The sequence below is a fragment of the Lissotriton helveticus genome, chromosome 12, assembly GCF_964261635.1.
Source record: "Lissotriton helveticus chromosome 12, aLisHel1.1, whole genome shotgun sequence".
Classification (NCBI taxonomy): domain Eukaryota; kingdom Metazoa; phylum Chordata; class Amphibia; order Caudata; family Salamandridae; genus Lissotriton; species Lissotriton helveticus.
In genome coordinates, this window is record NC_136073.1 from 816,320,001 (window position 1) to 816,392,089 (window position 72,089).

Sequence of the window (72,089 nt, forward strand, 5' to 3'; positions counted from 1 at the left end):
CATAGTAAGTGACATTCAAATAATGTAACTTACCATCTCTTCGACACAGTGTCAAAGTCTTTTTGTCCCTTGTTAGTGTCTCTATGTCCCAATGTTCTCATCAGTGGTTCCCAGTCACAGTATTAGTGTCTCCCAATGTCAGAACCCTGCTGCCTCAGTGTCAGAGCAACTATGTGCCTGACCCTATGTCAGTGACCATGTACCTGACCCTATGTCAGTGACCGTGTTACCCTGACCCTATGTCAGTGACCATGTACTTGACCCTATGTCAATGACCATGTTACCCTGACCCTATGTCAGTGACCATGTTACCCTGACCCTATGTCAGTGACCATGTACTTGACCCTATGTCAATGACCATGTTACCCTGACCCTATGTCAGTGACCATGTTACCCTGACCCTATGTCAGTGACCATGTACTTGACCCTATGTCAATGACCATGTTACCCTGACCCTATGTCAGTGACAATGTTACCCTGACCCTATGTCAGTGACCATGTACTTGACCCTATGCCAATGACCATATTACCCTGGCCCTATGTCAGTGACCATGTTACTCTGACCCTATATCAGTGACCATATTACCCTGACCCTATGTCAGTGACCATGTTAACCTGACCCTATGTCAGTGACCATGTTACCCTGACCCTATGTCAGTGACCATGTACCTGACCCTATGTCAGTGACCGTGTTACCCTGACCATATGTCAGTGACCATGTACTTGACCCTATGTCAATAACCCTGTTACCCTGGCCCTATGTCAATGACCATGTCACCCTGACCCTATGTCAGTGACCATGTTACTCTGACCCTATGTCAGTGACAATGTTACCCTGACCCTATGTCAGTGACAATGTTACCCTGACCCTATGTCAGTGACCATGTACTTGACCCTATGCCAATGACCATATTACCCTGGCCCTATGTCAGTGACCATGTTACCCTGACCCTATATCAGTGACCATGTTACCCTGACCCTATGTCAGTGACCATGTTACCCTGACCCTATGTCAGTGACCATGTTACCCTGACCCTATGTCAGTGACCATGTACCTGACCCTATGTCAGTGACCATGTTACCCTGACCCTATGTCAGTGACCATGTTACCCTGACCCTATGTCAGTGACCATGTTACCCTGACCCTATGTCAGTGACCATGTTACCCTGACCCTATGTCAGTGACCATGTTACCCTGACCCTATGTCAGTGACCATGTACCTGACCCTATGTCAGTGACCATGTTACCCTGACCCTATGTCAGTGACCATGTTACCCTGACCCTATGTCAGTGACCATGTTACCCTGGCCCTATGTCAGTGACCATATACCTGACCCTATGTCAGGGACCATGTTACCCTGACCCTATGTCAGTGACCGTGTACCTGACCCTATGTCAGTGACCATGTACCTGACCCTATGTCAGTGACCATGTTACCCTGACCCTATGTCAGTGACCATGTACCTGACCCTATGTCAGTGACCATGTTACCCTGACCCTATGTCAGTGACCATGTTACCCTGACCCTATGTCAGTGACCATGTTACCCTGACCCTATGTCAGTGACCATGTTACCCTGACCCTATGTCAGTGACCGTGTACCTGACCCTATGTCAGTGACCATGTTACCCTGACCCTATGTCAGTGACCGTGTACCTGACCCTATGTCAGTGACCATGTTACCCTGGCCATATGTCAGTGACCATGTACCTGACCCTATGTCAATGACCATGTTACCCTGACCCTATGTCAGTGACCATGTACCTGACCCTATGTCAGTGACCATGTTACCCTGACCCTATGTCAGTGACCATGTTACCCTGACCCTATGTCAGTGACCATGTTACCCTGACCCTATGTCAGTGACCATGTTACCCTGACCCTATGTCAGTGACCGTGTACCTGACCCTATGTCAGTGACCATGTTACCCTGACCCTATGTCAGTGATCATGTTACCCTGACCCTATGTCAGTGACCGTGTACCTGACCCTATGTCAGTGACCATGTTACCCTGACCCTATGTCAGTGACCATGTTACCCTGACCCTATGTCAGTGACCATGTTACCCTGACCCTATGTCAGTGACCATGTACCTGACCCTATGTCAGTGACCATGTTACCCTGACCCTATGTCAGTGACCATGTTACCCTGACCCTATGTCAGTGACCATGTTACCCTGACCCTATGTCAGTGACCATGTTACCCTGACCCTATGTCAGTGACCATGTACCTGACCCTATGTCAGGGATCATGTTACCCTGACCCTATGTCAGTGACCGTGTACCTGACCCTATGTCATTGACCATGTACCTGACCCTATGTCAGTGACCATGTTACCCTGACCCTATGTCAGTGACCATGTACCTGACCCTATGTCAGTGACCATGTTACCCTGACCCTATGTCAGTGACCATGTTACCCTGACCCTATGTCAGTGACCATGTTACCCTGACCCTATGTCAGTGACCATGTTACCCTGACCCTATGTCAGTGACCGTGTACCTGACCCTATGTCAGTGACCATGTTACCCTGACCCTATGTCAGTGACCGTGTACCTGACCCTATGTCAGTGACCATGTTACCCTGACCCTATGTCAGTGACCATGTACCTGACCCTATGTCAGTGACCATGTTACCCTATGTCAGTGACCATGTACCTGACCCTATGTCAGTGACCATGTTACCCTGACCCTATGTCAGTGACCATGTTACCCTGACCCTATGTCAGTGACCATGTTACCCTGACCCTATGTCAGTGACCATGTTACCCTGACCCTATGTCAGTGACCGTGTACCTGACCCTATGTCAGTGACCATGTTACCCTGACCCTATGTCAGTGACCATGTTACCCTGACCCTATGTCAGTGACCATGTTACCCTGACCCTATGTCAGTGACCGTGTACCTGACCCTATGTCAGGGACCATGTTACCGAGACGTAGTGTTAAAACCCTTCTGTCGCTTACCCGGTCTCCGTGCTCCAGTGTTCATGGCTCTGTGTTAGTGCCAGTGTCCGGACTCCCAGTCCTAATGTCATTATATCCCTGTCACGCTGCCAAAGTCTCATTGTACAGGTCAGTCTAATGTGGGCCAGTTTTGGTGGGTGCACATGTCAAGAGAGGTAGCACTGATGCCTCCCTCACAGGAGAGATTGCAGATTGTTGATACACAAGTCAATGCTGGTGGGAGCGTCAGTGCTGGGCGCCCACTTATTGTATTGTAATTGCATTTATATAGCATTTACTACCCCTGGTGAGGCATCAAAGTTCTGTTTCGGCGAGCAGCACGCTACTCCGTAACCCATTAACCTTATAACTTGAGGGAGATGACAAAACATCAGAGGAGCTGGGTGCTGTACATGATTCAATGTCACTTCCTCTGGGACCATACAATGTATTGTAGTGTATTGTTGTATTTACGTAACCCTTCCTACATTAATTAAAAGGAGTGCTTTGCATATGTTACCATGGGTATCATTGGGACTGCTTGGTTTGAAGGGTATTTATTTGTAGAAGGGAATTTGTGTGATGAGTCTTCATGTCCTGCATGTTAAACAGAGTTGTGCTGTTATGAGTTGTGTAATGGAGTGCAAATAGCTGCAAGGTAGACACTTTGGGTCTAATTTCGACTTTGGCAGTCTTGGAACAGTCCGCCATGCCAGGGCCCTTCTCCAAGACCTCCTAAGTCGACCGCCGCCTGCCCGCCAGATCACGAGATATTTTGTGGTCTAGCGGGCAGGTGGTGTGGCATTCCTGTGGCGTTGCAGTACAAAGGCTCATATGTGAGCCTTAGAACTGCACCACTGCAGGAACGCCAATGCATGTTCCTGCACGGCAGGGACTGTGCAGTCCATGCCCTGCAGGAACAGGGGAGCACACACACAGGGAGTACAACATGTGCCCTCCTGCATGCACCCCCATGCACAGAGGCAAGAGGGGACCCTGTGTATATATATATATATATATATATATATATATATATATATATATATATATATATATATTATTATTATTTTCCAGTTATACAAAAAGTATACAGAATAAAATCATCAGCCCCACCACAAAATACAAAAAAGGATGGCAAAGCTACTACTTCAATCAATGGCCAGCCACTCATTCAGTGTATCAGATGACATCACCAACCACAGCCCCCATCCAGCTTTTTAAAACCAAAGACACAACAACATACAATTCTATAACTCCTGACACAAATAGCCGCCAAGGTACTACCACAGGCATGACAACCCGCCCTACCACAAATAATGGCTTCATCTTTACACACAATTTCAACCAGTAAAACCTCAGTACCACCCTGCTATAAATAGTAATCTCACAACCCAGTCTGCACCAACAAATAACATCACCAAATTGCTGCAACGAATACCAGCAGCCACCCTTCAACAGCTGATGATACAGCCAATTAAGTTATACCACCTATGGCACATCTGCTCACTATGCCTAAACATAACACCACCCCCCACCCAGCTACAACCAGAGAAACAATGACTTACCATGCTTCAACCTATGACACCATCACTACCCAGTCAGCATCAAATGATGATTTTACCACTTTTCCTGCAACTAACAATGACACTCCCACCACTACCCTGCCTTATCAAATAATGTCTTCCTAGTATGTCCCAACCAGCATTACCTGAAACAAGTCAGATCACCACCCACCATGCTACAAAGTGTTAATCACCCGCTATGCTACAACCACCACCACGTAGAATACTACATTTGATCATTTCACGTCTCAAAGTGTAAAAGCCGACGATACCACGGCGTGCACTGCTGTAACAAACTGCGTTAGCGGATCAAGATATTCAATTCAATTCAATTCAAAAGTGCTTTATTCGAGTATTACTCATAAAGGCAGACAAACAAACACATAATAAAATACTATTAAATTACAAAGTCAAATATGACTTAAGCACAATACACGTTAAAAAGACATTTAAAATTACATTTCATCCTGTTATTTACAGACAAAGGTGCAAAGTTCATATGATAGAAAGTCAAATTTTAAAAGCAATCCAGTATCACTATTCAAAATCAGTACCAAATATTCTTTCATCAAATAACACCTCGCATGGGAACAGAGAATAGATAAACTAGCAGTCTCTGTTCAACTAAGCAGAGAGTAGTCACCCTACTAGCAATCTCTGCCTAGTTACCCACGCCCACCCCAGGTACTTTGCAGTCGCTATGATAATCCAGTTTAAGGAGGTAGATTTGACAATGCGTAGAGCTACCATACTGCTTTTAGTACCCAGGTTTCTACACATTGGAGCCAACCAAACACGTCTGGGAACAGAATATGCATTACAGGCAAACAAGAAATGACCCAACGTTTCCTTTCCCTCCCCACAAATTGGGCAAATAGCTGGACCTCCATTTCTCCATTTTGATGTTAAGTTACTCAGAGGTAGGGAGCCAGCCCTCATTTGGAAGATATTACAAATCCACAATCACAGCAGGGCGGTGCTTAATTTAAGCCAGTGGTTTCCGGTTCTCAGCACCAGCGCTTGATTGTCAGTGCAGGGGCTTGTCACAGTCTACCACACAGTGGCGCTGTTCTGTCTAATTTAGAGATGAGCGCGGCAACAGTTGTTTATTAATTTAGTACATTAAAAATGACTATTGGTTGCCACCCAAACCATTCTTATACCTCTGTATGCCTGGAAAAGGCTGAATTGTCACATTTGTTGAAGTGTGATGATTAGTGATTGTGTTAATACTGCATTTGGCAGCTCTGGCAGGGCAGGGCTTAATTTGTAAATAAATAAGTGCCAGGGCCCTGGTTTGGAGGTCTCCGCAGGTTACACCTCCCATTGCCCATGCCGGCACTGCCAGTGACAGTACTTACAAACCTACTAACCCAGACACTGCGTGTGACAATTCAGACTATTCTAGGCCCCCAAAGCTATAAAAATAGCTTGGGAAGTAGGTATTAATTGTTTGTAATATATACTGAATTAATAAACAATTGCTGTTCTGCTCATCTTTAAATGATACAAACAGCGCCACCATGTGGCAGCTGTCTTAAGTGCCGGCGTTTACAATTAACTGCTGGTGCCAAGCACCGGAAACCACTGGATCAAATTAAGCACTGTGGCAGGGGCAATGTCTAGTGCAAGCTGCAGTGGCCTCCTGATGAGGGTCCTGGTACTTATTTATTTACAAATTAAGCACTGCAGCAAGGCCATCAGCTCCTGCCACAAAACCTTTGCCACATGTCACACAAAAATGCACCACACGATCTTTCAATAATACTGCAAATCAATAACGCCCACAACCATTATTACACCTTCGTCAATTTCATAAGCAGCTTCCAGCAGCACCCAAGTACCTCCCCCGCCCACAGAAGTTGTTATAGACTGCACAGCACCAGCGCAGTTTAATGTACTGCGCACCGCTCAGAGGGTGAGAGCCCTCCGCTGCCAGAAAAGAAATGAAATCCTAAACAGCCGCCAGACGCGCAGCTTATTACCAGCGAGGCCCGCTGCCGTCAGACTTATTTTTCCGGCAATAAAGACAGAGATCGCGAAATAATAACTGTCTGGAACCCGTGAACCTTGCACCGAGCCGCCACCTGTCCGCCCCCAGCACCTGCCTAGCGCCGCCCGCCGCACGGATGCGGACGAGAGAGGCGGCTGGCGCGGGTTTCCTGCGGGGGACGGCTTGCTCGGAGATTTAGCACAGGAATACATTTTAATAAAAACTAAAATCGAAGCGAGAGGCAGCTGAGAATCTCCCGCAAGGTCAGGAGACTTTCATTTAATTAGGGTATTGATCATTAAAGGTATTGATTATTAATTTTATGTGCTGAAGAAATGAATGATTCAGTTTGCTTTACGGCTTTAACTTTGATCATAAGTTTACGCGGGGGGGGGGGGGGGGGGGGGTGTAAAGGGCGAAGACAGCCAACACAGAGGAGAGAAAAGGACAGCAGATGTTGTGGGCAAAAAAAGGAAACAATTTGGGTCTGTATATAGAACCCAAACTTCCAAGTAAGTCAGTGTATACATAATTCTGTCCAAGCACCCAAATTCTGCCCCACCATTAACTGATCTATCAGGGAAAATCAATCAGAGAAGAAAACCTCCTTATTGATGGGTTTCAAAGCAGTAAGTGCTGCTGCCGGCTTCTAGGGACTGGGCTTGCTTGCCTTGCCAATCCAGTTGTAAGAAAAACAAGCATTGGCATAGCCAATAGGTCTTGCTTATTGTATTGTATTGTAATTGCATTTATTTAGCGCTTACTACCCCTGACAGGGCGTCAAAACGCTTTTTCAGTGCGTAGCACGCTACTATGGAACCCATAAAGGATTAGTGGTGAATTAGTATAGTGAAATATGAAAGTAATTTGAGTGGTGGATAGGTTAGTCAGGTACGTGGGTTGAGAAGGATAGCGGAGGGATACAAGAGGGAAAAGGTTTGCATTTGTATAGCGCTTGCTACTCCTGATGAGGTGTTGAAGTGCTTTTTTAGGGAGTGCCACGCTACTCCGGAACCCATAAAGGATTAGTGATGAATTAGTATAGTTGAAATATGAAAGTAATTTGTGTGGTGGATATGTTAGTCAGTTATTTGGCTGAGAAGGATAGCAGAGGTATACAAGAGGGAAAAGGTTTGCATTTTCTCGGTGGAGAAGGTGAATAGGGTCTTGAATAGGCCTTGGCATAAACTCAAATTGAAGGATTTTCATGCTTTTCTAGGGATGTTTTCCCTGGAGGACATAACTGATCCGGAGGTGGCGTACACTGCCTTTTGTGATTGGATTGTAAGAGGTTTGGACGCTTTCATTCCAGTTAAATGGACTAAGGGGCGCAGGTCCATTTCTAATCCATGGTACGGTGAGGCTCTGCGAGCATGGAGGAACCAATGCAAGAGAGCCGAGCGGACATGGAGAAGGGATTATAAAGAGGGGGATAAAGCAATTTATTTGGCTAAAATAAAGCTGTATCACAAAGCGATCTGTTCTGCATGTGCTACATTATACGCAGAGGAAATAAAAACCAGTCCTAATCCCACTAAATGTATTTTTAAAATTGTGCAAGAGCTAAAGAACTCCAGATCCAGAGTATCTAACTTAACCTCTGCACAGCAGTGCGAAAAACTAGCCCTTTTCTTTGTTGGAAAAGTGCAAAAAATCTATAAGACCTTTCCGCAGCATTTTCCGGGCCCACATCTTTCTTCAGATACCAGGGTTGGTGGCACCACCTTAGCAACTATTCCAGAGATCTCTGGCGAAGAGCTAGCTAAATTATGTAGGAAAGTGAAATCAGGATCTCCATCGGACCCCATGAGGCCGGCTCAATTCATGGAGTCCCTGGCGGGCTTTCAACAGCCGCTCGGCTCCATACTTAACCTGTCCTTTTCCACAGCCAAAGTCCCTAGGGCCTGGAGCCAGGCATGGGTATCCCCCATCATCAAGAAGCCCTCTCTGGATCCGTCAAAATCAGAAAAATTTAGGCCAATCTCCCTCCTCCCGTGGGTGGCCAAGATGGCTGAGGCTCATGTGAATAATGCTCTAACTCAATACATTAGCCATAATGACATTCTGGATCTGTGTCAAAACGGATTCAGGCCTGGCCATAGCACTGAGTCCGCCCTTCTTGCCACTACTGAACACTTAAGGATGATCCTTGATGCCGGTCAGAGTGCAGCGCTGATCCTGTTAGATCTCAGCGCTGCCTTTGATACGGTATCACATGACATTCTTCTGTATCGGCTGGAGGCGGTAGGGATTACGGGATCTGCCTTAGAGTGGTTCCGATCATTCCTAGAGGAGAGATCTTTTCGGGTTTCGGCACCACCATACATCTCTCAGTCTCACCCTATCGGTCAGGGGGTTCCGCAAGGCTCTGCACTCAGTCCATCTTTGTTCAATCTGTATGTGCAACCTCTGGCAGTTGTGGCAAAGGAGTGGAACCTAGCGCTGGTGTCATATGCGGATGATACCCAGCTGGTTATCACCCTAGCTGAAGGGCCATCTACATCAGCCACTAGGTTTAGAGATGGGATGGCAGCTGTCGCCCAATGGATGGCAGACAATTGTCTGCAGCTCAATGCTAGCAAAACAGAGGTTTTGCTTGTAGGGAAGAACACCGCCCTCTGGAATGAGCATTGGTGGCCGGCCTCGCTGGGCACGATGCCAACGCCAAAGCCTCTAGTTAAGAACTTGGGCGTGTGGATAGACTCCTCACTTAGCTTTCAGACCCACACAAAGAGAGTGGCAGTTACTTGTGTGGGCCTGTTGAGAGGCCTAAAACCCATCCTGAAGTATTTTGAGCCAACAGTACGTCAGCTCATTGTTCAAGCCATGATTATCTCTCGTTTGGACTATGCCAGCGTGCTGCTCCTGGGTGCTAACAAAGCTGAGGTTCTGCGACTCCAACGGGTCCAAAACTTGGCAGCGAGAACTCTGATTGGGCTCCCTCGCAGATGCCCTGTCAGAGCAACGATTGGAAGGCTTCATTGGCTCCCGATCGCATCTCGGATCCAGTTTAAAGCACTTGTCATGGCGTTTAAGATCCTTAAAACCGGGAGACCAGTTTTACTGTGCCCTTTGTTGACCTTGTATGTTCCCCGGCGTAGCCCGCGCTCATTGGGACAACACCTGGTGAGTGTACCACGAACCAAACTATGCCGTATGGGTGGTCGCTCCTTCCGGGTGTTGGCGGCTAAACTTTGGAACTCCTTGCCGGCCCACATCCGTGGAGTAGAGAACCTGTTGGCTTTTCGGAAAGCCATTAAAACCTTTCTTTTTTCATCATCATAGGCTCTCCCGTCTATGTATGGCTAGCCTCGAGTATCTGTCTCTTTAGATCTAGCAGCGCCGGGACACCTCTTTGCTGGGGCAGCTGTTGCGCTTACCAAACCCTTAACATTTGCATAGCGCTTGCTACTCCTGATGAGGCGTTGAAGCGCTTCTTCGACGAGTAGCTCGCTACTCAGGAACCCATAAAGGATTAGTATAGTGAAATATGAAAGTAATTTGAGTGGTGGATATGTTAGTCAGTTACTTGGGTTGAGAAGGATAGTGGAAGTGCTGCCGCCGAGTGGGGGTGAGGGAAAGACTACATTTCCCAGCAGCCTCCGCGACCGGAAGTCGCGTCGAGGCGGAGCGCGCCAGGAGGCGCTTAAAAACAGCCCTTAATCTTCAAAGGACTGGGGACCAACCAAACAGCCTGATAACCTACCAGGAGCAGAGTCGCTATCCTTCCCAGCAGAGCAGCTCAGAAGCACCACCACTGTCGCCGACCTTGCCGCAGCTCCATTGTCGAGTACCTCCCCCCCCGCCGCAGCCTCGCAACAACAGTGCTGCCGCCGAGTGGGGGTGAGGGAAAGACTACATTTTCCAGCAGCCTCCGCGACCGGAAGTCGCGTCGAGGCGGAGCGCGCCAGGAGGCGCTTAAAAACAGCCCTTAACACCCGCGTCGCGGGAGCGCGCGGGGCAGCGCCGGGCTAAGCCCGGGCAAAGGGCGGGCCCTCTTAGGCCCTCTGAGGACCATAGAGGACGGGACGGGCCACCCCGCTGACATCCATCAACGCAGAACACTCCCCAAGTAAGTCTCCTACGCACGCTGTCCCTATTGGAGATTGTATCGTTACTCTATTGCAATGTCCACAAGGGGCAGTCGTAGTAAGACCGCTGCAGGAGCTGGGAAAGTCACCGGGCCAATTGACAACTTTATCTTTAAGGCCAATGAAGCAATTGATCATGGCATTTCATTATTGGAGCGCAGAGTATCCCTGGAACTGGCTCAAGCCAAACGCTCCTCCTTGGGTCTTCTTGCCACAGCCAAAACACCCATCAGACACAACTCTGCTGATTGCGCCGCCATCATTAATGTTAACGCAGAGATCCACACCATGCCTAATACCGTGGATCTATCAGTAACACAGCTTCTCTCTGACTCCCTTCGGAGTCTGGAGAAATCACCTAACCTAGATGTTACTGATAATTTCAACACAGAACTGGACCGCGTTACAAACTCTATTCCTGCAACGAGTCTTCCTGAGAACTCAGATATTATACCTATTGTAGAGTCTCAAGAACTTCTTATCTCACTAACTGAGACTACACGCGTTCATGCTATTGACCCAATTTTGTTTACAGATCTCAACCCCATGGCTACAAATTTTTCCCCTCCACAAGCCTTAGCTACAACACATATACTCGTGGATTCAACCCCCAATTCAAGAGCAATGCGAGGGTTAAGGGAAGGAGCGGTGCAGAAGCAGAAACCGCCCCAAGGCCCAAACATATCCACACTCAATAGAAGCCCTCTCCCTCAAAGAAAGCAGGGGAAAAACCCACCTAATAACCAAAAAAAGGCTTGTAAAAAATCTAACGCAGGATTAAGTAATAAAGGAGATCCATCCCCTAAGGAGGGGTCATATAAAGACTGCTCCTCAACAAATCAACTTATAACAAAGGTTGGGGAAATTATATCTGCCCATCTTGCCACCATCGAAAAGAGACTAGGGAACATGGAAAAACAACTGAATGAACTAAGCGTCCTAGTTAAAAGCCCATTAACCAAAGATACTCCAGTCTTAGTGGCAGCAAAACCACACATTCAACCTCCTTCAGGACAAGCCGTGAAAAAACCAGTCCCAGCCCCGGCCCCTAGTATCACACAGAAGCAAAACTTACCCCCAAAGGGAGTCACGAATAAGCCAAACACACCCACACCCACCCCAAATACAATCACACAGGGGAAACAACCTAACCCAACACAATCAAAGGGGGATACCACTAGTAACTCTAAAGACAGGAATAAAGGCAATCAGAGAAGATTCCATGCCAATTTGCCACCCGGATCCAGCCCATATGTAGTGGTAATGACGGGTGTCCCTGTGATACCGGACAATACCGAAGAGTCACCCTGGTCTCTATTAAATAAAGTCAGCTTCTGGTTGAATAACAACAGACCCCTACCCTCATATTGTAGGAGTAAAATCCTAACAGTTAGAAGAGTACCATGGGTGGGTCGAGAAATACAGAAAACACATGGTGACTGTGTGATTATTAACTTCGATGACCCGCGCACTGTAGAACATATCTGCTCATGGAGAAGCGAGGGATATAGCGAAGGCATAGAAACAAAACATCTCTCCTTTTTTTACCCATCTAGGAGATTTAACCAGCACCATAACGCCTTTGAGAGAAACTGGTGTCACACGGGGCAAGAAGTTGAGGGAAAAAACTGGGGTGAGTGGGAGTCAGATAATAACTATAGACATCCCTATAGGAATATACCAAGCAGAGATGCTTACTGGGGTATACCAGTTTATAACAGATTCAGCAGTCTTGACATGGTTGATTGACTTCCCCCATCTCCTCCGGGGCTACTGAATACTGAACTGGAGGGAACAAAACAGGGCTGCCCCGCTGAGTTGGTTAAAAACATAGAGTTGGTCGATAAGGAAACATTAGGTACCCAACTGGTCCAAAACCACCCGACATTGTCACTAGTAAGGGAAGACAAACTAATGGATAACAATGTAGGATGTAAAACAATTATCCCTCCAGATCCATATATTTATAAAAACCCTGATAGTGTACTAACGATTGTTAGTTGGAATGTAGCCGGACTCCAACAACGGGTATTGGACCAGGAATGGTTAAAATTCATATCTAACAAAGATATTATAATGTTCCAAGAGACATGGGCTACTTCGGAAATAACCATAGAGGGTTTCGAATGCTACAGCATCTGTGCTCAAAAGCCAGCTTTTGGCCGCCCCATGGGAGGCTTGCTGATTGGGTTCAGAATAACTCTAGGGGGGGCTATCAGGCCAATACCAACTGAGAGTCCAAATATTCAAATCATCAAGTTTACTTGTAGATCATCAGTACATCTGATCAACTTTTATAACAACGACTTTCACTCGACCCCCAATAAAAACTATATAGAGTTATTCGAGAACATAACAAGGATATCTGAATCAACCAAGAACTGTGCAAGCAATGGGATCATCCTAGCTGGAGACTTCAATGCCAAACTATCAAGAACTAAAGCAAGTACAAAGCAACTAGATAGGGCCACCAAACGTGGGAATGAACTGAAAAATTTCATAAATACCCACACCCTATCAAATATAATGGATACATTTTCACATAGTGATACTGCTTACATTCCAACGTTCAGAGGGAGAGATTTTTCCAGCACAGTAGACTACATCTTCACCTCTGTGGAACTATTAGACAAAGTCATCCAAGCTGGAGTGGTAGAAACAGCCTTTGGCGACCATAACGCACTTGAACTTAGCCTAAGAATGGGCCCGACCCAAATACCTCCCCGCACTTTGGGAGCAAGGGATATCACGACATCAACAGACAATCTTAGGCTAAAGTGGAAAGGGGTGAACTGTGAATCCATTATGGATATAATTACAAATAATCATCAACCAACAGTTGCTTCCTGCCTACTTACAGATGGGAATTACCACAGGATAATTGAAGACTTTGAAAACTTGTGCCATGTCATTAAAACTCTTCTGATAGTCCCCCACAGGAAAAACAACGACGAACCCAGATGGTTTGACAGTTGTTGCTCAGCGGCAAACAAGGCACTCCGCAAGGCATTAAATTCTAAACCGAGAGACCTTGCTGATGTACGGACTGCCAGGCATGCCTACAAAACAGCCATAGGGATAAGGAAGGCTGCCATGGTAGAGGATCAGTGGAAAGATCTATCAGTTTCTGCTACTATGGGAAATAGTGCAACTTTTTGGCCCGCTGTAAGGAAGATGCGGGACTTGGGTAAACAGCTATCACCAATCAGCTGCACCATTTCAAGTCAGAACTGGGAGCAATATTTCTCCAATATATATGCTAACCCCGCTGCTCCTGTAGAAAACCAAAATTTTGATAAGCTGAGCCCACTTGACATAACCCTGGGGGAGGTCCTCGTGGCCATTAATCAAAGCCTGGGGAACAAGGCACCTGGGCCGGACGGCTTCCCAATTGATTTAATCAAACACAGACCAGAATTTTGGGGACCCATTCTGGCTAATGTTTTCAACAGCGTATCGCTGGGTATCATTCCTGCTACCTGGTCCACAAGCACAATAGTGCCCATTTACAAAAAAGGTGAAAGATCTGACCCAGCAAACTATAGGCCCATCTCACTCTTAGACAATACCCTGAAAATCTTAGGCCGGGTGTTGTACAACAGAGTGAATGATTGGGCCGAAGAAACAGGGGTGCTAGACAGATGTCAGATGGGCTTTAGAAGTAGGGTTGGGACAATAGAACAATGCCTGAATCTCAATCTTATAATAGGCAAATACACCATAGCCAAAGCTGCTCCTATTTACTTGGCCTTCATGGACTTGTCGTCCGCATTCGACCTTGTGAATAGGTCGAAATTGTGGGCGACACTTCTCTCCTATGGCCTTGATGAACCCTTGGTACACTTTCTAGCCTATCTACATGCGGACACTAAAGCTCGGGTACGAATCGGAATGGATGGCGAAACCTCGGGGGCAATTAAGGTAGAAAGAGGCGTCCGTCAGGGGTGCGTTTTAGCACCCCTGTTATTCATCATCTACATAAACGGTCTGAGTGACTCCCTGAAAGAGACGACAACGGATGTCCCGAAAATCCAAGGGAACCCGCTACCCGCACTCCTCTATGCAGATGATGCGGTGATCATGGGCTTAACACCGAATGCTCTTCGTGCCCTGGTCAAGAGCTTCTCCCTTTTTATGGGGAAACTGGACCTGAAGGTGAACTTTAAAAAATCATTTGTTATGACATGCGGGCCAGGGGCCAAACAACTGAACTCCATCTCAATTGGATCAGAGAAGCTATACTCCACCAAATCATTTCCATATTTAGGCATGGTCTTTGCTGCGAACGGCCTGTGGAGTGGGCATCTCGCCCACGCCACAGGCAAGTTCTCAAAGGCCATAAATTCCATCCTTGCCTTGCCACGACCAAAAAGGTCAGAAACAACCGGGGCAATTATGAAAATCTACAAATTGCAATGTGTTCCGGTTGCAACCTATGGAGCAGAAATTTGGGGGATAGTGAGCCCATCTAGCCTGCAGACAGAAGAAAACCGGTTGTGCAGAAAAGTTTTAGGAGCTCCGATCTCCTCTTCTGGGTATATCTGTCATGCCGAGCTCAACCTGCCCTACATAACCGACTTCATTGCCACGCGACCCGCAACATTTTGGCTGTCGATTTGGGCTAATGAACGTGCCACCTTAACACAGGACATTGTATCTGAATGTCTAAACTGTGATAAGGGTATGAGCATCCCGTGGCTCCGGGCAACAAAGGAAAGCCTGGATAGTATTGGGAAAATTAATCTTTTTAACGACCCTGCCCAGATTAAGAACTCAGATAAGAAGGTCATACAAACTGAACTTTATGCCCTCTTTAGGGAAAAGAGGTTGGAGATAGAGTCACAAAAACAAACTGTTAAATCTTATGTGACCAATATAAACAATGATCTATCCCCACAACGAATACCTTTATACCTCAGACTCCCTCTGACCAACTGGGAGAGGTCGCTGTTATTCCGCCTAAGAGCTGGATCCACAAAATACTCACTCTGCTTTCCCATGGGCCACAGCACTTTGAACTCTGGGCACGAGCTAAGCCCCTGCCCCTGTGATGGTCACAGCAGACAAAACGAACTGCATTTCTTTTTCCATTGTAAATTTTTTATGAAATATATCAAGTGGTTCTTAGCTCCATATTTTAAAAAACAAAGGCCAGTTTCCCTAAATCAATCTTATGTAATGTTTTTAAACTTAGACAATGCAGATCTGATTTTTCGTGCAACCTCATTTCTGAAAGTCATTTTTTATGCACGGAAATCTATGGAACCTCCCTGAAATGCCCATGTACCCAAGAAGAATGTCTCCTATGCAACAGCACTTTGGTTACCTATAATGTATATTGGAATGCACTTTAATAACCTGATCTAGACTGTTTACATCATCATTGCTGCTCTCTTTTCTTTTAATTATTTTTATGGTAACTGTGTAAAATTATTTTTAAAAAAAACGTGTTTTATGTCTATGTGACTTTTATGGATTTTTTGCAATCCGAATAAAGTTTTCTTGAATTGAATTGAATTGAATTGATAGTGGAGGGATACAAGAGGGAAAAGGTTTGCATTTGTATAGCGCTTGCTACTCCTGATGAGGTGTCGAAGTGCTTTTTTGGCGCATAGCACACTACACCGGAACCCATAAAGGATTAGTGGTGAATGGCTTTGCCAATATGTTTAAGCTATGTTGTATATCAGTGTGGTTGTTATTTAGTATTGCTAAGAGTTATTGGTCTACCGGCAGGCCCGGACTGGCCGCTGCGGGCACCGGGCAATCCCCCGGTGCGCCGCAAGGGTGGGGGCCGGTTCTGGGCCTCTGGGGGCCGTTTTTGTTACAGGGTCGTTTTTGCAGCGTTGCTGCAAAAACGGCCCTGTAACGAAATCGGCCGAAAACCGGCCCTGGCAAAGAGTGCGGTCGCACCCCCAACACCCCCCCGGGGGATGGGGGGGCCGGCCGAGCTCTTTGCCAGGGCCGGTTTTGGTTCCCAGTCCGGCCCTGTCTACCGGGCGTTGAGTGAAGTGTTCAAAAGTTGCGTTGAGTGTAGTGTTATGGAGTGGCATGGAGTAGAGTGGTATAGAGTTTAGAGGTATGGTGTATTCTGGAGTGGCGTGTAGAGTTGTGTAATGTAGTGTGTATAGTGTTGTATAGTGAAAGGGCGTAGAGTTGAGTGGAGTAGAGTATTTTTAATGAAGTAGAGTGTTAAGTGTGATAGAGTGCTACAGAGTGCTGTAGAGCAGAGTTGAGTGGTGTAAAGTGTGTTGTGTAGATTGGAGTAGATTGTTGTAGAGTAGAGTGGCCTAAAGTGGAGCAGATTGTGAGTGTGGAGGGCCATAGAGTGGAGTATTGTAGAAGAGTGGAATGATATAAAGTGGAGTAGAGTGTTGTAAAGTTTAGTGGTGTAGCATAGAGTGTCAGAGTGAAGTGGAGTGGCGTAGAGTGGAGTTGTAGAGTGTATTAGTGTGTTGTAGATTAGAGTAGACTAAAGTGGTATGGAGTGGTATAAAGGGAGTTGCTTAGAGTGTTGTTAAGTGGAGTAGTATTGTAAAGTGATATAGTGTGAATTTGAGTGGTGTAGAGTTGAGTGCAATAGAATGGTGTAGACTTTTGTTGAGTGGATCGCTAGAGTGGAGTAGAGCGTTAGAGTAGAATATTGTAGAGTTGTGTTTCATTGAGTGGATGTAGATTGGAGTGTTGTACAGTGAAGTGTTGTAGAGTGTCCTCGGCTGAAGTTGTGTAAAGCACAGTAGTGCCAAGAAGTTGATTTGGGTTGTTTGCAGTGGTGTTAAGTGCATTGTGTATGAGTAAATCCGTGCAAAAAAATACTCTTTTTTTTTGCGTGACTCAGGTTTTTATTCCTCCTTGTAGGTTTATTGCATAGAAATTTTGTATCATAATTTAGTTATTTTACACTTTTGCAATACCTTAAAAACATTTCTTGTTGCATTCATTGCTGAAAATTATTTTGCATGTAAATGGTAGATGCACCATTAATTCATTAGCAAAGTCTTCCACTTGTGGTTGGATAAAAACCAATCCATTAATATTTTGTTATTTATGTCCATAGATTGTAAGTTTTCATTATTATCGACTTTCTTTCTTCGCTAATGTGGTTATATCCTCTGAGTTTTTTCTATCCCATATATGTGTATGGTTAATCTTTCCGGTGTTGCTTCGCTAGGCACTGAATAAAAGTGAGGAAAATATTAGTATTATATTTATATATAAAGCATGCATTAACTGTTTAAAATATTCTTAATGCATTGATCTAATTGGATATACTAAGCTGAAATGATTCTGCATATTAATGAAATAAATGTTTTGAATTTTGAATAGATCTTTTTTTTTACAACTTTATTGCAAGGGGTCTTTGAAACTAAAAGTGTTTGTAAAGTTTAGTGTTGTAGGACAGCCTAGCTACTTTCTTTCTTGAACTTTATTTAATCTTTAAAGTAAGGCTTACCCATATATTTTATATTTTTCTAATGCTAGTGCTGAGTTGAATGATCAGCAGCAGTTAGGAGTGCTGAATGTGTCCCTGATGCTGTTATTTGTGTATTTCTGTTCTATTATAATTGTTGACATATTTCTTTTACTATTTAATCTGCAACTATATCTTTGTACTTTTTTTCTGTGAAGCACCTTAATGCATCTGGTACAAGTCTGCATTGTACAAAAGTATACATGTTAATATTTTTGAATTGGAAAGCGACTGATTTTTGTTAACTGGGTGTTTTTTTGAATTATATATAATGAAGCAGAGTTAATTTACACTGTTAAAATGAGCATCCATTTTGACTATAGGGGGGCCTGGTCTGTTGCACTGTTGGCCAGGAAATTGCTGTTCTCTAGAGCCACAGGTGCTCTGGTCAGCTTTGCTAGACTAGGCTAGACTAGTTAGAAGACCAGTGCCGGAATTATTACAAATTTACAAAGCCAAGTGTCTCACTACAGCCATGTATGGAGCAGGCATTTGGGGATATACGGACGCCCAGGCTTTACAACAAACTGAGAATGCTTTTATAAGATATTTATTGGCGGTCCCAAATAGCACCGCTACTTTTATTTGTCACTCTGGGCTTGGGATTTAGTATATCTCGGATTTGATTAAACTTGAACCAATTTTGTTGTGGTACAAGATTTGGGCGATATTACACAAAAGTTTTAATCGGGCCATTATCAATGACTGTCTAAGGCTTCATAGGGTATCTTCTATCCTTTGGCTAAATTACATTAGAAAATTTATGAGCGACATTGGCCACCCTGAATATATTGAGAAGCCGGATAGTATTGTCTCAATCTCGAGAAAAACTTTAAAAGCAGAGAGTTTAGCTCACTTACAATCCATTAGATTGTCACAAGAAATTGTTAAACCTATGGTCTTGGATAATCAGTTGTTATTGTCATATCACAGTATTCAGCCCTATCTTGTGTATGTATCCGGGACTTACGACAGGATGTAGCAGACTCGTTTCCACCTGGGGTCTTTTCATAGACTCACAGTTTCCCGGTCACAAATGATTGCTCCAAAATTTTGGACGCCTGCCCATGCGATGATTTATTACAACAATCTACCATGCATAGCCTCTTATTTAGTAAGTGTTATTCTTTGCGAAGAAAAAGATTAATAGTGCCGATTTTAAAAATTATGGGTTTAAGACAATGTCGCTTAGCATACTTGGCCCTACAACTTTTAGAAAATGAAACGTTTACTTCTTCTGTGGTTACTTACTTGAAATGTGTTATTAACTCAAGGAAAACAATGTGGAATATGAGTCCTGGTTTTTAATACATGATTGTAAATCTTTTTAATTCTTTCATTCTCTCATGATGATTGGAGTGCAAATGTAAGTAACTGTATGTTTTTAAACTCTGCTTTTATGAATTATATTTTAAATCGAATAACGCTATTTTTGTTGTTGTTGTTGGGTTGATTGTGAGAGTGTTGTGCATTGTGGTAGTTTGGAGTGGGGTAGATTGGAGTGGAGTGGGGTAGATTGGAGTGGAATGGAGTACTTGTCTTAACTCTATGACTGTCCCACAAACTGTCATCATTGTTTTTAGTTTTGCTTCCTTTATGGCTTTAATTGGCAAATATGGTGGAGCTGGTGGCTGCAATAAAAATTCTGCCTCTTTCACAATTGAATCCAGAATTTTAATTGGTGGTATTTTTGTAATTTTTGTTTGTTTGTAATTAATATCACATTGTTTTTCACCATAAAATTTTGAATTAGAATTCCATTATCTTCTTTTGTTAGATTATAATGGTCGTAATTGTAGCAATTTGCTTTAATTGTTCCACTTGTGTCTGCCATTGCGACATGATAAAGAAATGTGTTTTCTGGATTTCTAGTATGTTTTTGTTTTACACTTGATGATATTAGCTTTGATTGGTTTTTGATATGGTTTCTTGTCTTCTGTGGTTTTTCCAGTAATGTCTTGAATTGAAAGCATCTAAAATAAGAACAAAATTGTCAAAAAGTATATCATTTTTTTTTAAACTGCTACCCATAAAACTTTGTTGTCTCTATAATAGTATTCTAAAGCTCCATAGTATTTTATTTGTTCATTAGTGTATATGTGATCTAATATTGTTGGGTAGTTTGTGGTGCAAGTATTTATTATTAGTTTGCATCTAAAGCGAATGTACATACATTCTTGTAGTAGGTAACATTGTTGGCATTTGTTGTTTACATCCATGTTAAAATCGTCCACTGAGTTATATGTAAAATTGGGGTAGAAGTTAATTATGGTTGTGATTGATTGCAATAGTGCTTGTATTGGTATATGTGATGGTTTGTACAATATCAAAACTAAGTTGTTTTTTCATTAATATACAGTGTGAAATGTATGTCAATTCCCTGTTGTGCTTCATAAATAGGTAGTATGAAAAGCTCTTTCTTGTAGTATATTGCAATGTCATATTTTGTTTGTTCATTGTGGTATTTATCAAATATTATATTATGATATTGTTGAATTAAGAAAGCCTCATTTGGTGCTTTTCTAGTAGTGTTTATTTTTCTGTTAGGCAAATAAAGTCTGCAGTCATGATATTTTGATCTGATCTTATTGATTTGAAATGCATTTGAAGTGAATGTATAGTTTGCACGATAATACTTAATTTGTTGCTGCATGTGCCTATATGTGGTACTGATATATGTAATGGCTACGGGGGACTGGGCCTGCTTGACTTGCCAATCCAGCGGTGAGAAAAAAAACGTCAATCGCAGTCCTGCGGTTTAAGACAGAAAAGGAGTCAGCAGTTGAACATCTCATTTCCCTCATTTTGGAGCGCATAGTCCTGTAAACACTAAACACCAATTCTCGTTTGACTCAATGTATCATGGGCGATGATCAAAATGTCTCTCACAATTAGACACCACAGAAAGTGTCCAGGATACTCCAGACCATCAAGAGCAATGCCGGGAGAAATATTTATATATCTAGCAAAGCTCAATGTCTAAAAACAAGTCTTCGAAGTCCTCTACTGTGAGACGCGAGAAATGACAAAGTTAGCAATCCTTTGCAGATAGACACTGGGAGAGCCCCCCCCACCACATCTGCTGGAATGTTAAAGGCTTTGAAGGCAACATGTAGGCACTCAACAAGGTACAAATCCTGGGAACCCTCCGGTTCAGGACGCCAGATCAAGGGATAATCGTGCGCTTGGCAGAGCAAAATCTCTGGAATCCTTAAAGACTCAAAGGCAAAATGGAAGAGATAAAGTTAATGACAATGCACAGCTTCAAGAATCCTGAAGGGTTTGAACAATCAACAAGAACTGTTTCTGAAATACTTAAGAAGTTACAAGAAGACAATTATCCCCTCTGAGGAAGTCTCAGCCTAGACTTCCTTGGCTAATCAGATACAGATACCAAGGGTTATGAAAAATACAGTTAAATGTATTCACTGTATGTGTTTTATCCTTCAAAACACTTGATATCTGAATCAGTGTAGCCAAGCAGGTCTAGGCTTATACTTCCTCCGAGGGGACCACTATCCTCCTATAACTATTGATTTCCCAGGTACCCAGGAATACATGGCTGTCACATAACATTTTGCATGTCTGAAATACTTCAAGCATGAGAAACACATATGGAGACATAAAGTATGCAATAAAACATGGCGCCTGAAGTTTTTGAGGAGTTGGAAACTAGCACTGGGGACTATGATGCACCTAACAAAGTGCAGTTCCTGGAATCCACCACACCATGACAGGTGGTACTGTGAGGTATACATTCCAGACAAAGCCAAATGTCTTAAAAAAGTAATAATGGAAACATGCAGACATTAATGGAATCTTCTGGACTGGGAAGTAGATAACAGATTATTCAAGTGCAAGACACATCACAGATTAAAGAAACCCTAAATCTGGGAGGCAGTTAATTGAGATAAAAGTCCCAGACAAAGTACAGCTCCTGGAATCCTAAAGACTTGGGAGGTAGCTATGAGAAGACAGGAAACGCCAAGTGACCCACAGCTCTAAGTCTCTAGATTTGGACACTAATAATCGGAACATACAGACACCCAACAAAATGCAGATTGTGGTGTGTTACATGCCTTTGAGGGCAACATCGGTAGGTGCAACAGCGGGAAGTGCAACTAGCTAACAAATCACATCTTCGTACTCTTCTAAACCCTGGAAGATAATAATAATATAAATCTACAAGCATACAACAAAGCTGCTGTAATTGTTAAGGCTTAGGGGCCAAATAATAACAGGCATAAGTATCTAAAACACCACAGCCTCTGGACTCCTCCAAGCTTTTAAGACTAATTCAGGCAAATCTTCTGAAAACCTTATGTTCTGGGGGCAGATAAAGGGGGATACGAGCAATAGACAAAGCAAATTCTGGAATCTGGTACTTGTTTAAGCATACAACAAAGCACAATTGATGCAAAGCCTGCTAGCTTTGGAGGCTAAGACTCAGCTATTCAAGTGCCCAACAAAGCACAGCTTCTGGAATCCTTAAGGTATGGGAAGAAAATAGCGAGACATTTGAATGCTATAGGAATGACCATCTTTTGGGTTGTGTACCCTCAGATTATTGATTTTATTTATTTTGCTAATTGCTGGCTGTAGAACTCGGTGTGCTTTACCCAAGCTAACCACTGGTTAAGGGTATGTGCTCCCCCTTTCAACCTAAAGAAATTGGTATACACCTGACTGCCGTACTTAGCTTACATATTGGTACCTAGTATTTGATGCAAAGTGTACGCTAAGAAGTTAAATGCCACCAGTGGACTGTAGCAACTATTGCGCCATCCACTACAGTGGTACAGTGGTAGTGCAAACATGACTTCAGGTCTAGCAGTGTAGCCTGACTGTTGCAGAGTAAAAACTGAGTTCAACCTGTCAAAATAAACCCTTTTGACAGGTCTAAACCTCCCTTTCACACATCAATAAGTCACCAATTGTGTAGGCCTTGTCATCCCCAAGGCAGGTTGCATGGTATTGAAAAGTAGACTTGTAAAAATGTAATGTTAACATCCTTACAGTGACTAGCACTAAAAGCTATTTTTCACTTTGGCAGCTCAAGCTGTCCGTTATAGAAAACCAGGGTGTTGGACCCGGTCCTTTGGGCAGGTCTACCCCGTGACTTTTTGCTTTTTCCTAGCCTGTTTTTGGAACCTGGATTGGTGATTGTAGGCCTCTGCGCACTTTTTCACTGTGGTACAGTATAAAGTGCGTGTGCTTTCTGTGTATGGATGGTGAGTGACCTGCCCTCCCATAGGAATGAATGGGGAATATGTATGCCCATGGTAGATTCCTGATGCATGGGGAGTGCAGGGTCGAGTTTGATATGTATGAACTCGTGAGAATGAATGCTGCAGAATGGTATATGCGGCATGGCTGTATCTAGTCCAGAAGCGCCACTTTTAGAAGTTGGCATAATTGTGTAGTGAGTCTGCTAGCACGTGATTGGCTGATGGGCCTGGCCCAGGCATGCCTGGGCCTGTTGGTAGATGGACTGTCTGGTTTGAGTAGAACAGGGTCCGCAGGGTCTGCAAGGCCCCGGAGGAGGGGGTAGATGACAGGCCCCTCTGCTGTCAGGGATGGGAGGAAAGAGCATCTGGTGGTGCCGGGCTGTGCCTGTCGCCCACCCTGCTGGCTCTCCATCCTGGCGGCCTACTGTCACCTCTGGCCCTGAAGCTGTCAGGGAGACGTAAACCAGAAACATTCCAGTACTCAGGGCCCCTTGCACGAAAGCTTCAAAGTACTTCAAAGGCATTTCTGTGTATAAGAAGGGACGGTGTCTCCTTCCAAAGGGTTCTTGTGCTAGCTCTTGTGGCTGACTTGGATCTACCAGGGGTGGGCGCTGCCCAGCCCCTGGGTGCCTGGATTCCTGGACTCCTGGGGGACCCTTCTGCCCTGCCTGGGCTGAAGGGGGGACTTTGCTTAGCCCCCTGGGACTCTCTGGGACCTTTGTGCAGCATGGTGGAGCTGCATTGCTGAAGGACTTGGCTGGACTTGTCCCGGTAGCGCTGAGGGAGCGCTTCATCTGCATCTAGCGCTGAGAGAGCGCTTTATTGCCTTCCAGCGCTGGGAGCGCTGGACTTGTCCTTCATAGCGCTGAGAGCGCTTTATTTCCTGCCCATGGCGCTTTGGTTGCACTTCTAGTGCTGGAGCGCTTTGTGTGCCTCTATAGCGCTTGGAAGCGCGTTGCTGCTGGAGGCCGGCGGCGGATCGGCGCGGGAGCCCACTCCGCTTATTTTTCCGACTTGGGTTTGCCCAGTTGTTTAGGTGATTTACGAGTGCCCACCTCGCGATTGCTGCCCGCCTGCCTGCCTAGCGAGGGCCGCCGCGCTGCCCGCGGCGACCCGGAAGTACCTGGCCGGCCGGCCAATCCCTGCGCGGCCAGCCGGAAGGCCCGCCCCGCAGCCTGTGAGGCGGGAGGAAGAGGAGGAAGGCGCGAGGGAGATGGCGGCCGATGCCGAGAGGGGAGAGCCTGGGGGCCCGAGGCGCATTGTCGGCGCCTGCCCCAGGAAGACGAAGGAGCCGCGATGGGATTGGCCCATCGCTCGTGACCTGCAGTGAGAGGAGGCGGAAGGCGCCGAGACGCATGGCGGCCGGTGAACAGGGCTCCCGTGTGCCGAGGGAGCCCTGCAACGGGAGAAGAGACTGCCCGGGAGCCTGGCTGGCTCCACTCTGCGTCCCGGTCCCGAGACGGGGGACCGGGCCAAGCGAGGAGAGTCTGCGAGGAGCAGGAGCTCCTCCGTTGCCGCCGAGCCCTGCCCCCGCCGCGCAGGAGACCCGGTGAGTCTGGGCGGAGGGCTGGGCAGAGGGGGGAAAGCTCCGTGCGGTGCCGGTCAAGGCGCCGAGTAAGGGCGGCCCCGTTGGCAGTGGGTCGCCCCAACGCATTGCAAAGCCTTCAAGGGCGGCCCCAGTTGGCAGTGGGTCGCCCCAACGCGCATGAGCCTAGAGAGGCTCAGAGGGGCCGCATTATGTTTACGAGCCCGTTTAGCTCCCGAGAGGGCCATATTCGAGAGGGGGGCTTCGGGGCATATTTTCGGTGCTCGTCCCCTCCTGCCCCTGAGTGTGAGGGCTAGAGTCCGGTGAGGCTCATGGGGGCATCTGTGTTTTAAGAGCCTGTGTGGCTCCAACGGTTGGCATCATTGCTTTAGAGCCTTTGAGAATCCAACGTCTGGGGCATGTGTGTTATGCCCAGAGCCTGTGTGGCTCCAGCAGTGGCGCAGTTGGCGCCGAAGGGCCAGTGAGGGCCCTGGCTCAGTTCTGTTGTTCTCCAGGTGCCCAGCACTTAGTGGGCACCCGCTACGTTTAGGCTTTTTGGTACTTTGAGACTGGCGCTGCATGGCAGCGCACCCTGACACTGAGACTCAGGGCGTCTGAGCCCCAACAAGGCCATTGGCCTAGGGACTGCCACAGGTGGTGGCTTATGTGAGTTTGTGCGCAATCATATGGTTATTGCACCTCTGAATGTGATTTCTTGCATCATGTGTTATTCCTGCACCTCTGAAGGTTCTTAGGCCTCATGTGATTTTTGCGCTATTGTAATACTTTGACACCCCTGAATGTTTCATGCATTATGTGTCTTTCTCTTCTTGCGCTACACCTCTGAATGTTTAGTCATCATGTGTCTTCTTGCGCTGCACCCCTGACTGTATTTTAATTGCATCATGTGCTCTGTCCTGAACACCGCTGAATGTGTAGGTCTATACATCATGTGTTTTCTTTCTTTACTACTCCTCTGAATGTATATTCATGCATCATGGGTAGTGTGTTTTGAGCTATACCCCTAAGTGGATTTCATCCTTAGGTGGTTGTTCTTTCTAGTACAGGTGGTCCTAGTGAGGTCCTGGTCCCCTGCGTGACAGTCTCCCAAGGAGTTTAGGGTTGCGTAGGTGGTACTTACCTGTTCCCAGTAGTTACTGGATGTGATCTATAACTGTTACTTTGTGTTACAGTGAAGTTTATATACTTTTATTCTAATTTCTGACAAGTATTTCTATATCTGCAAAGTGTTGATTCAGACAGTGGCCCATGTGGCCCTGTCTTGTAAATAATCCCTTGTGAATATTGCCGTGCCAGCTGGCACAATGTACATGTGTGATTACTATCTGATATGTTTTGACAATACAAAAGTTATTTTAATATAACCTTGTGTGGAGTCTCTTTTGTGGTGTACCTAGTATGTTGTTGCTGTTGTGCGCTGACGCAAATGCTTTACACATCGCCTCCGAGTTTAGCCTAGACTGCTCGCGCCATGCTACCTAGAGGGTGAGCAGGGGTTATCTTGGCGTGTGACTTCCTTGCCCTGACTGGAATGGTGGTTTCTGCCTGGCTTTGGCATAAGCCTTAGCCTACCAGAAATAGCCGGTTTCCAACATTGGTGGCAGCGGTGGGATTTGGACTTGCATTTGCCCAGTGCCATAGCGACAACTGGCTACATTACAAAAACTCTGCGTTTTTCAGATAGTCACATATTTGGGATTATTGTTTTTGATTTTATTTTTCCTCAAGAGTGTCATTTTCAGATGGTGTTCCTGCGCTTTATGTTTAGTGGCAGATGAGAGAAAATGACAGGGCGGGACGCCAGTAGATAGGGGAGGTTCCCATAGGTTAGGAACCCCTTGCTGGGTCTAGTGTCCAATCCCTATTCCTGTCCCTGTGTGGATAGATGGAAGAGAGGGGGGGTGGAGGAGAAATTGCTTGCTCAGGAGGGTGGTTATTCCCTGAGTGTAGTGTGTGTGTCTGGATTCCCCAGTATGGTAGGATCCAGTGGTGGCAGCTTAAATGTGTCCAGTGCGTGAAGTCCCATTCCCAGTTCCCAGAGTATGGTGCCTGGTGCTCAGTAAGAGAGTGACAGGTTGAGAGTCAGAGGCAGTGAGGAACTGTCTCACCAGTCTGGAGGGGGAGTGTGTGGATGAGTGGTGTCTTGAACTGGAGGAGTTCGTGTGAGTTTATTTTAAGGAGCTTGCACGTGAGGTGTACCTCTGGTGGTGTGCAGGACGTCCTGCAGAGGCATTGGACAAGAAGGTGGATGTCTGGCGGTGTGCTGGATGTCGTGCAGAGACATTAGAAAGTGATTCTAAAAGTAGTGGCTTGTGTATCTGATGATCCTGTGTAGGTGAAGAGGTTCATGTGTAGCCCAGCTATGTCCCATTAGGATGATAGGGGTGTAGGGGCTCACGTCCTGTCTCAGTGGAGGCGGAGTGAGTGTGGGACGGTGTGTCCCACGTTAGCCCGAAACCTTGTCTCGGGGCCTGGAGGGTTCCCTAAGGGAGCGCCAGGTCAGGGGCCTAGGCTGTACTTACAAGTCATTTGAAGAGGATCTTCCTGTGTCTAGAGGACGGGGAGTTTCTGTAACCAGAACTCCGGCGGTCCTAGTGTTGGGCTGTACCGCTCCTAAGTGGAGGGTGCAGAAGTCCTGGCTCGCTGAGCATTTGACCGTCTAGAGTGCTTGACCATTTTTTTTTGGGGCCTCTGGAGGTTATTCCCCGAGGAGGGGGGAGGCCAGGTTCAGGTTCAGCCTGACCTGGAAGGAAGGGCATCTGTAGTCAGTGTCCTGACCGGTTGTTGGCTTCCAGGGGTACCTCTCCAAGGTGGGAGGGTGCAGAACTCTGGAGGGGGGTGCAGAGGGACGGTGTCCTTGCTTCTGACCCCGGTGGGAGGAAAGTGTGTTGCTGATACGCCGCTGGCGTGTGCTCTGACTAGCCTGGAACATACTGAGAATCACCCTGTGATAGGGAGTACTGGAGGAGAGTGTGTCGCTGCTACGCCGCTGGCGTGTGCTCTGTCTAGCCTGAGACATACTGTGCCTGTGATAGGGAGTACTGGAGGAGAGTGTGTCACTGCTACGCCGCTGGCGTGTGCTCTGTCTAGCCTGAGACATACTGTGCCTGTGATAGTGGAACTGGAAGGGGGTGCAGAAGGACGGTGTACTTCTGACCCCGGTGCAACTTGAGGGTGTAAATCCTAGGTTGGGAGATTAGGAAACTTCTAGGTCAAGAGGGGTCTCTACTAAGGTGGATCAACCGAAGAGACTGAGGAGGCGGCCCTTGCTGTGTGTTCTGGGGCCCACCTGCAGTTTGTTGTTTCCACTAAGGTAGAGGAAAGGGGGCTTTGCTGTGTGCTGTGTCCCCCCACCTGCTTGAAGAGGGACTGTGCTGTGTGCTTTGTACCTCAGAAGTGGAATCGTTTCCAGGTGATAGACCAGTGACGGAGTGAGGTCCTGATCTGGTAGGAGAGTTGTGTTCTGGTGAGTGCTTCGCTGTGAGGGTTATTCCTTCACCCTGACTGGAAGCCAGGGTCCCTACTTGGTCTAAGGTACTTACCTCTGCCAACTAGAGACCCCCAGTTCTAACATTGGTGGAGTAGAGGTAGAATCGGGCATTCTTGCCGTGACCTCTAGTCAGCCTGAGGGTGTGGTCCCTAGGGTGTAGGATCAGTGGTAGTGTAGCTACCCTGAGAGAGAGAGTGGAGATTGGCTATTGTGTGCCAGGGGCCTCTGCCCCCACTCTGTGGATTGGTTAGGACCTGTGATCTTTGGATGGCCTAGGGCCTGGTCCTGGCTGTGGATGACTAGTGTGTACCAGTGGGGTATCCTAGTTGTGTCAGAGAGCTTTTGTTGAGGGAAATCCCTGTGGGTTCCGAGTGGCGAAAAACTGTAAGGTGGCCCTGCCCTGCAGGCCCGTCTCCGTGGTTTTGTCGCCCAAAGCATTGAAGACCATCAGTGTATTGATTGGTCTACCCTGCGTTTTGGCTGGAAGGGGGATGTGTTGGACCCGGTCCTTTGGGCAGGTCTACCCCGTGACTTTTTGCTTTTTCCTAGCCTGTTTTTGGAACCTGGATTGGTGATTGTAGGCCTCTGCGCACTTTTTCACTGTGGTACAGTATAAAGTGCGTGTGCTTTCTGTGTATGGATGGTGAGTGACCTGCCCTCCCATAGGAATGAATGGGGAATATGTATGCCCATGGTAGATTCCTGATGCATGGGGAGTGCAGGGTCGAGTTTGATATGTATGAACTCGTGAGAATGAATGCTGCAGAATGGTATATGCGGCATGGCTGTATCTAGTCCAGAAGCGCCACTTTTAGAAGTTGGCATAATTGTGTAGTGAGTCTGCTAGCACGTGATTGGCTGATGGGCCTGGCCCAGGCATGCCTGGGCCTGTTGGTAGATGGACTGTCTGGTTTGAGTAGAACAGGGTCCGCAGGGTCTGCAAGGCCCCGGAGGAGGGGGTAGATGACAGGCCCCTCTGCTGTCAGGGATGGGAGGAAAGAGCATCTGGTGGTGCCGGGCTGTGCCTGTCGCCCACCCTGCTGGCTCTCCATCCTGGCGGCCTACTGTCACCTCTGGCCCTGAAGCTGTCAGGGAGACGTAAACCAGAAACATTCCAGTACTCAGGGCCCCTTGCACGAAAGCTTCAAAGTACTTCAAAGGCATTTCTGTGTATAAGAAGGGACGGTGTCTCCTTCCAAAGGGTTCTTGTGCTAGCTCTTGTGGCTGACTTGGATCTACCAGGGGTGGGCGCTGCCCAGCCCCTGGGTGCCTGGATTCCTGGACTCCTGGGGGACCCTTCTGCCCTGCCTGGGCTGAAGGGGGGACTTTGCTTAGCCCCCTGGGACTCTCTGGGACCTTTGTGCAGCATGGTGGAGCTGCATTGCTGAAGGACTTGGCTGGACTTGTCCCGGTAGCGCTGAGGGAGCGCTTCATCTGCATCTAGCGCTGAGAGAGCGCTTTATTGCCTTCCAGCGCTGGGAGCGCTGGACTTGTCCTTCATAGCGCTGAGAGCGCTTTATTTCCTGCCCATGGCGCTTTGGTTGCACTTCTAGTGCTGGAGCGCTTTGTGTGCCTCTATAGCGCTTGGAAGCGCGTTGCTGCTGGAGGCCGGCGGCGGATCGGCGCGGGAGCCCACTCCGCTTATTTTTCCGACTTGGGTTTGCCCAGTTGTTTAGGTGATTTACGAGTGCCCACCTCGCGATTGCTGCCCGCCTGCCTGCCTAGCGAGGGCCGCCGCGCTGCCCGCGGCGACCCGGAAGTACCTGGCCGGCCGGCCAATCCCTGCGCGGCCAGCCGGAAGGCCCGCCCCGCAGCCTGTGAGGCGGGAGGAAGAGGAGGAAGGCGCGAGGGAGATGGCGGCCGATGCCGAGAGGGGAGAGCCTGGGGGCCCGAGGCGCATTGTCGGCGCCTGCCCCAGGAAGACGAAGGAGCCGCGATGGGATTGGCCCATCGCTCGTGACCTGCAGTGAGAGGAGGCGGAAGGCGCCGAGACGCATGGCGGCCGGTGAACAGGGCTCCCGTGTGCCGAGGGAGCCCTGCAACGGGAGAAGAGACTGCCCGGGAGCCTGGCTGGCTCCACTCTGCGTCCCGGTCCCGAGACGGGGGACCGGGCCAAGCGAGGAGAGTCTGCGAGGAGCAGGAGCTCCTCCGTTGCCGCCGAGCCCTGCCCCCGCCGCGCAGGAGACCCGGTGAGTCTGGGCGGAGGGCTGGGCAGAGGGGGGAAAGCTCCGTGCGGTGCCGGTCAAGGCGCCGAGTAAGGGCGGCCCCGTTGGCAGTGGGTCGCCCCAACGCATTGCAAAGCCTTCAAGGGCGGCCCCAGTTGGCAGTGGGTCGCCCCAACGCGCATGAGCCTAGAGAGGCTCAGAGGGGCCGCATTATGTTTACGAGCCCGTTTAGCTCCCGAGAGGGCCATATTCGAGAGGGGGGCTTCGGGGCATATTTTCGGTGCTCGTCCCCTCCTGCCCCTGAGTGTGAGGGCTAGAGTCCGGTGAGGCTCATGGGGGCATCTGTGTTTTAAGAGCCTGTGTGGCTCCAACGGTTGGCATCATTGCTTTAGAGCCTTTGAGAATCCAACGTCTGGGGCATGTGTGTTATGCCCAGAGCCTGTGTGGCTCCAGCAGTGGCGCAGTTGGCGCCGAAGGGCCAGTGAGGGCCCTGGCTCAGTTCTGTTGTTCTCCAGGTGCCCAGCACTTAGTGGGCACCCGCTACGTTTAGGCTTTTTGGTACTTTGAGACTGGCGCTGCATGGCAGCGCACCCTGACACTGAGACTCAGGGCGTCTGAGCCCCAACAAGGCCATTGGCCTAGGGACTGCCACAGGTGGTGGCTTATGTGAGTTTGTGCGCAATCATATGGTTATTGCACCTCTGAATGTGATTTCTTGCATCATGTGTTATTCCTGCACCTCTGAAGGTTCTTAGGCCTCATGTGATTTTTGCGCTATTGTAATACTTTGACACCCCTGAATGTTTCATGCATTATGTGTCTTTCTCTTCTTGCGCTACACCTCTGAATGTTTAGTCATCATGTGTCTTCTTGCGCTGCACCCCTGACTGTATTTTAATTGCATCATGTGCTCTGTCCTGAACACCGCTGAATGTGTAGGTCTATACATCATGTGTTTTCTTTCTTTACTACTCCTCTGAATGTATATTCATGCATCATGGGTAGTGTGTTTTGAGCTATACCCCTAAGTGGATTTCATCCTTAGGTGGTTGTTCTTTCTAGTACAGGTGGTCCTAGTGAGGTCCTGGTCCCCTGCGTGACAGTCTCCCAAGGAGTTTAGGGTTGCGTAGGTGGTACTTACCTGTTCCCAGTAGTTACTGGATGTGATCTATAACTGTTACTTTGTGTTACAGTGAAGTTTATATACTTTTATTCTAATTTCTGACAAGTATTTCTATATCTGCAAAGTGTTGATTCAGACAGTGGCCCATGTGGCCCTGTCTTGTAAATAATCCCTTGTGAATATTGCCGTGCCAGCTGGCACAATGTACATGTGTGATTACTATCTGATATGTTTTGACAATACAAAAGTTATTTTAATATAACCTTGTGTGGAGTCTCTTTTGTGGTGTACCTAGTATGTTGTTGCTGTTGTGCGCTGACGCAAATGCTTTACACATCGCCTCCGAGTTTAGCCTAGACTGCTCGCGCCATGCTACCTAGAGGGTGAGCAGGGGTTATCTTGGCGTGTGACTTCCTTGCCCTGACTGGAATGGTGGTTTCTGCCTGGCTTTGGCATAAGCCTTAGCCTACCAGAAATAGCCGGTTTCCAACACAGGGTATATATTAAAAAACGGAATACTGTACCTCAGGAATGAGACTTGCTAGAAAACTAATTAAACAACTATTTTTAATAGTCCATTCAATTATAAAGATGGATTTTTAATAAATATTAAGGAAAAGTAACTTTTAGAAAGTTACCTTTCCCTGCCTGAAGCTCCTGGAGGCTAAAGTTTAATTTGTTCTCCCAGTTTTTCAACCACCAATTAGCGTTTGAATCCCAAAATATTTGCAGAGTGCCTCCCAGGAGCAAACAAAAGGTTGACATGAATGGGCAGAAATTACTGTTCTGAACATGACAGAATATGCAGGGTGAGCATCCTTTTTGATATTGTATTGTCAAATCCTATTTAACTGTCAAATCCTGCTTGAGAGGTCTGCTGTGTTTACAAACAACACTTTGGGGTACATTTGATGGAAGGGAAATAGGATGTCAAAATAATTCTTGTATATCCATTGTCTGATCGCTGGAAACCCCTACTTTTTTTCTACCAGGCTTGTGTCTGTATGTTTTGCATATACCACCCTGGGTACATGTGAAAGGAAGGCAAGCAGGAGATGCCAAACAATTTGTGAGTATCCATTGTCTGGTTGCTGCAAAACTCTACTATTGTTCCACCAGGCTTCGGCCTCTGGGTTTATTGTGTGTACAGTGACTACCTCAAACCAGATTTTAGTGTGAGATGTGAGAGAACACTAGGATTACCAGAGTATACCCCACACACACACACAGTCCTCAGAGCCCAAGTTTAGTGTGGCTGTAGACTTTCGCCCTCTTGGAAATGCCCAAAGTGGGAAATGTTGGCCCCAGGTACGTTTAACCCATTGGTTAGGACGTTCCCTGATTCAATTCCAACCCATCAGATCATTCCAGACATAAATGTGGGATCTCCAGGTACCAACTGCAGAAGACTTCTGGACCTGAGGCAGATCAAAAGAGGACTGAGTCTGTTGTCTGCAACAGGAGAAGAGCCCTGAAGAACTGGACCCGCTCTCTCCTGTACCCAGGACAAAGAAGTGGACTCCAAGGGCAATAAGACTGCCCTCCTGTTAATGCTATGGACACAATAGGCTATAAGAGGCCTTTGCCTGCAAGTGCCCAGCTGGTTAGTGAGCATTAGACCCTGACTGGGGACTGCTGTTGTGGCTCTGTCTATCACCCTGTGAGCCTCTAAGAGCATCCCCTAAATCCATGAGGCTTTCAAGTGTACTTTTGTGGTTGATTGGGACTTAAGAGACTAAAATCAGAAGCTAAAATCTTTGACCGGGACAAACCTGTTTGGTGTATCAGACCCGTACTCCATTGTGGGCAGTGTCAAATTGCGCCTTGGTTCTGGTCTACCACGAGCATTAATAAGCATTAGCACTTCATGCTTCTTGGCACTATTCATAATTAAAACTTTAAAAATTCATATCTTTGGCACCCCTTAATGGATTTTTCTGATATTGTTTACTAAATTCTACTCCTACCTCACCGCCAAGACATGGAACACTCTACCTACACAGCTGAGGCAGACCCCGGGCCTGCTGACCTTCAGGAGACTTCTCAATACCTGGCTGTTTGAGCAGTAGCTGCACCCTCCCCCCCCCCCCCAACCCCTCAGCACCTTGAGACCCTCACAGGTGATTAGTGCGCTCTTCAAATGTCTGATTGATTGATTGTAATGTTTCTAATTCGGTTTGAGATTTTTATTGTCTTGCATTTCAACTTTATTCCTGTTTTGAGACTGCAAAACTACTTTCCACATTGACCTCAGTTAAGGTTGTCTGTTCTGTGCCATAGGTACGAGGCGGTAAAGATCTGGTCAATTCAGTAATTTTGAGGGTTCACCCTGACAAGGGTTGTGATTATTCCTTGAGGTGGGTAGTCACCAACCCTCATCATAATCCACTTTCTTACAAATACCAAAAAAAGCAAGACTTCTGAAATCTTCTTTGCTTAGACACTCATACTGAGAGACAGACACCCAACAAAGCACAGTTTCTAGAATCCTCTCCGTAATGGAAGCAGGTATGTCAAAACAAAGTTCTGGAAGATAAGGAAGCCTTGTAGAATAATGCAATAAGATTTTGTTCCAGATACCCGAGCACAGTGTTAGAGGCTTATTGTGGCACCTGCTTCTTCAGACACCAGATAAAGCAGAGCTGCTGCAGGTTTCCAAATTGAAAGTGATAATTGCTCTCATAGGAGCCGAAGTACGATTTCTGGTATCTACCATGCATTAGGTGTTAATATTTAGAGATAGTCCCTCATGTAAATAACAAACATGGATTCCAGTGACATCCAGTCTTTGTTGGCTAACACTAGGAGATTTTCCAGTAAGTCCCAATAACACCCGGCTTTTAGGATCTATCAGCTGCTGGAGGATAATATTTTAGGATATTCCAACAGGTATCAAAGTATAGCTACTAGGATAAACAAAAACATGGAAACCAACTCTAGGGGGTTTCCATTGACATTTTCCACCTAGGTTTTCCTTTTCTCGCCTTTTCGACTTGCTTCCCACCCCTACCTCTGAAATTCCACCATCCATTGGACTATCACACTCACCATTTTTGAGTCATGTATTGAAAAAACAAAGAAACATCTAACACAACTAACATCTTCTCCACCTACTACTGTCCTAGTATGATCCAAGTCAGCCTCATGAGATGACACATGTAGAGGGCTGGGTGCCCTATTTACCTGTTGAAGTGAGCAGAAACAGAAAGATCTGCAAAGCAATAGGAAATTGGACAAAGAACAGCCAGGAATGTGTGAGCTCAATACCATCTACAGATTTAACTCCAAAGTCTCATAAAAAGCACATTAAGATGCCATTTAATGTTCTTAGAGTGTGAGAGAGAGATGAATTTCAAGGGTGGTCGCCCTCCTGATTTGGAATTGGGATATCCTCCCTGCCTGAAATATCCGCCCTCAGAGTTTCTGGATAATGAAAGAGTCATTTTGCTCTAACTTTTGGATTGGGACTTAATTGACTCCATATTCCAGTGGCCCCTTAGCAACTATAAAGAACACAGGTTCAGCAACTGTTTACAGAGGCAGATTTTTGGGGTGAATAGAGGTGTTTGCAAACATCAGGCTCTGCGGGATGTACACTGAATCCTTTAACAAGCTGCCTAAACCTTTACTGGCAACTAGGTAAGACACTGTCAAAATCATTCACAGTTGCTTAAAAAACCTGAGCTGTGTGTTCCAAATAACCTTCTTGGATTGGAAAGTTTTCCCCATGGTGAGTAAAGTATTGAACAGTCCTAAACCCCCAGAACTTCTATCTTAGAAAGTGGGTTATACATTTTAGAAGGGGAGGACGAAACACAGTTCTAAGAAAAACTCTGCTCAACGCCTGGAAGCTTTTGCAAAAGCAGCATGCAATTCCCTAGAAAAATGTGTGTTACGTTCAAGCAGTACCAGGCAACATTAAAGTTAAAACGCATCACAATAAACTTCCCAAACCAATTAAGAGAACTAATTTGGTCACTGACAGCCTAGGTGCATTACTAAAAAACGGTGCCACGAACACGCGGAATTGCTGTTCCCGCCCGTTTGCGATGCTTTTTTCCTGTTCTTGAACGCTGTTTGCGTGCTCGGGGAGAAATATCTTGCGAACATGCATTTCTGAAAGTGCGAACAAGCAAAAAATTCCACGAAACTGCGGATTGCGGCATTTTTGGCAATGCCGCATACTCCGCGGAACGCAAAATGACCCAAATTCTGCTAATTCCACGAGCGGAACAGAATTTACCGCCCAGGCCTACTTTTAACCAAAGAATTAAAAAGGATAAAAGTTACCAGGAAAATTGTTTTCCTCAAAGGGCAGGAGGTCAGGGGCAGAGTCAGTAACTTTCCACACTGGCATATTCTAATGTTTGTGATCTCCCAGTTGCTCTTCAAGGGGACTCCATTCACAGCTGTAGGGATGAGGCATCCTTATCTGCCACTGCTACAACAAAAACTCCAAAACTTTTTGGGTGTTCTCTCATGCAGCACTCAACTCCTCAGACAGGCTTCCAGGTACAAGACCTCCTCTAGTAGGGGATCTTCCTTACAATTCAAATAAGCTGACATTTGTGCATTGTGTCCCCAAGTGAAAAATGGAACCTATAATACACGCTGGGTAATGGCTCGTTCGTTGTGCTTGTCTCACATTTAGGTTCCCTTTTTCACTTGGGGACACAATGCACAAATGTCAGCTTATTTAAATTGTAAGGAAGTGTACATATATTTTTCTGTTTCTTATAAAAATCATATAATATGGTATTTTGAACTTTCAGTGTAAATGGTTTCTTGCCCTCTGACATTACTGCACCCTTTATAGTGCGATTGTGCCTATGTATTGCTTATATCAGTTGCATTAGACCACAGGAACTGTTGTTTTCTTTATATACCCAGTACCCTGGTTCCGTTGTGAGTAGGGTTCCCCTGTTCTTCCCCTTGACCTGGCTGAAGAAAGCATGTGTTGGGTCTGTGCTTGAAAATGTTTTTAGGTCGGGCCTGTGACGGTACATGTGCTCTCACTTGCAAGACGTATTGTTTACAGTAAAGGGCTTAGAGACCTGCCCATTGCTTACTATTCGTTTGCTCCAATATCACTTTTTAGCTGACTTCTAATTGGCAAGCGCATGCCAAGCATCACTTCCTTTCCTTTCTGTGGAGCATGGACCAAGAAAAGACTGATCAATCTTAATTAGTGTCCGTCCGCTGCTCAGGCTGTGATTGAGAAACTATTTTTCTTTCCCCATACCCCCTCCTCCCGCTGTCTGTTATGGCTGCTCCCCCTCACTTCCCTGGTGTTGCTTTTCACCTTTCCGGTTCTTGTTGCTCCCACCCTCCTCCCCTGCACCTCCCTGGTGTTGCTTCCCCACTGCCTCTGTCCCTCCCTCCTCCCATGCACCTCATCATGTGGCTTGCATCCTTGCACTTTTCTTAACATTTTGCAAAGCAGCGCTGGCTGCTGTGCAACCTGGCTTAAAAAAAAGCACTATGACGCGGCCAACGTTGGCTGCTTTTTTACCTTGACTTGAAGCCATGTTGCACAGCAGCTCGAACTGCTGTGCAACATGTCTAAAAAACATTGACAAATTTGAGAGCTTACCAATGCTTGTTGAACTCTTCTTCAGTCCATGCCGGAGCTCTTCTCCCTCAAGTGGAATAGAATGAACTTGCCCACAACTGTTAATAGATGATTGGCTTTCCAGTCAGGCCAGCATGGGGCGATCAACGACAACACTGCACATATTCATTGCTGGACAGTCACCAGGGCAGAGGCGGCCGGCTTCAGGATTGAGTCAGGGCACACAAGTAAAGGCGCTCTCTCTGCCCATGCTAGCGGGCAGTAGCCTGTCGTCCCTGTGCTGCCACCATCAAGCGGCACTCTCAAGGGCAGTATCGGATGAAAAGGGTTCTATGTCACTTCTATGGACTTCTCTTCTACATTACGAGCTATGGCCCTGTTCTATGCCTCTGTGTTGGCTGAAATTCCCTATATTACAAAGTGTGCAAAGACGTGAGGTCAAGCAACTCGCAACATTACGAAGAGCGTAAGTATTAGTTATTCTTCCTGGCACAGGAAAACCACTTCCATTGCAAAGAGGGGCAGGAGATGGTCAGCTGGTGCTAGGTATCTAGGTATCAATCTCTAGTTTGTGCTAAGCCACCACCATTGTTTCCAAAAGGTTTGGGAACCACTGCATTGGCACATTTGCCATGCATATTCCCTCCTTCACTAAGCCTGGGCGGTGTACTCCGCTCCACCAGCGGAGTTTGCAAAGTCTTGCCAACTCCGCGCACTGCTAGGAACGCGAAGTTGCGGCAGAACTCCGACTCCGTGGCGGAGTGTAGTACACCCCTCAGCCCCCTGCACCACAGCCCAAATAAGGGCAAAAAAAACCACTTACCTTCTCTTCTGTCATCTGCACATGCGCAGTTCACGCAAGACGTAAAACGTAGGGGGTTGCGACCGGCAATGCGCGGAGGAGGACGACGGCAAAGAGGAGACACTGCGGCGAGGAGGAGGGCAGCTCGCAGACAACAGGTGAAGGTAAGTGTTTTTTTCACCCTTTTAAAAATAATTGTGGGGCTGGGGCGGAGCGGAGTTCCACAGAGCTTTTTTTTTAACTTCCATGGAACTCCGCAGAGTGCCACTCCGCATACTCCGCCCAGGGTTATATCTTTACATCATCAGTAATTTAAGAAAGAAAGCTTGTGTCAGTGATTTGGTACCTAGAGGATATTCTAGATTCACATGCTATCATCATCCTGCCATCTAGTGGTTGATATAAAAAAAAAAGCATTTAAGTTCCATATGCTTGACAGAGTTTGCAAAGCAGTGTTCCCATCAAAGCAGCAAGCAAATCCTTTACTTTAGTCTGTTACCCTTTTATGTTTAAATCATTTTTTTGGAGCAACACAAAAAAACAGAATAGGCATTGCATCGAAGGTGGGAGACCGCTCTGGCCAGAGGCGGACACAAGGCACAAATTCTCTCAAGGTGATATTCTAGCAGAAGTCCAGTCCGCAAAGATACACAGATAGAAGAAGTGTTGCAAAACGAGGAAGCCTCACCCGGAGTCCATTCAAGATGCTGTCCCTTCAGGTGTCGTGAGCCGTAAAAGGCGAAGGTATCTCGGGCAGGTGAGTTCTCTGAATTCTGTGACCCGCAGGGACTGGAATGGCTGCCAAAGGTCGTCGAACTGCTCTATATCCCCGGCTACCGTGAGTGACAGTTTCTCCATGCCCAACACATGCCATAATCTATGTAACCACCCTGTGATGGAGGGGGGAGTGGCGGTACGCCAATGTGTAAGGATATTCTGCACCGCAGAGCCTAATGCAATAGCAATCTGGCGTCCCCTGCGGGATCTTAGGGGGTACATCAATCGGTTCAGTAGTCCCAGTAGGATGTATGCGGGGAAGCGTGGCAATTCGATATTGAAATGAGTGTCAATTTCATCTATCACCTGTTTACAATAAGATTGCAAGAGCGGACATTCCCACAGGATATGCGTTAGTGTGCCTACTTGCCCACAGTCCCTCCAACAGATGTTATCTTTACCGCTATCCATTTCGTGTAGTCTTTCGGGGGTGTAGTACCAATAAGTTGATACCTTAGTCAGTGTTTCTGTGAGTCCCGTATGATATGCGGAGTGACGCGCCCTGTATGAGATCTGCTCCCATTCTTTGTGACTCAATGTCCTGCCCAATTCCCGTTCCCAGCGTTCTCTGCCTGAGTTGTAAAAGTGTGAGGATGGAGGTTGCAAGAACTTATAACGGTCTGATATCCATTTCGCATCCGAGGTACGGGATAAGAGCCATCTTTCATAAGGTAGGAGTTGCCTGTCAGCTGTCTCCCGCACTTGCGGGTGTAATGCCCAGTGACGGACTTGCATGTAATGCAATCTGTCCGTCTCCGCCAACGAGTACTCCTGTCTGAAGAGCGGGAAGAGGATAGCGCCTCTGGGCCATATACGTGGAATAAGGCCCGACACCCCGCCGTCCGCCAGTGTGTAAAGGCCCCTCTTTCTAGTCCCGGGGTGAAGTCCGGATTATCGACCAGAGGAGTAAGTGGCGAAGGAAATGTGGTGAGTCCACGTGCAATATTAGTGGCGTCCCACACCTGCAGGGGAACTCTTGTGACAAAGGAGGCATATAAGTTAGCGGGACGATGAGCTTTACGCAGGACGGGTATTTCCTGCAGGGGTCGACCCGCTACTGCTTGGTCCTGGAAGAGCCAGTGCTTGTCCGACTCCCACCTGCTCCATTCCACCAGGTAACGCAGTTGTGTCGGTGGATGATCCGTTTGGTATTGTCCACCGTCTGCTGTCCGGGGATAAACCCCGCCTGGTCCGGTTCCACGAGTCCCGGTAAGTGAGGGGCCAATCGAGATGCTAGGATCCCAGTATATAGCTTAAGATCCACATTTAAAAGTGATATTGGCTTGTAGGAGCCGCATTTAGTCCTGTCTTTCCCCGGCTTGGGGATGACCGTAAGAGAGGCCCGTAAGAGGTCAGGTGAAATGGCGCCAGGTGCGGAGAATGAGTTAAAAAGGCGGGTGAGAATCGGCGCCAGCGTCGTACAGAATGTCTTGTAGAAGAGGGATGTATAGCCGTCCGTCTATTACCCTTTTAATGAATTGAGGTTGTTGATGATATCTTGATATTGGCAAGGGTCAGCAGGATGAAACCAAGTGCACCCCAAGATGAGATGTGGCACAGCGGCCAGAGAGGCTGACTGTGGAGCGCGGGGCTCGCGGTTTGATCGCCGGCCGCAGCTCAGCAGCATGTGACTCTGGGCAATAGCTCACTTAATATCCCCAATGGCCACCAGCGCCTGGAAACCTTAAGGGATGATATGTTCGCACTTAACAAATAAGAATTATTATTATTATTGTAGCGGTTGTATGACGGATCCCCGCATGCATTTCCCCAGCATCCCTTTACAACGCAGTCACTACCCCTATTGCAACATTACCACGCATTAGTTTACAAAGCAAGTCGTTACAATGACTTACTTTAGGGGGCACTGGGCTTTGGAATAGTATGAATTACTATTCCAGCTCCAGTCTACTCAACAGTAGGGAAGGTGTTGGGCTTAAAAACCCAACACCAGTCCAACAACCCATCCCCTACAGCAAGTCGTTGTAACCACTTTCTGGTCAAAGAAACACGTGGTAACGTCGCAGTCGGGGTAGTGACTGCGTTATAAAGGCTGGTTGTTGTTGAGACTGCAAGGTAAAGGATGTTTCCCAAAGGAACTAGAAAAGTTAGTCTAAACATCGTAATTAACCTCAAAACAGAAGTGAATAGCTTTGATTTTTTTTTTATGTTAGTAGTTTGTAAATATTTCAACTACAACTGGTGACATCTCAGTAATGGTCACGATTAGCACTACTCAACTTAGAAATCAAGAAAACTAGCCTGAGACACTGCAATAACATTGAAGAAGAAGGGGGTAGCTTGATTTCCTCTAACATGTTCCTTGTTGGTAGGGCTCAACATTATTCAAGAGTCAGAAGTGCCGGCCTAAGACATTGATACTAGCCTTGGAAACATCCTTTACCACGCAACCATTACAACGTGGTATGGTTACATCGTAGTTTTGACAATGCAAGTCGTTACATCGACTTGCACTGGAGGGCGCTCTAGACTAAGGAATAGTGTGAATTACTATTCCAACACCTCCCCTACTGTACGTAGACTGGAGTTGGAATAGTAATTCTGCGCCTTGAGACCCTAATGGGTAAGTAGCCACTCTATATAAGAAACCCGATTGATTAATTGATTAACATAGAAGTGACGTTCCCTATTACTAATGAAGGAGGAAATGTTAGATGGCAGAAGGATGCCTCCTCATGCAAACTAGAAAGCAGGGATCTCCAGGAAGAAAAGTATTTGGCATGCATGGAGCGGTGGTCAATTTGTTCTCGTGATGGCATGGCAGTAACCTAAGAAGCATTTTGTCTCTGAACTTCACATGTGCGAGTAGGGTGTGAGCCCAGACTCACCAAACTGGTGCTCGTCCACTTTTAGGAGGATGGGAAGGGGTAGGGTACAAACCATTGATCAAAATGTTAGACTCCTTTGGGGGTAGCAGGAGTAGATGCTATCTGGGCCTTTGAATTATTGTGTAGTTTCTGCTCAGGTTGCCAACTTTGCTCATCTAATTCTTGATTCACTCATGAGGTCTGATTTTACAGCAGTAGGAAGTATCTGTGCCTTTAAAGGAGCAAGGCTACTGCACAGACCACAAACTTCAATCCTTGCACATTTTGCATCTTTTTATCCATTTAACAGTATCTTGGTCTTACAAATATTGCCATTAGGATAACTGGATATTCTCTGATTATCCAGTTTTTTTGTTTACACCCACACAGCACCCCATTGCCCGTCTGGAGCTAAGAAACTACCTTTAAATGTGAGTCCCTATGTCCCCACCCCTATGGACTACCTATAGAGTAGACGTTCCAGGTAGATATTTGCCTCTGTTCAAAAACATTCAGAGTAAATTGTACCCACCAACTAACTATAAATATATTTTGCACTGCTATCTCTCACACTTTCTCCTCCGTCACACTGCTTGGTGCTGCCTTCAAGGCACTTTACACATAGGTACACAAGAAACACCACATTCTACACGATATAGCATGCTACCCTCCATAAATGCTCTCGGGTACTCCACGGCGAAACAGCCAGTGCTTCATTTGAGCTGGTGGTTTCCAGTGCTTGGCACCAGTACTTAATTGGTTTCCGGAGCTCGGCACCTGCACTTAATTGTCATCACCACACTTATGACAGTCTGCCACATGGTGGCGCTGCTCATCTAGTTTAGAGATGAGCACACAAACGGTTGTTTATGCCTACAATATGCATTCAAATATACTGATACCTGCCTCCCCAGCCATTCCTTTAGCTTTGGGGACCTGGAATAATCTGAACTGTCGGAGTAGCAGGCGAGAGAGATGGTTATGGTTAGTAGTTGTGTTGATACCGCCATTGGCAGCGATTATGGGGCGATGGGTGATGCAAGCTGCAGTGGCCTCCTGGTCATGGCCCTGGCACTTATTTTACGAACTAAGCTCTGGATACAGCTACAAAACAATGTCAACATACTACCAGCTTTTAAAGAAATTATGCAAAACAGACTTCGCTTTGACTATTTCTGCAAGTGAGACATTGGTAATAAAAATCAAAAAAAGACTACTTTCTTTCTAAGAAGGTGCCCTCAACAGTCCGCCTTGCTCATTGTAAGTCAGGGCGGTGAACTCCGCTCGCTGAGGTTGCGGAGATCTCTGCACTCCGCGTTACACGGAGCTCGCGGAGTTCCCAAAAACTCAGCGGAGCAGAGTTTTTTCCCTCACTCACGTTTGTCAACGTCTAGTTGCCGAGCGTGAGCGAGGAGAATCCACCTCCTGGCGAGATTTTTCTTCGTTCGCAACCGTCAACATCAAGTTGGCGAGCGCAAGCGTGCTAAATCAACCTGCTGGCAAGATTGCTCAACGCAGGCAGTCAGATTTCTCATTGCGATTGATCACGTATGCCCATGCCTGCTCACGTTAAGAAACTGTCCGCTCGCGTTGAGAAAGCTGCTGCTCGAGTAAAAATCTACTCTTGCAGCAGATCCTGGATGCATAGATGCAAAGTGCCTGCAGTCTTGCTTTTTCTTTCTTCTTCACATTTGTTAGTCTGCCGTCTGATAGTGTACTGGCTGCAGGTGTACTGAGAACCACCAGAGATGGTAAGCTCGTCTGCAGGATAAGCGGGGTTCTGGTCGAGACATCTTTGTAAATGATGCAGTTGGTTTTGAAGATGAAGACGTCCGACCAAGGTACCCTATACAGATCCTTCAGGCTGGAGGTGATGTGATCATATTTCTTCTGGTCCTGGAACAGATGTACTACTGCATGTTGGATGTCCCTAAGGGGTGTCAGTGTGGTGTCTTGAAGGCCAAGAAGTAGGGCCTTACCACCCTCCAGATCGAGAGTATGAGGGCTTGAACAGCAGTTCTAAAGTCACCTTTGGGAAGAAGCGGTTTGACTGTAAGCATGGGCGGATCTAGCGGATCTCGCGTACGCGAACTTGCGGATTTACGGATTCGCAATCCGCGAAGATCCGCGAACTCTAGCGGATTTGCGGATTTTCCCGTTTTTTGTGTTGGCGCGCGTTCGCGCCGATTTTGGGACAAGTTCGCAATTGCGAACTTACTTTTCGGCTCGCAACGGCCGCGACTATGTTGTTTCTACGTCTGGTTTATCATCACAGGTTCACAGCACCCTCTGTTTCACCACTGCCACCCTCTGGGACACCCATGCCACCCTCTGGTACATCCTCACTGCCACCCATTAGGTTTATTTATCACTGTAGATTATGGTGGTTGAAAAAAGCAAGCACACCTGCCCTTCTTCAACTGCCATCAATTAATTTGTGTTTCATTAATGTGTCAGTAATTTTGAAAGTTCCAGTCTGGCTGGCACCTGCTTCCTTCCTTATCTGTAATTTGCTTTTTGTTGCAGTGAAAAAAAATTTTCACAGGACCTTTATGGTCTACTTGTAGCTATTCTATGAGCCTGCTGTTTGGGTCATAGCAGGGTCATAGAATAGTTGCAAACTCTGGAGGGGCCCATCAGGAAGCACTACCTTGAATGTTACTAATGTTAAGTTTGAACTTTTGCACCTGCTCATTGCTTTCAGTTTAGCTAAAATCGTTTTTTTCTGCAATTTCGCGCGTTTTTTGGGGCGCGAATCCGTGCGAGATCGATTTCGGAAGCCGCGAATACGTGCGAATACAAAATTTTTTTTTTTGCGACGTGTATGTTCGCGTGATCTTGCGCGTGTTCGCGAGGCGCTTCTAGCTATACGTTTGCCAAGTTACCCTATCGGTCGTACACGGGCGCGGCCATCTTGTTGGCGTGACGTAATTCCGTTTCCGGACGCTATGTGTAATCTCGCAAAGTGTGCTGCTCGCTAGTACAATTTCGCGCGTACTCGCAAGGAAAATCTCGCGCGAACTTACCCACGCGGTCGTGAACGGGCGCGGCCATCTTGTTTCTCATTCATTGCTATGGTTCTGGGCATGCTTTCTCTATCCTCTCTCAATCTCTGCCATCCTTTGCTTGTTTGAAGTTTTTTTGATCTAATTTTATTTATTATCTATCCCTCTATTTTTCTAGCTCTATATTTTTGTGTTTTCTGCAGCTTTTAGTTACTTTTAAACTACTTTTTTAAACTCTTTTCTTTTCTTCTTCACTATTCTATTTCTTGTTTATCATTTAACTCTATTTCTGCCCAGACCATGGTAAAGGGAGCCGGGAAGCACCCTGAGAAGGGGAAGGGTCCCGCACCCCGTGCCCGGCTCCCGTGCGGGCGTTTAAGGGGGGAGCAAGTGGTCCCGAGGGAGATCTTCAGCGCGGAGGAAGTGGCGGCACTGATCTTCCACGTCCAGCGCCGCCTCCCCAAGACGATCCTGGGAGGCGGCAAGATCGCGACTGGCTATGGCATCCGGGAGCGTCGCAAGCGGTGGGAGAAGGTGTGCCGGGCCATGTACAAGATCTCTGGGGTCCGGCGCACATATAACCAGGCCACCCACCGCTGGACCGATGTCATGGACCGGGAGCGGGACTTGCTGGACGCGCTCGGCGTAGAGGTCCCCGGGCTTGGTGAGTAGTAGTAGTAGTACATTTACTACTCTGTTTTATCCTGCTCTGTTATTTGCAAATCTTTGTTCTTTACCAAGAGCAATAATGCTGCCGATTACATTGAGGTAAATTATATTTCAAAATCTTCTATGCATTTCAGGTGCACTGCTCTCCTTCTCAGTAGCCTTGCTTGCTACTATGCTTCTTTGTTTTGTATGTTGTGTTCAGAAGCATTTCATTGGCCTGAGAAATTATGTATGAGTGTAGTGTAAAGATAAGAACTGCGTAATGCTAGACAGTAAGGGTCATATTTTCAATTACCGGCGCATCCCTGCAAAGTAGCAGGGATGCGGCAGTAATTGTGTGCCATGCCACCACCACCCATTGGCCCAAAACGTCACAGAAGCCTTACGCATCTGTGCCGTAAAGGCAGCGCATTGCTGGAGTTGCGTGCCAACGATGGCGCAGCTCCAGCAATGCTCTGGGGTACCCTATCTCCCCAATGCTGCATCAAGCCGTACGTCGGCTTCAAGCGCGCAGGGTTTGAGTCATGCATCATTGTCCTAAAAGTGACTGATTGACATCTTGTAGATTTCCCTCAGCCACTTTTAGGATTCGTTCCTGCGCAGGTACGCCCTCCCTTGCGCCGGAACGCCCCCTGATGGCGCAGGGCTTTACAACGTGATGCATCGCCCATATGCCCATATGTGTTTTTTTTTTATATATACGCCGCACCAACACCATGGCGAGTCTTTTGTTCTGCCGCTGCGTCACAAAAGGCACGCAACAATGGAGGAAAATGAGCCGCAACTTCCGCAAGGGACTTCTAAATCAGCCCCAACAGACTGAAGTCCAGTCCTTCCTTTAGACACATGGCTATAAGAAGAAATAGTGGCGGTGGTGGCGGGTGGATTGATAGTTTGAGTATTCACTGATCTGCAAGCAGGATGGACTTTGTCTGTCACTTCGCGTGCTGCGCACTGCTGCCTGCAGTGCCAGGCCTAGGCAAACCTCTTTAGTAGTCTGTTTATTGAGTTACATAGGAACTTTCTAAGTCAACGTTCCGCAAATCAGGCAATACGAATAACGTAGTATACCACATGAGATAGATCCCGTGGAATAGTTGTCTATCTATTTGCTATTTTTCCAAAATATTTTGTTATTGTTCTTTTGAAATGTTTGATTTGGTTGAAAAATCTCATCCATGTTTTCTGGTTTTTCTTTCTTTCATGTTGTACATCAGCTCCCCCCAAGGGCAAGAGGACACAGGAGGAGGGTGCTGAGGATGCAGGCCAGGATCGGGCAGGCGAGGGCTCCTTTGCTGGCCCCAGTAAGTTTACATTTTAATAAACAGTACCTATTTTTTCCTAGCGTTCCTCATTCGATTTTTTCTAAATCGTCTTTGATCTTCTTGTAGACTGGATATAAATTCTTATCCTGCCTCGAATATGACTCCCTGTGGTATTACTAGACTATTCTTATTAGTCTGTCTGTGTAGCTAACTAAGATTGGACATTTGGCAATTCCATTGGACTCCCATTATATTCAGCAATACCTCTATGCACTGTCTCCTTACTGACTAGATAGTGTGGCAGAGTCATTCAGCTCCCGAAGTCACCGATTATAGATCCCCAATGATCTCTAGATTATCGTACGCAGGACAAGAGAGTAGTACGGAGTCACAGCACAGTCAAGAAGTGTCAGAGGCACTCATGCTTGCAAAAATTCCAAAACCTTTAGCTCATCCACTCTAGTCTGGAGGAACAAAAACCACAGAGTCTATTTAAGTTTAAAAGCTTTATTAAAAGTAAACACATTTATTAAAATCTACTTTGTCATAAAACTATTTAACTGAAAACGGAAAAGTGGTTAGTGCTGACGATTAATTGGACACATTTCTTGTGGTCGAGCCGAGCTCTCACCTGGTTTGAACTTGATCCTGGTCGTGTTCTTAGGAGTCAAGCTTCTGTCTGTTAGGAGAAAAAGTGGTGCGTGTTAAAAATCAAAAGCAAGCATTCATCAGTTGTGCATAAAAGTGCAGCAAGACAACAGCCTTCCCTGGAAAATGGGACATTTTTACTATGGAGTAGACAGTCACAAATTATTACATTGTATTCTGTTTTTTTAACATTTCTCCTAGACCAAATATTATATAGTAGTGAGTGGTGTATTCTAACATTCTTAAATGTACTTTGTAGGTGTAACATCTGGTGACGGGGCCAGCGCGGAGGTGGCTGTGTTGGGCGAGGACTCGGAGGCCTCTGGGGAGGAGGCGGTGCAAGAGCCGGCGGACGGTCCTGTGGGGGATCAAACGGTGGTGGCGGAAACAGGTAAGCTATATATTCCTTACTTATTGAGATTGAAGACTGCATAGTGTGCTTTCTGCACGGGTGTATTACAATTACAAATCAACCAGGTAGTAGCCTCCTCGAAATGTACTTCGACTTAGCTGTGAAGTTTTTGGTGAGAAGAATCCCAATAAGTTCTTAGACGAACGTGATGGATGGGATGAACGAAAAGCGAAAGAAGGGTGTAAGTAAGTGGGACGCGAACTTGTATGATGGCTGGCAAAGAAGAACGATATGTGTTTGCTTGGCCCCCGAGGTGGCTGGGAAGGAAAGAATATGGTATGGTGCATGGCTGGGTCAATGATGAAGCAAGGATGGGTGGAAGGACAGCAGCCTGGGTGGGTGAAACAGAAACTGTATGTGTGCGTATACTTTGACTGAATGGATGCCTGGAGCATGGTATTCTCTGACTCTTAGATAGCACATGTGTATCTAGAGAGAGTAGATGGTCGCCAGGTGAAGTAAGTGTTACCTTGAAGAGCCTGTACCACCGCACCCGCACGTCCGTTCCAGTGCAGGGAAGGCAAGGAAAAGAAATTGTAAATGTGTCCAATACTACCATGAATAGTAGCAGTACTTTGTATTGCGTTTGCAATCACAGCATATATCTGGTTATTACGGTGGACACTCCGTACCTCTCTTAATAACTTTAGTTTACTTGTAGTACGTCATTCATGTGTGGGTGTATCACTGTTCACTCAATATTAAGCAAAGCACCTAAAGTCATCTCATATGTCATCAAATACGTCCCATGTGAAGTGATAGATAATCAAATTAGTTAGCTTCTTCATTTTCCTTTTCTAGTACTCATTTGCACTGTAGGGTGAAAGGTAAATTAATTAAGCAGTAGCCCTTGTAACAGAGTATTCTCAGTGCCACCCGTAATAGAAAAGTAATAGCTTCACCACCTGCATGTACTGGACCGGTACAGTAACGCAAGTCTGTCTCACTCATCATGGTGTGCAACTTTTTTTCTCGGGTGCAAGTTCACTGTGCTGTCCATGTCATTCTGCCGGCTTGCATAAGATAACGTACCAATTTCCCTAAACAAGAGAGAAGAAGAAGAATAAGACTGGTGTACTGTCATAGTCGACTGTAATGGAAGTCCATAGTGGTCGTAGAATTTGTTCATTAAACTACCACTAATGTTAGTGCAAGGATGCAGAAGTGGGAGGTTACATAGATACTGTCCTCAATAGTTATGTGCTGTGCTTTCAATTTGCTACTTGTACTCTGTGACCCAACTTTCGGCTCAATCACTTTGTGTTATTAATAAGGAGCATTGGTTACAGACTATGTCTTTCTTTCTTCATATAGTTGCTCCTTCCAAATCAACAACACGGAGGGAGCAGGCTAGATTGGCCCGGCAACGGAGGCTGGAGGCCACTGTCGCCGAATATCGGCAGCTGGTGGCCCTGGAGGAGGAGGAGGACACGCAGTCGAGCGGGGCAACAACGACATCCTCGACTGTGACCACTGCATCCTCCTCCGTGACTAAGCCAGCGGGACCGAGCCGGGCTAAGAAAGACGACCGCCACCGCCAAGCAACCGAAATACCAGCTGCCCCCCACAGGAGCTGCAAGGAACGCCAACGCCGCCTACGAGTCCGCATGTCCAACCTGGAGCAGGAGGTCCTGAAGTATAAGAACTTGGTTAAGGGCCTCCGCTCCGAGCTTGCCACCCTCCGCAAGGAGTATGATGCCCATGCCGCATCATGCACCAGCACCAGCACCCTCCAGTAGTGGAGTGTCCCTTGCCCTTTTTTTATAGACTTTTGGGGGGTGGGATTTGGGAGTTGGGATCGTTTTGGGACGTTTCAAAGACAATCGTTGGGGTTAGGGTGGGTGAGGGAGATTATTTTGTTAGGGCTAAATAAATATATTTTTAAACTTTATCTGACCATACCTGTTTTTTACTGCTTTTCAGTCTGGTGGGTGGGGGGCGGGGGTGTAACAGTAACTTTGTTTTCCTGAACAGTCGTAGGACTTTAGTAGTACAACCGTCAATCTCTTGTCTACTCCGAAATAATACTCCATTATACTACCTCCCACCAAACGCTTATCTTACCTGTAATTTGTGTTAGAAATTAGTGCTAGGCCCAGGGCTGGCTCCAGGTGAAATGGGGATTAACGTTGTCAATCCTGGGCGGGTGACATTTCCTCATTGCGGTGGTACTAGTGGTGTGACACAGTGGCAGTTGCATGCCTATGGAAAAAAAGAAAACAAAACCTTGTTTGTCCTCCTTACTGTAGCATTACAACGGTTACGGTACGATCGAGAAAATAGCAGGTGACAGTACACTAGAACAGTGCCATAATGTAGCCTAACAAATGGTAAAGTATTTGCTTGCAAGTATAACTAGTACTTGCGTTGAATTTATTTGACATTGGCTACTACTACTAGAAGATATAGTACTGAAGCTGAGTAAGTCTAGAAGATATCCTCGTATTCCTTCACCAGCCTGTTGCTATGACCTTATCCTCCCCAGCAAGTGTGTGGAATTATTGATGTCATTTTAGTCAGACATCAAGCAAAACAACACAGCCCGGGGGAAGAGGGTTAGGGTTTGTAAAATGGATGGGAATGGGGGTTTCTTTTTGGGTAGGTTTTGTTGAGAGAAGAAAAAAAAAGCAGAGCATGGACAAACAATAATTGAAGATACAGACAATCTTTGGTTACACATGCAGTCACACTCATAGAATAAAAGACAACAATGGATACTGTATCTGTATTGCGTATGTTGTTGGAGTTGTCCTGTTGAATTTGGTAAGTTAGTTGCATGCAGCAAACAATTCCTCTTATTGGCGGCACTCCTCCATTCCAGCTGACGCTTCGTCCATCAATGTGGCTGGTGACCACTGACAGAAGACACCCTGTCCACTGCCTGCCTGGCGGATGTTGACTGAAACCCGGCCTGTAATTATTGAACGGAAAACAGGAAGTGCTATTACAATACCACTGATAAATAAATAAAAGGTATGTACGCTCTGTGGTTCAAAAAGTGACACTTTGATTTCCCTAATAGACAGTACAATATTTTTGAAATTGCGTGCTCTGTCTGAGTCACCTTTTTAAGGATCAATAAGTATGGCCAAAATATTATAGCGGATCTTTCCCCTCAAGGTAGGTGTACTGTAAACTGTGTTTTAGAACAAAATTTGACCTTCCCAGCAATGCTCCCACCAAGACCCTTACTAAAGCCAGTCGCAAAAATGTAGAAGAACCCCAATCAGATCTCCAAAAACGATGCCTAGCAGAAAAATGGTTACAAAACGTACTTTGAAAGTAACAGTAGGCCCAAATACAGACCGTGGATTGTATTCAAACCACTTGCAAGCAAGCAAAAGTATCCATAGCCAGCATCGCTCCAACAGTGCTCTACAACAACAGAACTGCGTTGCAATAGAACCCCCCGAAACACATGCAATCCTGCTGCTAGGGCTAACCCTAACGAACCCTAACTTACAAAAAGTGCCAAAACTAGTGTTTCCTTATGGATTTTGTCCAACAAACTTCTAGCCGGTATTAGACCTTCCCAGGAATGCCCCAGGCAAGACCCGCCAACCCACCCGCAAAAAAACACCCGACAACACCCCCAAACAGCGAGAAAGCTAAATCTCATACTTACAATGTCTCTCGGCCTTCGGTCCAAACGCGGCGCTGTGCAGCTAGGTCATCATCATCATCAATCATCATAACTCCTGTTTTCCACCACGGATTTCCTGAAAAGCAAATGCAATCAAGATTAGACTGTCGCAGCAGTGCTTCGACAGAGACCCCGGCCGCAACCCACCCACGAACAGCAGGAAGCCCCCCAAAACGCTACATTGAGCAAGATGTCAGAAGAAATAGCAAAAAAAAAGGCTGTTCCTTATGGATTTTGTCCAAAACACTTCTATCCGGTATTAGACCTTCCCAGGAATGCCCCAGGCAAGACCCGCCAACCCACCCGCAAAAAAACACCCGACAACACCCCCAAACAGCGAAAAAGCTAAATCTCATACTTACAATATCTCTCGGCCTTCGGTCCAAATGCGGCGCTGTTCAGCTAGGTCATCATCATCAATCATCATAACTCCTGTTTTCCACCACGGATTTCCTGAAAAGCAAATGCAATCAAGATTAGACTGTCGCAGGCTCGCAGCAGTGCTTCGACAGACACCAAAAATTACCCACAAACACCCGGAACCCCGCCAAAGAGCACCTCAAAGGCAAGCAAGTCAGCAAAAACGGCAAGAAATTTCCACCTCATATTTGGTCCAAAACACTTTTGTCCATTATTAGAGCTTCACAGCAATGGGCCCAAATCCGTCAACTCACCCGCAAAGAAGTACAACACCCCCACAAGTGCTGAGTCTTTCTTCATTGGGCGTAATCCAGCACTCTGCTTGGAGGGAAATCGCAGTCTGGAGGAGGAGGATAGAGGAGCATGTTCTTCAGAACTTGTGAACCTGAGGAATGTAGACTGCGGCACCTTCAAATCAATAAGCAAACAAGTGAAGACAGTTCTGATGATGGTCTTGTTTTTGGGATTAGGTGATTAAAGTTTGAATTAAATTAACTGTGCAAAACAAAGAAAGAGAGACACAAAGCACACAGGAATAAAAGTGAAAAGGACGAAAAAGAAAGTTCTTGATTGATTGTCTCATTTTCAGGGCTCGGTGTCAGGGAATAAGAACAAGATTTCGTCATCATACTCTGCGAATTCAGGCTGGATGAGGTCAGTGCCACCGAACAGAGAACAAATCCCCTCATCTACGTTGCCGTCCTCCTCGTCTTCATGCGGCGTGCTTTCTCGTACTTTGTAATCTGGTGGTATGAGGTGCTGATTCATCTTGATCATTGTCAGCCGCTCCACATTTTTGGGCGAGAGGCGGCTCCGTTTGGGAGTTACAATGCCACCAGCAGCACTGAAAACACGTTCAGAAGACACACTTGCGAGTGGGCAAGACAAATAGTTTATAGCCAGGTTGAAGAGCTGTGGCCACAATTGTTTTTTGCCATGCCAATACTGCAATGGCTCATCATTAAGAAAGACCTCTGTTGAGTCATTCAGATAGTCCTGCACCATCGACTCAAGGTCATCAACGGTTCCTCCACTTTGCTTACTTTTTGCTGTGGCTGTGACATTTTTTCGAGAACCATACCCAAGCAAACTTAGCCAATCCTCTACAACAGCCACTGTTTTTGTTGTGTGTGGTGCAGATGATCCAGTTGCCGGTGTCTTTAACGGCTGAGAGGTCACTTGTGCCCCAGCCACAGGTGCAGAAGTGGATTCTTGTGACTGGGGATGGCCTGCTGATGCTGATGCTGATGTACTGGCTTCTCCTTCAATAACCTGCCGTTCTTTTTCATACCTCTTGGCTGACCAGGCTAACCAATGTTTGTACTTTTGAACATCTGCATCAGCAAAAGGAAAGAATGCTTCGCCTGCCAGCGCCTTTTTGTAGCGTGGATCCAGAATAGTAGCACAAATGTAATGCTGATCTGACTTGATCTTTTCAAGACGTTCATCACCACGTAGGCGCTCTAATAATTTCTCAGACAAAATAAAATGGTCTTTTTTTTTTTCATCTTTTTCAAACTCAGAAGACACCGCCATCAGTTGGTGCTCCAGCATGCACAACAATGGGATAGCTTTTCCCAAATTACAGTCCTCCTGGCTGACTGCACGCGTGAAGAACTCAAAAGGACGAAGCATGTCTGTCAGGCTTTTAACTATGTCCCATTGCGCCGCACTCATCCGCAGGTCCTCCTTCTGAGATGTACCCTCTGTGAAGAAATAGTGATCGAGTACCGTATACTGCTCATACAGACGCTCAAGCATGTAGAAGGTTGAGTTCCAACGTGTTGCCACCTCCTGGATGAGTGCTTTCACTGGCATTCCACGTATAAATAGCAGTCTCCGCAGATGCTTCCGGGCCTTAAAAGAATGGCTGAAATGGTTGCACATTTTGCGGCAGGTGGCCATTACCTCGAACGCTGTACTCTGTTTATCCATCAAGAATTTTTGAACTACCAGGTTGATACAGTGCGCCAAACACGGCACTCTAACATGGTCACCCTTCAACATGGCCTTAACTACATTGGCGCCATTATCCGTGGAAACATAACCAATCTTGAGTTTTAGGGGGGATAGCATTTTCAACACCTTTTTGTTAAACTCTTCCAAAAGGTTTTCTGCTGTGTGACTTTTCTCCAAGCCAAACATGGCTAGTGTTGCATGTTTCCGAGCAGCTTTGAAAACTTTGTCCGGGTCAACACCTGCGTTTAGCTTTGCTATAACACCTGAAAAAGAGACCCAGTGTGCAGTGATGCACATGTAATCAGCGCCTGCGCCACTGGTCCACATGTCTGTTGTCAGATGTATTGTGTGAACAGCACTCTTCTGCAAAGCTGCCCCAATCGCCTCCAGCACATCTTCATGTAGTGCTGGAACCGCAACTCTGGCAAAATAGAACCGGCTCGGAACCTTCCATTTAGGGCAGAGCGTTGCCACTAATTCAAGAAAACCTACCGCTTCTACAAAAGAAAAAGGTAGAAGGTCCACAGCTAGCATTTTAGCCAGCTTAGTGTTATACAGACGCGTCAGTGGGTGGTTGCGTTCATATGGCACGTCTGAAGTAAGCATTGTTCTAATGTTGCCCTGGACCAAGCATTTACGGGCTGATAATGACTTCGTTGACCCAATTTTGCTCGCTGGTGAACTTTTGTGCGTTGGTGTCTCACTCGCTCCAACACTCTTAGTGTGCCTCACATTGGGTGTGCTGCTGACAGGGGTACTGGGTGTAAGGGAAGTGTTTGACACGTCTTCTTCCTGCTCGTCATCATCAGATGAAACATCAACGTTTCCTTGAATTTGGCCTTTCTTGATCGCATCTAGGTGCGCAAACCATTTGACAGTGTGCTGTCTCCTAAGATGACCTCTCTGGCCTCCGGTACCATAGTTGGTACCTGGCTTACCACGACTAACTGCTTGCTTACAAATGGTACAAATGGCAAACTTTGGATTTTTTGGACAAACAGTAAAGAAGTCCCAAACTGGGGACTTGAAGTGTCTGTGGGACATGGAGGAGGCGGCGATACTGGTGGTGGTGGTCATGAAGCTAATGCCAGATGAAGTGGAGGATGTGGATTGCCCAACTTTTGTACGTTTTGCACTTTCACCGCCACTAATTAAGGTCGAGGTTGACGGAGGTCTCTTCTTGCCAGAAAGAAATATGGAAGCGGGACGAGTTGGTGTACTACTTAACTCCAATGATTGTGGTGTTTCCACTGCCTCCTCATCGACAACATCATCATCATCATCACGCTCAGCAGCTCTTCGGGCTAGGGTCAAAATGTCTGTTTGCTGCAAGCCCGCTGGGGCTGCAGTGACCTTTATGATGACTGGGTCGTCGTTGGCAGAGTCTTCATCAGCAGCAGTATCCGCCACTTCTTGTTGAGACTCATCACACTCCATAACTCTGAGACTTTGGACGAGCTTCCTTTTACGCTTAACTACCTTTGTTGGATCATGGTGTGCCTCACTCTCAGACGGCTGTGGTGCTGGTTCCCAAGTTTGATCCGTATCATCAGAAGGAGGTGTGCTTGAAGAGGATGTAGACACCACCCTTGATCTCTTCCTTGCTAGGGGTGTGGAAGACAATGAAGGATCATCAGGAGGAGTGGCTTCCTCAAATGATACCTCGCCTTGATTGTCGATTTCCTGATGTGCCCCTACTTCGGGAGGAACAACTATTGTGGGCACTTGTTGTGACCCTCCATGCACCTCTGCTTGCGCATCTCCTTGCGCTGCCTCTCCTTCCACATGTACTTGGGCTTGTACTTGCACATGTGATTGTTGTTGCGGCTGTGGTTGTTCAACACTCGTCAGATGAGCTACAACAACCTGTGTTGATTGAGGGACATTGCTGCTGCTTTCTTGCGATGAGCCAACATCACTGGTCGATGGTGATTGAAGAACTATACTGGCTGCCTCTGCAGCACTCAAGGGCTTGGACTTAAGTTGGCGTGGTGGTGGTGGTGGCACTGAGCCCAATGGAGCGGGGGTGCTGCTGCCAGCTTGGTCCCCAGCAGATCCCGCTGCTGCTGCTGCAGGCATACTTTTTTTTTTACTCCCAAAAAAAGGGGCGGGCGGCACACCAGTGTCCTTGGTAACTTGCTTCTTCTGCTCCTTACTGGCACCTTTCTTGCTAGAGGAGCTACGGGTTACTTTTTTTGGGGCCATCTTCTTCAGAGCAGGTCAGCAGGCAGCAGTTGCACGAGTTGCAGAGGGTTCTGTGTCCAGACGTGACGTCGCGTGACGTTATGCTGCACACACCGCTGCAGGACTTCTTCCTGGCACTGGTGGTTCTCTTGAGTCTTCTTGTGCACCTAAAAGCAATGGAAGACAGAGGAACATCAGTTCAGTTATACACCCCAAAAAATCGACAAAACACAGAAAAATGAGCACAATCCCATGCCATCCATGATGTTTACATTGAAGACACCCCACAGAAAGACTAGGGACATGCAAGTATGCAACACTCACTACCCCTGGGCATAATGGATGAAAAGTAGGCAAAATAAGTGCAGGCCTCAGACACTGCCTCTCCTCAAAATGGCCCCCTTACACCCCAAGCACATGTTGCCTGTACCAGCCAGCACTCAAGATGGCCACCACCACCACCCACATGGCCAGTCCACATCAACAGTACACCCCCAAAAAACAGAAAAACAGCCAGAAATCACCACAATCCAATGCCATCCATGATGTTTACATCAAAGAGAGTGAGACCACACCACAGGCACACTCAGTCCATGCACCACCACCACCCCTGGGCAAGCAAAAGGCCACACCAGCAGCCCCCCAAAAACGACAAAAAACAATAAAATAAGCACAATCCCAGCCCATCCATGGCCTCAATTATGTTTAAATTCAAGAAGACACCCCACAGAAAGACTAGGCCCATGCAACACTCACCACCCCTGGGCAAAGGGCCACACCAGCAGGCCCAAAAAAACGACAAAAAACAATAAAATCTGCACAATCCCAGCCCATCCATGGCCTCAATGGTGTTTAAATTCAAGAAGACATCCCTCAGAAACACTAGGCCCATGCAACACTCACTACCCCTGGGCATAAGGGATGAAAAGTAGGCAAAATAAGTGCAGGCCTCAGACACTGCCTCTCCTCAAAATGGCCCCCTTACACCCCAAGCACATGTTGCCTGTACCAGCCAGCACTCAAGATGGCCACCACCACCACCCACATGGCCAGTCCACATCAACAGTACACCCCCAAAAAACAGAACAACAGCCAGAAATCACCACAATCCAATGCCATCCATGATGTTTACATCAAAGAGAGTGAGACCACACCACAGGCACACTCAGTCCATGCACCACCACCACCCCTGGGCAAGCAAAAGGCCACACCAGCAGCCCCCCAAAAACGACAAAAAACAATAAAATAAGCACAATCCCAGCCCATCCATGGCCTCAATTATGTTTAAATTCAAGAAGACACCCCACAGAAAGACTAGGCCCATGCAACACTCACCACCCCTGGGCAAAGGGCCCCACCAGCAGGCCCAAAAAAACGACAAAAATCAGCACAATCCCAGCCCATCCATGGCCTCAATGGTGTTTAAATTCAACAAAACAGTTGTATCATGCACCCATAACCAACCCTGGTCCTACTGGATACTGTGGCTACCCACAATATAATTTATTTAATTTTCTGAAAAAGTTCCAAAATTGTACTTGCAGCAACTGTAATGCCCCAAACAAACTTACTTGTGAAAGTTGATTTCTAATCCAAAAGTGATCCAAAGACAGTCAAAAAGGCCTCAAATCCAAATATCCAGCAGCACCCACAAAAAGTAATCCTTCCAGCTCCAGATCCAAATGAAAGTGACCAGGAGATGGACAAAGCACTGGGAGGAGCCTGCTGGACAGGAACAGGAAGTTGGAGACTGTGGGGCACTTCCTTCCTCCCCCCCCCCCAAAATGGACTCCTTGCAAAAAGAAAGGCCATGCAAATGTCAACCTGAGGAGTGATTCTGATAAAAATCATCATTTTCTGAAGGTTTATCCTGTTTGCTGGTGATTTTCTTGTGCGAAATTGCAAAATCTCTACTTCGCAAGTGCGAGATTGTTCCTTTCTACCGCAACTACGGGTTCGCAATTGCGAACTCTCGCGAGATGTGCTGTGCAAGGTGGCAAGCCGCGATTACGTATTCGCGGGAGCCAAACTCCCGCGGGAACACGCAGCAAGATCCAAAATGGCGCAGCACTCTCAAAATATGATCGAGAAAAACAACTCGGCAAACGCTAAATGACGGAAAGTGAACGCCGTGCACCACGCGGCGCGCCGCAACCAAGCAAAAAATCCGCCGCGAGCGGATTCACGGATTTTCGACAAATTCGCGAGCGTTCGCGGATTGCGAATTTGCCGAAAATCCGAAAAATCCGCGAGCGGAGCGGATTTTACGCCCATGCTTATTTGACTGTCTTTGAAACAGAGAGTTCCCCTCTCATTGGCCACATTTGACATTACTGAACCACCACCTTCAGCAAATGGGAGAGAGAGGCCTAGGACAAACAGAGAAGGACTCCTGTTAGTTCCACTGGGCACAATGCAAACAGAGGGAGAGCGATCAAAGCGAAAGAAGTGTTCAATACAGCCAGCCTTCTTCACCTAGTGTTCATGTTGCACTGGTTGCCAGGAGGCCCTGGGGTAAATGGGCAACAATACCTTCCAAAATGATTCTACTGCTGCAACCTCTGAATACTGCTATTAACTCTATGAGCAAGCTGCTAATACAGTGGTGCTTGCTTGTGAACTTTTCTATAACTTTGAGAAATGTGTGTGCCTGAAAATGCATTCCTCTAAGCTTTGACCCCCTGATCAGTGTTTCCTGGTTCACCAGATCTCTTTTGTCCCTAAATCTCTCCCAACGGCCCTCCACTCACAAGTCAAAGCCACCATCCATCTGAGTTTTCCCTCACTCCCTTCCCTTGCCCTGTGCCTGTTTATTATTACTGATATACCTCTTGATTTCTCAATCTTCCCCCTTTCATTTGCCATATGTGGGGACCTCACTGTTCTTACCTACCTGATCACCTGTCCTACTCCCTATGTAACCCTCCCCAGATAAAAAGTGAAGAGGCTATGGGTGACTTTCTTTTGCAACTTCCCTATATGGGCCTAGGAGCATAACCCAGCCTTCTGATCCACCTTTGAACACCTTTGTCTAAGCCCCTTCCCTCTTCTGTTCACCCCATCTACTAAACAGCTATTACTAGTGACCCATATACCTGCTTGCCTTGTCCATGGTGGGTGGGTGATTTAAAGCGTATACCATTGTATTGTCTGGTTTATTCCAAGATGCTCATGCATGGACAGTTTGCATCTGTTACCCTGGCTGCCTGCCCATATCTACTACATGCATGTGGGTCACTAATGTGTCCCTCCTTGGGTACCACTTGAGTATTTTCTCTGGCTGCTGTACCAATACATGGCTATTCTCAGATTGCTCCTGGAGTGACTACATGAGGATGTATGTCAGTACAACGCGATCTTTTAGATCGCGGTACATGACAACACTGCCATTACAACGCAAGTAGTTACAAGTTGTAAGGCGTGGATTGTGGAATATTATAATTTTATATTCCAACACCAGTCCACGTAACAGTAGGGAAGGTGTTGGAATATAAAATTGCAATATTCCTTATACAACAGCGCCATCCAGCGCAAGTCGTAGTAACGACTTGCGTTGTAATGGCATCGTTGTAAAGGCATCGCGGTGTTTTCACCGCGTTGTAAACGATGTTCCCCCTACATGAAGCATTTTAATCTGGCTGCATACATTTAGTGCAAGACGTGCACCATGTCCTCTCTATCTTCTGGGCCGACTGTATAGAGGCCTCCTCAAGCGCCCCCATATGTAAATTAACATAAAGCACATGCACTCTATCCATGACTCCTCATTGCTCTGCTAGGGACATGGGTGCAGTGAGCTAAGACAGGATAGGTGCAACACTCATATCAGGCACGCACAACACCAAAATGCTTCCCACATAGGTCACATTAGCACTCAATGCCTCTTCAGAAGTATTGAGCTCCATGTAAACGCATTTACGCTACAACGTAAAGGGCATATTAAAATATGTCTACCGTTAAAATGAGAGGACACTCAACCGGTAAGTCATCCTGAAGCTTGCTTCCTGCTAGAAGTCAAATTGGAGATGATAGTGGAGCTTCACGGTGGAGCCTGGTAGAAGAGTTTTGAACTTTTTAGGTCTCGTCTATCGGGCAATGCAAGCTCTCTGGTTGTGTAAGACCTATTGTGAATTTACAGTGGGGTTATAGCCCACCATTTGCTTACCATTTGGTTGACTTTATTGTCACTCTCATTTGCTTGCTTTTTATTCAATGACTTGCCTTCCTCTTCTTGAATTTGTTGCTCCCTTGGAGGATAGCTCCTTTGCTTTATAATGTTTTCGATTGGCCGACTTGTATCCTTCCACTGCTCACAATTATGGAACTACTTTTCCTAATTCAATCAGCACTCTATGAGAGTGCATGTGTTTTTTTTAGCTGCCTCCCCTCATATAACCCTCACATGACATGTGTTGGTCCCCACCCGTCTGTACAAGCACAGCAACAGGTATATTTTTACCAGAGAATGGGAGAAGAGCAAAATTTAAGAGCTTGTTTTGTTTTATTAGTTGCATTCCACATACTGCATGAAAGCACAAGCTTTGGCATACAAAGCTTGATAAAATGCTAGAGAAGAACCATCTGCTGCACTCAGAAGGTGTATTTAGCATGACACTCCTCCTCGAAGTCCATGAATAAGAGGAAAGAATGGTCGAATTTTGTGAAACTAAATTAGGACTTTACAATCTGAAATGTCCGTATTCTTTTTTAATTCTGTTTGGAGTGTTCCAAGTGAAAAGTATTTTAAAAAGAAACCATCCCATTTATAGTGACTGAAAGCATTGAAACTATTGTAGTTTTAAGACACAGTAAGATATTTGTTTGCTTTTCCTCCAATATTTTGAAATGTTTTTGCATTTTAGTTTTTATAAAACAATGTTTTACAAATATTGGCAAAAAATCCAACAGCTCAGCACGCACATTATAAAGGTGAGACCTATTGGATTTGCCGGTGCTTTTTGGAGCTGAGGCGAGGGAGGAGAGGAGGAATGCCCACAATGTATTCCGTTGAAACGGTTTCAGCTAGCAGAATGTTTTTAGGTTTTGCCTCGCCAAAAAGATGCGCTCTGCGCATCTTTTTCGCGCAGGCGAAAACCTGATGAGAATTGTAGTGTGCTTTGGGTCGGCCCTCCTCATTCATTGGCTGGCTCCGTAAATGGAGCCTTGCCATTGGACGAGGGGCCTGTCCGTCAATGCCGGGCCAGACACGGGGGCGTTCCCGACATTCTTTGGCTTTTGCCGACGTCACGCGACGCCGGGAACGCGCCCGATTCTGTTCCGGCATTGCCGGCACCTCCCTTGCTCCCCCTCCCTAATTCTGTGGCGGAGATTGCCAGAGTACCGTGCACGTATAGGCAGTCCGTGACGGAGATCGCCAGAGCCCCATGTACTACTAGACACACCAGCTCTAATGCACAGTGGCATAGATCGCCGGAGCACCGTGTACTCCTGGGAACTCTGTGGCGGAGATTGCCAGAGCCCCGTACACTCCTAGGCAGTCCTAGGCAGTCTGTGACGGAGATTGCCAGAGCCCCGTGTACTGAGTGGGCCGCGGCTGACGGAGAGCGCAGAGCGCTCAGGCCCCCACCCCTCCCGTCCCCAGCCCCCCATCCTGAGCTCTAGAGACGGGTCCCCGGCCGCCCAAGAGCCACCGGTGACAGGTCTGAATGTTCTCTTGTCCGGCCCAGGATTGCATGAGCGGACGAGAGAAACAAACCACGTCCAAGGTCACCGTCAGACTAGAACAGCCACCGCGAGACGATTGTCATGAACCAACTCTGTCACGACACGATCGACGCCGCTTTCTGTTACATACACATGTATGCACGCACACATGCACCCCCACATGTGTATCACGGATCCCTGCGTTTCTTGGTCACACACTGACACCGAAGGGTAGTGGTGCGTCATGGTGTCCCAGAACTGTCCTTTCAGGAGCACAGTGCAGAGTGGAGCTTCAGAGTGCAGAGTGGAGCTTCAGAGTGCAGAGTGGAGCTTCAGAGTGCAGAGTGGAGCTTCAGAGTGCAGAGTGGAGCTTCAGAGTGCAGAGTGGAGCTTCAGAGTGGAGCTTCAGAGTGCAGAGTGGAGCTTCAGAGTGGAGCTTCAGAGTGCAGAGTGGAGCTTCAGAGTGCAGAGTGGAGCTTCAGAGTGGAGCTTCAGAGTGCAGAGTGGAGCTTCAGAGTGCAGAGTGGAGCTTCAGAGTGCAGAGTGGAGCTTCAGAGTGCAGAGTGGAGCTTCAGAGTGCAGAGTGGAGCTTCAGAGTGCAGAGTGGAGCTTCAGAGTGGAGCTTCAGAGTGCAGAGTGGAGCTTCAGAGTGGAGCTTCAGAGTGCAGAGTGGAGCTTCAGAGTGGAGCTTCAGAGTGCAGAGTGGAGCTTCAGAGTGGAGCTTCAGAGTGGAGCTTCAGAGTGGAGCTTCAGAGTGGAGCTTCAGAGTGGAGCTTCAGAGTGCAGAGTGGAGCTTCAGAGTGGAGCTTCAGAGTGCAGAGTGGAGCTTCAGAGTGGAGCTTCAGAGTGCAGAGTGGAGCTTCAGAGTGCAGCTTCAGAGTGCAGAGTGGAGCTTCAGAGTGCAGCTTCAGAGTGCAGAGTGGAGCTTCAGAGTGCAGCTTCAGAGTGCAGAGTGGAGCTTCAGAGTGGAGCTTCAGAGTGCAGAGTGGAGCTTCAGAGTGGAGCTTCAGAGTGCAGAGTGGAGCTTCAGAGTGGAGCTTCAGAGTGCAGAGTGGAGCTTCAGAGTGCAGAGTGGCGCTTCAGAGTGGAGCTTCAGAGTGGAGCTTCAGAGTGGAGCTTCAGAGTGGAGCTTCAGAGTGGAGCTTCAGAGTGGAGCTTCAGAGTGGAGCTTCAGAGTGCAGAGTGGAGCTTCAGAGTGGAGCTTCAGAGTGCAGAGTGGAGCTTCAGAGTGGAGCTTCAGAGTGCAGAGTGGAGCTTCAGAGTGCAGAGTGGAGCTTCAGAGTGCAGAGTGGAGCTTCAGAGTGCAGAGTGGAGCTTCAGAGTGGAGCTTCAGAGTGGAGCTTCAGAGTGGAGCTTCAGAGTGGAGCTTCAGAGTGGAGCTTCAGAGTGGAGCTTCAGAGTGGAGCTGCAGATTCAGAGTGGAGCTGCAGATTCAGAGTGGAGCTGCAGATTCAGAGTGGAGCTGCAGAGTGGAGCTGCAGAGTGGAGCTTCAGAGTGGCGCTTCAGAGTGGAGCTTCAGAGTGGAGCTTCAGAGTGGAGCTTCAGAGTGGAGCTTCAGAGTGGAGAGTGGAGCTTCAGAGTGGAGCTTCAGAGTGCAGAGTGGAGCTTCAGAGTGGAGCTTCAGAGTGCAGAGTGGAGCTTCAGAGTGGAGCTTCAGAGTGCAGAGTGGAGCTTCAGAGTGCAGAGTGGAGCTTCAGAGTGCAGAGTGGAGCTTCAGAGTGCAGAGTGGAGCTTCAGAGTGCAGCTTCAGAGTGCAGAGTGGAGCTTCAGAGTGCAGCTTCAGAGTGCAGAGTGGAGCTTCAGAGTGCAGCTTCAGAGTGCAGAGTGGAGCTTCAGAGTGGAGCTTCAGAGTGCAGAGTGGAGCTTCAGAGTGGAGCTTCAGAGTGCAGAGTGGAGCTTCAGAGTGGAGCTTCAGAGTGCAGAGTGGAGCTTCAGAGTGGAGCTTCAGAGTGCAGAGTGGAGCTTCAGAGTGGAGCTTCAGAGTGCAGAGTGGAGCTTCAGGGTGCAGAGTGGAGCTTCAGAGTGCAGAGTGGAGCTTCAGAGTGCAGAGTGGAGCTTCAGAGTGGAGCTTCAGAGTGGAGCTTCAGAGTGCAGAGTGGAGCTTCAGAGTGGAGCTTCAGAGTGCAGAGTGGAGCTTCAGAGTGCAGAGTGGAGCTTCAGAGTGGAGCTTCAGAGTGCAGAGTGGAGCTTCAGAGTGCAGAGTGGAGCTTCAGAGTGCAGAGTGGAGCTTCAGAGTGCAGAGTGGAGCTTCAGAGTGGAGCTTCAGAGTGGAGCTTCAGAGTGGAGCTGCAGATTCAGAGTGGAGCTGCAGATTCAGAGTGGAGCTGCAGATTCAGAGTGGAGCTGCAGATTCAGAGTGGAGCTGCAGATTCAGAGTGGAGCTGCAGAGTGGAGCTGCAGAGTGGAGCTGCAGAGTGGCGCTTCAGAGTGGCGCTTCAGAGTGGAGCTTCAGAGTGGAGAGTGGAGCTTCAGAGTGGAGCTTCAGAGTGCAGAGTGGAGCTTCAGAGTGGAGCTTCAGAGTGCAGAGTGGAGCTTCAGAGTGGAGCTTCAGAGTGCAGAGTGGAGCTTCAGAGTGGAGCTTCAGAGTGCAGAGTGGAGCTTCAGAGTGGAGCTTCAGAGTGCAGAGTGGAGCTTCAGAGTGCAGAGTGGAGCTTCAGAGTGCAGAGTGGAGCTTCAGAGTGCAGAGTGGAGCTTCAGAGTGGAGCTTCAGAGTGGAGCTTCAGAGTGCAGAGTGGAGCTTCAGAGTGGAGCTTCAGAGTGCAGAGTGGAGCTTCAGAGTGGAGCTTCAGAGTGGAGCTTCAGAGTGCAGAGTGGAGCTTCAGAGTGCAGAGTGGAGCTTCAGAGTGCAGAGTGGAGCTTCAGAGTGCAGAGTGGAGCTTCAGAGTGCAGAGTGGAGCTTCAGAGTGCAGAGTGCAGAGTGGAGCTTCAGAGTGGAGCTTCAGAGTGGAGCTTCAGAGTGGAGCTTCAGAGTGGAGCTTCAGAGTGGAGCTTCAGAGTGGAGCTTCAGAGTGGAGCTTCAGAGTGGAGCTTCAGAGTGGAGCTGCAGATTCAGAGTGGAGCTGCAGATTCAGAGTGGAGCTGCAGATTCAGAGTGGAGCTGCAGATTCAGAGTGGAGCTGCAGATTCAGAGTGGAGCTGCAGAGTGGAGCTGCAGAGTGGAGCTGCAGAGTGGCGCTGAAGAGTGGAGCTTCAGAGTGGAGCTTCAGAGTGGAGCTTCAGAGTGGAGCTTCAGAGTGGAGCTTCAGAGTGGAGCTTCAGAGTGGAGCTTCAGAGTGCAGAGTGGAGCTTCTGAGTGGAGCTTCAGAGTGCAGAGTGGAGCTTCAGAGTGGAGCTTCAGAGTGCAGAGTGGAGCTTCAGAGTGCAGAGTGGAGCTTCAGAGTGCAGAGTGGAGCTTCAGAGTGGAGCTTCAGAGTGCAGAGTGGAGCTTCAGAGTGGAGCTTCAGAGTGCAGAGTGGAGCTTCAGAGTGGAGCTTCAGAGTGCAGAGTGGAGCTTCAGAGTGGAGCTTCAGAGTGCAGAGTGGAGCTTCAGAGTGGAGCTTCTGAGTGCAGAGTGGAGCTTCAGAGTGCAGAGTGGAGCTTCAGAGTGCAGAGTGGAGCTTCAGAGTGCAGAGTGGAGCTTCAGAGTGCAGAGTGGAGCTTCAGAGTGCAGATTCAGAGTGCAGAGTGGAGCTTCAGAGTGCAGAGTGGAGCTTCAGAGTGGAGCTTCAGAGTGGAGCTTCAGAGTGGAGCTTCAGAGTGGAGCTTCAGAGTGGAGCTTCAGAGTGCAGAGTGGAGCTTCAGAGTGCAGCTTCAGAGTGCAGAGTGGAGCTTCAGAGTGGAGCTTCAGAGTGGAGCTTCAGAGTGGAGCTTCAGAGTGGAGCTTCAGAGTGGAGCTTCAGAGTGTCAAGAGCAATGCCAATAGCTCTAACTTTAACAAAGGCAAAACCATTGCATTGTAAATGCTTGTTTTTTTATGGCATGGGGAGTTCAAATCCCAGCGTCGCCTCAACATCCTATGATTCTGGGCAAATCACTCGATCTCCCTGTGCCACAAAAACAAAAAAAAGTAAGCTTTCATGTAAAATTTCTGCTTGTCATGTAATGCGCTTTAATGCCTTCAGGCCAGGTTTGCGCTATATAAAACTGAAAAAAAAACACCAATATGCCCTGCATATGAGACGAATTTGGTAGAAGGGCACAAGGGAGCTTTACAGGGAAGAGGAAAGAAATGCGGATATTGTTAAATGCCTGGCGCACAGCCACGCCCCCAGGCACGCAGCTACCTGATAGTCAAGACCCACCCCAGTCAATCTGGTGAGTACCGGCACTTTTTTTTCTTCCATTTAACCGCTTAACCGCAGCGGCAATTCCGCCGCGGTGCGGTGGTTTAAAGGAGTGGGCGGGGACGCGTCGTCCAATGGACGTGCACAGCTCTACGGAGGTAGTGCCCGCGACAGCCGTTGGCCGACACACGCATCGAAGGGGTTAAAGCACTGGTTCAAAGTTCGCTGCAAACAGCGCAATGTGCTCCAACGTGCACGAATTCTTAGGGTGACCAGGCCTCCCGGATTTGCCAGGACAGTCCCCGTTTTTCACGAGCTGTCCTGGCAGATTTTGAGAAATTTAGCTCATGTCCCGGTTTCTAGACAGGGTCGACTGAAAGGAATGGGAGGTGCATTTTTCTGTTTTCTAAAGAAGGGATAGTTAGCAGCTGTTATAAGAAAGCAATTTAATTAACTGGCATGATACTGCCTGTAAACATTTTATTTAATTTATTTTCTTAGTTCTTCTTCTGTAATTGTATGCTGATAAGCACTGCCATTCTGTGGGCTCGGTGATGTAAAATTGTAGTCCTTCTTCTATTTTTGCTAAATGTCCCGGTTTTAGGTTTTACACATCTGGTCGCCCTATGAATACAGGCCCCGGCGGAAGAACAGGAATACAGCCAGAGCCTTTTGATAGAAGTAATCTAGCAGCCCTCAGCCAGCCTCTCCTGGCTGCTGCTGCTGCTACTATGGCTGCAGGAAGGGGGCGGGGCTAAGAAGGCCTGCGAACCCAAAGTCCAGGGCTGCTGAGCGCGTGTGTACTGCACTATGATTAATGGACAATCAATTAACAAGCGTCTGATTGAGCCATTGAAAGGCTTTCTGCGCTATCGACTAATCCCTGAGCACTCTAGATCTAGAGAATAAAAGGAGTGGGGTTGGGGGCGGGGGGCGAGCAGAGTGATGCACAAGAGATGGAGGAGGCGAGCCGTCCGCGTAAAAGGGCCCAGCACAGCACCGGTGGAAGGAGGCCAGGGCTGTTAGGAGCGGAGTCATGTAATATATATATACTCGGATTTGTAGAGCGCGGTTTATCACCCGTGAGGTATATCCAGGTGCTGTCCAAAGGCAGGAGGAGATTAAGTGATTTGCCCACAATCACAGGATGTTGAGCCGACGCTGAGACTCGTACCTGGATCCACAGACCTGAAGTCAACAGCTCTGGCCGTTAAGCCACATAGCAGTGGAGACGCTGGAGGGGAAAATTACGCTGTCCCCAGTACAGTTATGGTGATTCCATGTCAGCAAGGACACGGTACTCCAGTTCTGGACGTTTCTTTCTACTAATCATCGTTTTCAGGAGTGGGAATTTAGCGGGACCAAGATGAACCTGGACCACTGTTCCTGGCATACATTAGGCTCCTAAACAAAGAACCATTGGCAAAGCCAATACGTCTCACCTTTGGGCTCTATTGGCTTGGACGACTGCTTTTGACCATCCTGTGATTCTGGGCAAATCACTTAATCGCCCCATTCCTAGAAATGAATGTGTCCGTCTGTAACGCAACTGGTGCTCATGTAAAGCGCTCTGATACCTTCGGGTCGAGTTTGAGATATATTAAACGCAGTCCAAAAAAAACCCTACACCTTTAGGCTGCCTTGTTTGTTTTCTAAGTGTGTTCCTTTGCTTATATAAATGGCACGAGTGTGACAGCGTGACAATCCCCTCTCTGAGTATCACACATTTATTCACTTGAAGGGATTCAGGCATTCTTCACCCATCAACCATTGGTAGCAAGCCAGTGCTTACTTTGAGACGTGGTTGCTGGTGGAGGCCACTGACGCTCATTTTTGGACACCAGCACTTCTTTTTCTGCATTACACATTTAGTAAGATCAAGAGAGGAAAAACAACACACAAAACAGAAAGACAGGGAAGCCGAGAAATCATGCACAGGTAGGAACGAGTACTTCAGCAGCCTGACGCGTTTCGGGTATGTCTCCCTTAATCATAGGCTTGGCTCCAAACAGTTGCTTTGCCACCGGACTTTATTTAACCCCTCCCACGCTCATGACGAGTTCAGAACCACGGTTCTCGTGTGCTCATGACGAGCTGAGCTCGTCATGACCGTTGGAACGCTCGCACGCGGGGATAATTCCCCTGCTGTGCTGAGCGTTCCACAGAAACGGGTGTGGCCGTGACGAGCTGAGCTCGTCATGAGCGCACGAGAACCGTGGCTCATGACGAGCTGAGATCGTCATGAGCACCGGGGCGCTGTGCGCACCCCTCCTCCCCCCCAGCACAGCGGGGGAATCGGGCCAGCAGCGAAAGGGTTAAGTACACGCCCTCCAATGGGCTACTCAGATGAGTCCCAGCACCTTCTGGGTAATCTACACATGTCTTCCCACATAATGGCATCGTCAAATTACGTGCTCGTTCCTACCTGTGCATGATTTCTCGTCTCTCGAGTGCGCCCTTACTAAAGAAGCAACCGCTCCTTGATGTTTACACGCCGGCTTCGCGCATGAAGGGCTGCACCACCCTGAGGATTCACAAGGGGCCACTGGACATGTAATTTGACGATGCCAATATGTGGGGAGACATGCGTGGATTTTGGGCATGAACGGACATTTTATTATTCATCTGAATGCTAATATTGACTTTTGTTTCCAACTCCATTAGGGTAAATGCAGGCTACAGGGACTACTTTACCCAGCAGGCGCTGGGACTCATCTGAGTAGCCCTTTGGAGGGCGTGTAGTTAAATAAAGTCTGGTGGCAAAGCAACTGTTTGGAGTTAAGCCTTTGATTAAGGGATACATTGCTGAAACGCGCCAGGCTGCTGAAGTGCTCATTCTTACCTGTGCATGAGTTCTTGGCTCTCGAGTGCGCCCTTGCTGCAGAAGCAACCGCTCCTTGATATATATAGATATATATATATATATATATATATATATATATATATATATATATATATATATATATATATATATATATATATACACACACACACACACACACACACATAACCGTGACAAAGGCAAAAGCCAAAATGCATTTGTGAAGAGGCATCAATAAATTAATTCAGCAGCCCAGAGTGTCCTGGTCATCTCTGTACGAGGGGACGTTGGTGTGTATCAGAAGGCTACAGGGGCCTATCCAGGACCACTGCGATGTACAGCCCCGGTCTCCGGATCACTTTATTTTGTGTATGTATATATATATATATATATATATATATAAATATATTATTATTTTTTGCTCTTGGGTTGGGGTGATGCCTGACCCTAGGTGGTGGAAGGTAAGGCGCTGCAGCTAGCACCTTTAGCTATGCTACAAACAACTTCCTCCAATCCAAGAGAAAACCTGCACTCGAAGGCTGGGAAAATCGATTCATTATTTAATCAAACAGTCCGGTTAAATTGATTTTTTCTGATGGAATTGGCACCACGAAAATCCACAGCTTTAAGCATTGTTGTAAGGTGACGCTTTACGGCTGATTATAAGCCTTTCACAATCCAATTTCATGGCCCTCTTAATTGCTTTCTTTATACTCACAAAACATTGAACATAAACGTAATACTTTCAATATCTTCATCTGCTTTTTTGTGTTCCAACTATTATTAATTTTGGCAGTTCAAATTACAATATAGCTTCTTCTTTTATACACCTAAAATACGTAAGTTTGTCATTTTAAAACCGCTCAAAAAATGTTCCATTCAACTTTCGCAGACATTTTATTAACTTTTGCAAAAAAGATTGGCTGTATATATATATATATATATATATATATATATATATATATATATATATATATATATACACACATATATATATATATATATATATATCCATTCACGTTTTAACCAAAGTTGACGCACCATTCGGCATGGGTGCAACCTTGCGTGCTGGTAAAAGCACGTTTCAATTCCACAGTTGTGGTCTCGTCACGACCACGAGAAAGGTGCACACCAGGCGTATAAAGTTTTAAATATTTATTGCCAACACGTTAAAAACACACTAGACAGATACATTTCGGCAGGACATTGAAGAAGGCGTAAGTGCCGAAACGCGTCTGTCTGGTGTGTTTTTAACGTGTTGGCAATAAATATTTAAAACTTTATACTCCTGGTGTGCACCTTTTTCATGGTCGTGACGAGACCACAACTGTGGAATATATATGTATGTATATAGACACGGAGCACTGGCACGGCGTTTCCCAGATACGCCCGAAACGTAGGCTGCAGAAGGCGTAGGGCAGCACAGAAAAGGTCATTCAGCCCCACTGAATTATTTTCAGGACTCTGACAGCCCTTTCCATCATCCGCCTCGAAGGATGCTGGAACTTGCAGTTCCTGGATTACCACCAATGGGGAGGATGCACTTCGCATATCAATGAAGGACTGCATTTGGCGCCAGTTTTGGGGGAATGAAGGCATCTGATGAAGGAGACAATACTCCGAAACGCGTTATGCCAACACCATTCTGGATGAATTAATAAACCTACCTGAATACTGCCTGCCTGCTGAGTCTCCCGTTGTTTCTTTCAGAGGCGACTTTTCTTGGATATATATATATATATATATATATATATATATATATATATATATATATATATACATGTATATATATTATACACACATATATTCTTAACTAACACCAGACCAGCGCCGGAAGTGTAGAGCTAAGTTCGATTTGACGATCCCCACATCACTGATAGAAGGAAGAAGGAGTTCATACAGCCTCTACTGGGTGATCACTGAATTTTCATAATAACTGAGAGAAGAACAATGGATTTCAGAAAGTGATAGTATAACACCCATGGTTTTAGACCGTACTGGAGTCACAACGTTCATAACTGTACAATAAAGTATGAAAACTGTTTAGAAAGTGCATAGATATTGTTGTGTAGCCCGCACTTCAAACTGGCCTCTTATAATCACCCAATGTTGGGTAATCACAGAATGAGTCACAAGGAGGCTAAAGAGATCTGCTCAGGATCACACAGTTAGGTTAACTTGGGGAACAAACAGGCCCTGGTCTCCAGGATTCGAAATTATGTAGTGTGGCCATTACACAGAATGTCCACCTTCTGCAGCAGAGTTTTACAGACAACTGCCATCACAGCAGTACACTGCCTGCCAATCAAGGTCCATGCCGCTTTTAGAATCATGTACTTAGTGTAAATGGCATTTCATTTGCGTAATAGGGACAGGCATGATGTGCAGGTGTTTCTGCTATGAAATGACTTTAGATAAAATGAACTTCTCCCCTAGCCGCCCGTCTTCTTTATGAGCAGCCCTACCAGCAGTACTTACATATGACTGACCCAGAGAGGAATGGTGTAGAGCCAATTTTGTTACTGGAACTGTGAAAGTGTAATAAGATGACTCAAGAGAAGTTGGGATAACTAGTGATTTCCAGGTTACACCAAGTATACAAAAGAAATAGACATGGTTCCCTTGCTCACTGTGCCACTGGATTCAAGCTAATCTGGCTGATGAAGGGTGATACCCCAAAACCGGTCCCAGGATGCTGTTTCCCGTCCAGGGAAGCCCTGGCTTTGCAGTTCAGGCTGGACTGTTCCCATTGGGCGCAGGGTCAAGACTGATTTCCATATGGTTAGGTTCAAACTGGGGTTGCGTGGTGAGTAAAAGAACAATGGGTTAAACCCAGATCTTTGTGACTGGGGATGAATGTTTGATTTGCTCTGCATTCCGTCCATCATTTATTCTTTTTGCTTTTGTACACCACGTATAGTCAGGCCTGAGAGTGTTAGGCCTGTGGATAGCAGCTTCTGGCAGGAATTTGTAGCTGGCAGTAGCACAATACATATGACGTGAGAGAAAGCACATTAGCCAACAGAACTGTAAGAAATGCCACTGTGTATGATGCATAATATACGGAATAAAAGGTGCATGCATGGGCAGCAGTACACTTTCCTGCATAAACAATGTGTTCATGTTGAGTTTATACACAGGCAGGTATGTAAAAAACTAGACCCATTTTTTCGAATTGTCCCAGACTACCCTCCCCAGGTGCCTTTTGCAAATTAACTCTAAATGATGGGGTCTGTTGATAAGAAGGATTATCACCAGCACTGCAGCTAGGAGGCAGGGAAGGGAGCAACACTCGTGAATAAATGCATCCATTCAGAAATTAACAGAAAGGTACTTTTCTTTCAGTGAGTTAACAGAAATGTGAAGCCAGGGCTGATCAGGAGACTGTATTGCCACTAAAGTGGTAGCAAAACATTAGCAAAGTCTACATACCCCTTGTGTGCTGGTGAGGAGCCTGGCCATCCTTCCTGACTTCCTTTGTTGGGCTGTTGACTTTGCACACAAACATGCACACACGCACACACACACACAATGGCGAA